The sequence below is a fragment of the Fundulus heteroclitus genome, chromosome 12 (genome assembly GCF_011125445.2).
Source record: "Fundulus heteroclitus isolate FHET01 chromosome 12, MU-UCD_Fhet_4.1, whole genome shotgun sequence".
Classification (NCBI taxonomy): domain Eukaryota; kingdom Metazoa; phylum Chordata; class Actinopteri; order Cyprinodontiformes; family Fundulidae; genus Fundulus; species Fundulus heteroclitus.
In genome coordinates, this window is record NC_046372.1 from 19,283,889 (window position 1) to 19,355,977 (window position 72,089).

Below are 72,089 nucleotides of genomic sequence, written 5' to 3' on the forward strand. Positions count from 1 at the left end.
CAAAGTCCGACCATCAGTTTTTCCTTAACACAGCCGTTTTTTTGTTCCCAAAAGTCACCAGAAAATTATGACAGTCTAAACTGTTTTTTCTTCATCTATGAAAAATAAAACCAGCAAAATTGTACCAAGCCTGCCAGCAGCAGTCTTTTTTATTACAATAACGTTCTGTAAACCAACCTAAACCCACCCAAAACTGATTTGTTAATTGCATCAGTTATATCAGTTAACTCTTCACACCTCTGCACTTTCTAAAGATCTGCCACCATCATGTCAGTTCACAAGGATTTTAGAACAGGTGACTGAATGTATCCATCTGGAATTCCAACCTAATGCCATGGTGGAAAATATATTTCTAGGATGGATGCACCCTCTGGTACTACCTAAATCATATTGCACTATCCAGCCGTTGTGTGCAGGATACGCCATCTGCTTTTACAGCTATTCGCTTAACCATACAACAGTCCAGTTTGAAGGTTTGGCCAATGTCACTGCTTAGCCTCACAGCACACCAGATCTATTGGGAATCCATCCAAACAGTCTGTGTTACATTTTCAACAGTTTTAATGAACCAAGGAAATGTAAATAAATGGGAAATTGCCAGAGAACATGTCCACATGTTGTGGACATGCAAGAAATGGATGAAAAGCAAGTGACGATATAAGAAGCTTGGAGCGTTTCTTGCTCATCTCCAGCATTAGAGAAAAGGTGACTGCTCAGAGGAAGATGGTTTGTGTTATCAAGCACACCAACAAACTTCTGAAGATCTGGCCAAGTATTGTAGTAGTGGTATGTAGTGTGCAAATCGGTGCGTGTAAAAAATGAAGTAACTAAGACATCAAATTAGCATACACTTAATCTTAAATGAGTTGGATCACTATCAGGAAAAACAAAAACATCTTGATTGTGACATGCTTAGCATAAAACAATTTATTAAAAACGCATTTAATAAATCGCATTAATTTTCCAACCGTAGACCTTTAAGTTTCCATTACTTTATTCATTTCAAATTCCCAAAAAAAAAAGACTTCATGAAACAGTTTGCCTTTATCATAACTATTAGTTTGACACATTTTACCCTACTACACATATTGACATTAAAATTTTAAAATCCTTGGACAAATTTAAACACGTTTTTTTCCTTAGATTTCTGTATGAATTTAGGACAGAATTTTGATGTTTGGAGCACACCAGCTGTGACATGGAAACTTATGTTATGACAAGATTTCACTAAAGAGCACTTGCACTGAAGCGGATGCCTTTTGATGGATTCCCAGTGGCAAATTAGAAGATGTGTTTATTGATGCTGTGGCCAAATCGCCATTTTCACAATTCTCTGACTTGTCAACACACCAAACTCGTTTGCAAATTAAATGTTTTTGTCCCGGTCTGCTTGCCTGTACATCTTTCATTGTCTTAATTGTGCCTGCTTAAGCCTTTATGAATAATAAAACCCCAAAACTATAACAGTCTTACCAGTCCCTACACATTCCGAATGGGTAAAGTTGACAAATTTCATACAGAATTTTAAACCAATGGTGCCCATTTTCTTGCAAATACATAACCTCAAAAAAAGCCTTTTAACTGCAACAATAAACACAGAGTATATTATATTTCTTGATTATATTAATTTCTTTGTCATGCATTCACAATGAGGCAGTTAATGACACTAAGTGCACACATTATGAATCATTATGATCAATTTGTAAAGTTTTGGAAGTATCATCAAGCGAAAACAGAATATCAGAACAGAACATTTCCAACTTGCTACAGACAAAGTTGCAAAGCCCAACAAAACCGTTTAAGTGGTATAAAAAAGAAACAAAACAAAGACCCCCCCCCCCCTTTTTTTTTTTTACAGTACAAAAATTGGCACAGTATTCTTTAACCAGCGTTGCCGTGTCCTTCGCGTTGCGTTCATCTAGCCTCCTTTCATCAACCTATGAGCAGAAAACCCTGAGAGGAAAGACAGAAAAGGAGAGACAAACGGACAGAGAGAAACGGACATAAAAAACAAAGATGTTACAGTCATTACTCATCCAGTGAGCAGGGGCTTTGATGGCCAAATGTGAAATTCAAGTGACAATCCACACAGGAACCATCATCTGTGATGCATTATGTTGGTACTTAATGAGGCATAGTGGCTATGTAGGGCCCTTGTTTAGCTCTCATGGCAAGGGTATATGAAATGTATAATCTTGAATACGCACAAAAAAAAACAGAAACAAAAACAGAAATGCAAAAGCACCATCCGCTTTCACTTTAATCCTGTTTAAAGGCCTCTCGCCACACGTTTCTATGGTTACTCGCTCTGTTTTCATCTGAATGTCGGGGTGACAACGTGCTGCTGCCAAACAACTCCGGGATGCAGATCCAAGTTGACTTGAGATGAGAATAGTGGCGATAATCTCATTGTTTGAGATTCATCTCAGTGGATTTACATTCTGAAATCAAGACTAACCTGCTGCTACAGCTGAATGTAACCAACTGTCAACAATGCAATATTGGATAAAAGAAAGAAAAAAACTAAATTATGTGATTTTCGTGTTGTACCAGTAACTGGATGAAGCCTAGTACACACATACCGGTATTTTAAGAAGCATCTAATCTGCTAAAATTGTCTCTTTCCTACTGTTACTTAAATGCCAGAGTGACCTGAGCATCCTCAGAGTAATGAAACAATGACCCTCCCCCACGTGTTGCTGCATGCTGCTGGCCAGATGGCTGAAAGGTTTTTACATAAAGAAAGTTGGCTGCTTGGAAATATTCTCCATTCTGCCCTTAACCCCAAGTTGCCTCCTGACCTGCATATCAGTGAATTAATGTGTTGTTTGCATGTGACTGTCTGAATGTGGCTTTAGTATGAAGCACTTTGACTGGGCAGTGTGATTAGAAAAGACCTATATAAATGCAGTAAGTTTACCATCTATGAAAAGCATGTACAGTCATTGTGTCAAAACTAATTGAACACCTCCTATTACTCGTTTGAGGTAACTTTAACACTTTAACAGACCAATTTAACAGAAACGCTGCTTATAGTATGTCAGATACAATTTTAATTTGTTATTTTTGCTTAAGCCTGTATCAAAATGAATGATAGGTAAACGCAACATAACATAATAATCAACATTTGTTCTCACTTTTTAGTAAATATGGTATTTTTACCTAAGGTTATCATTACATGTTTATGTAAATGACAACATACTACAAATGTAAGACAAAAACCTATAAAAACAAACAATGGATAAACAGATCAACACACACACGCACACTTAATTTTAGGCATGTCATTTTAAAACTAGTCCATTAATTAATTGTTCTATTAGGGACTTTGATTGTTCCAATGGAATTGAATGAAAGAATTGTTATTTTAGTCAGTCTAACTAATATAGGGTAGACTGGAAGTAAAATATAGCTCCTGGCTACTACTTCCCAACATAAAAAACCTCCACCTTCCTCAAATTTGATTTAAAGTACTCGATTTTAAATGAAAAACAATGTAACATTTCTTACAAAAATATATTAAAAAAAAAACACAGATGAGAAATAGAATAATAATTCTACATGTGTGAATTGCCCTTAAATTAACCATATTTTTCCTGGTTAGATATTCAGAAACTGAACCACTTAAACGTTAATGAAGAGAAATATGTTTTTATGAGTGCAAAATGTTGATTAATTCATAAAAGCCCTAGTATAAAAAAAACAGGCACGACATATTATGTAATATTTTCCTTAAAAAGTGTACACCTTTAGCTTTAGGAGAAAATTCTAATTCTGGTTTTCTTTTCCAGCAACTCAAATGAATATGCAGAAGGTGATGATTAGAACATTTGATCTTAATGGCAACTGGTAAGTGAAATCCTAAAATCTCCAGTTGGTTTACTTGGTAATTTACTTGAATAATCACATCTTTTTACTTGCACACCAATAAAGATCACTTTTCCATCTGAAAATGGCTAAAAATTTAACTGCCAAACCATTTACTCATCGGAGTCCTTTTTGTTCTCTTCAATGTAGGCGATGGACTCTGAGCGAAGCCGATTGGTGACCTCATAGGTGCGCAGAGTGACACCAAAGATGTCCTCATGGTAGCGGTTCTCATCCTGGCAAAGACAAGGCAGCAAAGGTAGGAAAGCAAGACATAAATGGTAAGAAATTATTGATAATTATACTAAGAAAAATTATGGAAAATGTAATTATATTATATTTTCGTGCTTATTGAGGATTCCAACAAATGGCCCAGTAGGAACACAAACATCTAAAAAGGTGTTACTCGCATTGCTTAATGTTGTTTCTTACCCGGAGTTTGTTGATGTAGAAACCAGCATCTTCTGTACTCATTTGACCCTGCTGCTTGAAGATTTGCTGGACGGTCTTGAGAACATCTCCGGCCATCGTCATGTCCCCACACACATAGATGTGTCCACCTTCCTTTCTCAGGCAATGGTACACAGTTTCTGACAAGTGCTCGCGCAGAACATCTTGTACATATTTCTGGAGCAGTTAAGAGACCAAGTTTAAGACAAAAAAAGTGGACAATGTGAAGTAAGGACACTGAACATAGATATATGGTAAAATGTACAAACTACGAGGTGAAATTCTAAAAGTACTGTTCAGATAATAAATATCTAAACAAAATTTTTCTACCAATTTAATTTGTGTTCATTGAAGATTTATTAACCAATTAGATGAATTAAAGTAAGACTTGAATCTTTTTTAGGGATAAAGCACCAAAGTTAACATATGCTATTCTCTCAAAGCACTGGTTATGATTTGGTGGTTTACCTTTGGTTTGCCAGGTTCTCTGGAATAAGCTGCGTAGAGCTCTTTGAACACTTCTCTGTTCTTGGCCTGGAGAGTCTCGTCCTTGTAGATGTGGTCCATCTCAGACTGTCGACAACCGAACACCAGGATCATGGGGCATGACTTAATCCCTTGAAAATGACAGCAATTTGGAGTCAAGTCGCTGCTAGAAGTGTGATTGTAGACATAATACATTGCAGATCAGTGCATTACAGATGATTTGGTTTGAATAGAATACCGAAAAGCAGTTCTCTGAAAATGATGCCAGTGGATATTTTCTTTATAATGAGATTCTCCACAACTACCAATAGTATCTCACAGGAATAAACAAGATGAAAGTGACCAACCATTTTGCTCAAAGTCATACAGTCTTTGCTGCCAGAAGCTTCTGAATGGTGCAATGCCCGTTCCTGGGCCCACAAGGATGCAAGGTGCTTGGTTGTCTTTGGGAAGTTGGAAAGATGGTGCACTAAAATGACAAATTATTTAAAAAAATAATGTAAAATAATCCCATAAATGACAACAAAGGTGGTAATATTTAAAGACACACAAAAGATGCGTTGCAAGAAAAGTTTAAGCCTTTGCTCTTGTATGTAGGGTTGTGCGTTGAGATACGCTTAAGGCTGACATTGACTGTTTTTGAGAAATTTCAACTCAATGTTTTTTACATATGATCAACTTTAAGTTAGCACAGCTCTCCCTGGTGTTAAATCACACTTTGTAGGAGTGCACCAAACAGGTTCTATAAGTTTAAAAAGGTTATACATGTTTATTTTCTTTCCCTTACATGTCCTTACAATTACCCAACAGGTAAAAGGAGTTTTCGTCTATTTACCACAGTTGAGTCTATAGGCTCCATTTGTCAGTTCATGAGAGAGTAGTTCAGACTGAATCCTCTGGGTGTGTGCACTGCACACTCTCGTTCACCTACCTATTTTGTTGAGCCTCCACTATAATAAATCCATTAGCAAGAGAACACGGGCTAACTTCAGTATTTATAACCTTACCTCAGAAGACACTACGTCTCTAAACAAAAGAACTGTGCAGTCGCAGCGGCCTGTTCTCCCATGCAAGGGCACAACGCTTGGGTGTCATTTCAACCTGTCGCCAGAGGGGGCAAACTTCTGCAAAAACTTAAACTTGCACGATGCTCCTTTAAGTTGTGTCATTTTCCCTGTCAGGTACTAAGAGTGTGATGACAGCTGGAGGAGATAAAGGTATGGATGAAGCAAAACCTTCTTCAACTAAATAGCTCCAAAACCGAAGCCATCCTGGTTGGAACTCCTCATCAAACCAAATCATTATCCATAACCAGCATCACCTTTTCTGGCACTAACATCCCGCTCTCATCAACAGTTAGTAATCTTGGTGTAAAAATGGACTCCCAACTCACTTTTGAAGCCCATATAAATCCCCTATGCAAGACCTCTTTCTACCACCTCCGTAACATTTCCAAACTCCGTCCCATTCTCTCCCTCCCAGATGCCTAAAAGCTGGTTCACGCCTTTGTCTCCTCCAGACTGGACTATTGCAACGCAATTCTCATTGGGATCCCTTTAAAAAGTCTGAAGAGGCTTCAGTATATTCAAAACTCTGCAGCTAGGATCCTGATGAGAGTGCGGAAACATGAGCACATTACCCCCATTCTCCATTCACTACACTGACTTCCCATCTCCACCAGGATTGAGTACAAGGTTTCCCTCCTCACACATCAATGCACCCCCCCACACCTCAAAGAACTTGTCAGCCCACAGAAGACAACCCGCTCCCTTCGCTCCACTCACTCAAACCTCCTCCATATTCCCAGAACCAGACTCAGGACAATGGGAGATAGGCCATTTTGTGCTGCTGTCTCACATCTGGGAATGGCCTCCCTGACACCTTGAGGGCACCTCAGTTCACTGAGTGTTTTAAAAAAGGCCTTAAAACATTTCTTTTTAGCAAAGCTTTTGGTCCCCTTTAGATGTTTTTTCTCTCTTCTAAAAATAGTTCCTTTTTGTGCTTTTCTCTTTTTTTACCTGTAGTACTTTGAGATCTTTTGATGGAAAGTGCAGTATAAATTAAATGTATTATTATTATTACAGCTGCATGAGTATGCAGTTATTTGCTCATGTGTACCATATGGTTCACATTTAGCATGACTGTAATGCCTCATTTTACCATTTAAACATACTATAAAACTAAAGGATCATGTCCCAACCAGGAAAACATTATGCTGAGTAAATTCTGCATCCTGGTTCTGATATTTCACAAGAGCCTAATGTGATTTTAGGTGTGGATTTGCAGGTAGAGCAGAGACCAGCAGATGAATAAATCACCAAGTTAAGGCGCTGTTGTACATCTAACTTTTCTCTCCAACCATTTTATAGAGGCAATTATGAAAAAGAAAAACAGCTAAGATGTTGTATATCGTTTATGAGAGCTGATCCTGTCAATTGACATGCTTAATCATAAACAGAACATGTGTCAAAGATCAACATACACCTCTTAGTGAATAGAAAGTGACTCCAGCTAAAAAGTGGTGACGTTTTTCTTATTGACATTTAAAGCAGGAAAATGGGAGTAAGAATAGCGGAGAATCATGTTTAAATACAAGTCAAGGGGAGATATGAGAACTACACAGATATGGCAAAGAGCAGGTTTAAACACTCCAATGACAACTGATATGCTGCCTCAACAGAGCCGAGATCAATTAAGTGCTCATGATTGCCCCAGGTAGCCCTGCGATTGGCTAGTTACCCGGGTGAAATGGAAATGAATTTCATTACTTCTGGCTCCTTTCTTCACCCAAATCATCAAACCTTATGCAGCCTTAACAGTAAATCAAATTTGACAAGTTGCAACACTATAGGAAGTCATCAACAGCATTCGTTAAGGTAGGTTTATTTTCTATCATCTGGAAACTTTGTTGATTTAAACACCCTGGAGAAGCAGAAACAGAGTTGCAGAAGCAATGTCCTTACGATGAGACTCACGAAATTACAGCCGTAAATTGAAAGATTTTGCTTATAAAATATCCAACAAATATAAAACCCCCAACTGTATTAAGCTTTGCTGACCAGAACTAACCAATTTTTTACTTTTTCCCCACATCATTCGCTGTGCACCTAAAACAATATTTTAAAAATGCATACACAATAGCTTGTTTAAACAGCATGAATCTATATCTAATAAGTTTTGTTTCAGTTGCTTTTGAACATTGAAAACTGAGGTGAATTGTAACATCTTTGGCCACGTTGAATGCTAGGCTGTGTAATACCAGCACAGACACCTTGTGTCAAGCTTATATAACACACTGTAAGGCCTACGTTTGCCTATACATTATCAAAATGTTGCTAGAGGAAGCATGTCCTGACAAAAATACTATATAAGAATCCCATGACCGACAATGAACGCGGTAACATTTAATCTGAATTTGACAACTTCACTGTTACACTATACGATGTACCAAAATTCTCTTAAATTCTAATGAAAACATTATATGTGCATATGTATTTACATTTACTTAAAAGTTATTAAACACAAAAAGACTGCACAAGTACTCTGTACAGAAGTGATAAAGTTACACCAGAAGGGTGATGTGGAGAGGGGGGGCACCAGATGTTTTATCTACAGAAGGAAACGGGTGGCAGGTTTTCTAAAACGTTCGTAACAAGAAGGTTATTTAATTTGATCATTACCTTCGGACAAAACACGGTACCATCTCTCCTTTCTCTATCCTGTTGAGCCACGACGAACATACTCCATGATGGATAGGTCCTTGCCCACCTGAAACAGACGATTACCGAGCAATCACTTTAAGTGCACAATGTAACAGGAGAAGAGTGGCCCTAGCACACCTACAAGGCTAAAGTAATCTCTTATTTTCTCTTACAGGAGGATAGGGGGGGAAAGAATCACTGTAATAAAACAAGTGGTCATGCAATCAGGGTAATGTTTTAAAATAAGCAAGCAGTGTATGAGGGAAATTACCAGCGAACACGGGTTCATTTGTAGCCATTTCCTACCCGGAAATTATAGATGCTGAACGTGAACTTTGGTCCTTAAGAGCAATGTGCAAGGCAGGGTTATAAAGGGATATAATAAAGGGATACAATGTGACCCCTCCTGAAATTTGGAAAATACTTTGATTTAAAAACCTGGAGACAGAAATACCGCTTCTTGTACATGCATGGTTTCCATGTTCAGAGCTCTTGGGACCAACCTAACTGGTTTTAAAATAAAAAGAAGACTATAGGAAAGCCCGTCTTCTACAGTTAAGATTTAAACTGCTCTTAAGCATTTTATGCTACCTCACTTCAAAAGATCCTGAACTATTCTATTATGTTTAGGCTTCCAGAAAGTTAGAAAAATGCCCCAAGTTACAGCTTTGAAAGAGTAGGAGGTAGCGAAGCTTTTACGGGAAACAAAGCTTTAAAGTACTGCTAGATTCTTACCTCTGGTGCGATAGGAGACCACGGCCACCGTGAGGTGAATCTCTCCTGGATACAGGTCCGGAGAGGAGCTGATGGAGTAGTAGCGAGGTTGCAGCAGGGGAAGCTGAGTGAGCAGCAGAGTCGAGGGCATCTGGATGGAGGGGAACTCCTCCAGCACCTCCACTAGCGTAGGGTTGTTGTACCACTTCCATTCCTCGTACTCCTGCAGACCCTGGATGGTGAAAGGAGACAGCGTGAGAAAAACAGACTGCGTCAAACACAGTTTAACAAAGTTTTCAATCTTACAATTATTTGCCGTTTTTAGGCTTGGACTTAACGCATATGCGATGCAACAGACTGAATGGAGGAAATTAGTTTTTTTTTTTTCAGCTGATTAAACATTTCTGTCTCGAAAGCATGAGGCATCTACAAAAACAGCTTTTCACCATTCAGAGCCCAACTTTTTTGTGTCACCTACAAATGTGATTAATTTAGAATATTGTGTCGAAGCAAAGAAAATAATAATAAAGAAAAAAAGTTGAAAGTTTGCTTTGTTCTGACACGGTGTCTATTGAGAAGACTGTGGTGTTTACCATTCTGGGTGAAAGCACAGTTTGATTTTCCTATTTTGTGAAATGTACTTGCTGATTGCAGATTCAAAAAGCTATTTTTGTAAAACAATCCTTCATGCTTTTCAAAGCATTTGTCAAGTTTATCATATTCATCACAGCGTTCTGTTAGCTGTGACATCATCCAGAGAAGACAGATCACCCGCTATTACCATCTAATGTAGAATAGATTACTGGATCAAAGTGTGCTTCTGTGCTTTTTTGTCTCTCTTGTTGTGTCTTCTCTAACCCCCAGTCGGTCGAGGCAGATGACCGTTCATACTGAGCCTGGTTCTGCCGGAGGTTTTCCTTCCCGTTAAAGGGGAGTCTTTCTTTCTACTGTCGCTTCATGCTTGCTCAGTATGAGGGATTGCTGCAAAGCCATGGACAATGCAGACGACTCTCCCTGTGGCTCTACGCTTCTCCAGGAGTGAATGCTGCTTGTCAGGACTTTGATCCAATCAACTAGGTTCTCTTATAATTTTTTGACCAATTTGTATAATCTGATTGAATTTGACTTTGGAAAGTGCCTTGAGATGACATGTTTCATGAATTGACGCTACATAAATAAAATTTAATTGAATATTGTTTTTACTTTTAAAAAAAGATAGAAAGGTAAGTAACCTTTGGCAAAATTAGACAGTTGTTTGAGACTTAATGAAACTAAAAACAAAAAAAATGACCGGCTCTGTTGAATGCACTGTACCATTTAATTTTGCCAGATTTAGAAGCCCTCTAAATCTTTCCCTCTAACTTTAGTGACAACGATTCTACGCATGAGTCACTGCTTGGCCTCCTCCAGCCTTTTTCACACATCAACAAAAATGGAGGGCGATTTGTGGGAGGCACCACAATGGGGGAAGGACTCCTGGGTTACAGCGATCAGCAGCTCTAATTTGGCTCCAGCTAAGTCCTACTGTGCGTGTTTTCATGGCGCAAGGTGCATCAAATCTGCACTGAAAACCATCTCCCATATTTTAGCAAACATAATGAACGGGTTCTTCTCTGTTGCAGCTTAGCCACATGGTGAATGTTTGATTTTAAATGTAATTCAAAGCACTAAGTGTCAAAGCCAAATGTGTTCAGGTTGGTAAAAATTAGAAACGCGGTTTTAAAATTCCTCCAAATGCTCAATGCAGTATGGAAAGAAATGGATTGCCAAGTAAATTTACCTTACTGAGGATTTCTAGTTTCCTTTTCTGTTTGTCATTGGTTGCCAGAGCAGCAAACTGTTGCAGCAGCACAGGGGTTGGCGGAGTGGTAATATCCAGAAAGCACTGAAAAGCTTGGTAGATCGTGCAAGGAGGAATACGGGTCTCATTTGTCCAATTACTTATAACACCTGCAGGAAAGAAAAAAAAAAACAAACAGAAACAATAAAGTTGGTCAGATCGGATGTACGCATGAACTTAAACACCAGCGGCAACTATTCTCCCAAAAGTTTTGAAAATGCTTTTTGCTTAGCTTGTTCTCGAGTTACAGTGCGTTGCAACAGTATTCGTCCCTCTTTCCCACATTTTTTGACATTATAGCCACAAAATAAAAATCACATTACATGATGCCTAGGACATAATTGGAATCTGTGTAATGTAACTGACGTTCAATCTGTATCTTTGTATCGAATGTATTACAGACATGAATGTTTATAAACTGGACTTTTTTCTGCGCATTGGGCAGACACTTGCTTAGAACTGCCATTATGTGAATTGACTGAAAACTGACACACACGTCTCCTGCTTCAGTCGCACAGTAGTTTCAGTTCAAAGTTTTAAAAGTGTGCCATACATTTGTAATCAACACCTTATTAATTCTTTTCATTTGGCTGGCATCCAGCCATCCAAACATTCATCATCTTCTGCTTATCAGACAATGGGTTGTGATAGCATGGGTCCAAGAGGGAAACCTCTACTTGGCAACTAGCGCTAGCTTGCTTTGAGGGATTCCAAGGCGTTCCCAGGCCAAAAGCAGGACATAGTCCCCACAAGGGTTTTGGCTCCATATCTCGCCAGTGTCCAAAAAGCTTCCATTTTCAGGCTATATTTATATAAACCACATATGATTAGAAATAAAAATAAAATTATGTTGCTAAACAGTCACAGCAAATCTCTCAGCTGCATCCCTCAGTGTCACCACAACTGCCAACATGCAGCTAAGCTGAAAGCTCTCCGGGACATAGAAACCTTAGGGGGGTCTCTCTGTAGTCTGCTGAGGCAAGAGATTTTGTATCTTATTAACATTTCCATTTTGACATGGTTCCCAGATTTTGAACTGCGAGCGTCCTGATTACACGCCCACTGTATTCACACAGCGGCGTGAAGACGCTAATAACATCACCCACCTAGCGCCGTGTTCCTCTCCTCCAGGAACTCCACTTTGACGATTTGATTGACAGGCGGAGCATCCTCCAGTTTATCTATGAGCGCCGTTACCAGGTCCTCGTGGTTGCCAGGGAAGATGCCCAGATGGTCGCCGGGCTTGTAGCACAGCCTGTCGTGGCTGTTGGTGTCGAGCCGGACTAATATGGTGGAGCGACTTAAAAAAAAAAAAAAAAAGAAGAGAAAAAGATTAGAGGTTTAAAGGAAAGAAGAGGAAAAACATTGCACCCTTTTCCATCTGTTTCATTCACTTCCCACATCATTGTAGAGCAGAATGAATAAGTTATGCACATCAAGCATGGATTTCATTTAGTCTAATCTTTACATGTAAAAATATGAGACGCTTGGCAAAAACCAAAGCTTACTTGGATTTCGAACTTTGTAGGTTTTGAGCTTCAATCATCTTTGCTCCATACACTTTCTTCTTGTGAACACTGTACAATGCTATAAGGCAGACAGAAATGAGACGTTATTACAGGTATCCCCAATAATTCTTGATTTACTGAAGGGTCAATACACTTTCAAGGTAACCTCATCAAACACCCTCGTCAATTCTAGATGAAAGTTCAGCTTTTCCTTGTTGTCTGAAAGTCTGGAATTATATTGTGAAAAACAGACAACTGGGTAAGGGTTAATTTTTTAGTTTCTAAAGATCTTTTTTTCATCTAAAAGACAAATACCATAATTTCTGTAGATTAACAAAATTTTGCTAACATTCTTTATCATTGTTTAGTTAGGATTTTTTTTCATTGATCTATTTACATTTTGAATTACTGACTGATGTAACTTTCCAATTTAATATCTGAAGTAAATTACTGTTTGAAGAAATTTCTCAAAGAGTCATTACACACATTTCTGAATGTTTTAACTTTTGTATTTCTATCAGAACTTATGAAAAGTGAAAATTATGTTTTTCAGAAAACATTGCAGAAGTAGTGCACCCACTGCACAGTGGCGCAGTGGGTAGCGCTGTTGCCTTGCAGCAAGAAGGTCCTGGGTTCAAGTACACCCCTGGGTCTTTCTGCATGGAGTTTGCATGTTCTCCCTGTGCATGCGTGGGTTCTCTCCAGGTACTCCGGCTTCCTCCCACAGTCCAAAAACATGACTCTTAGGTTAATTGGCTTCTCCAAAATGTCCTTAGGTGTGAATGGTTGTTTGTCCTGTTTGTCTCTCTGTGTTGCCCTGTGACAGACTGGCGACCTGTCCAGGGTGTACCCCGCCTCTCGCCCGGTGAACGCTGGAGATAGGCACCAGCAACCCCCGTGACCCCATGAGGGATAAAGCGGTTTGGAAAATGGATGGATGGATGGCATAAATACCAGGAAAGTTTTTTATTTTTTAAAACACATTAGCATGTTATGGTGGTAAACAATCATGGGGAAGACTGATGTCACAAAACTCATTGAGACCCTCCTCAAGAAGCAGGGTGCTGTATCCAAGCATATTCATGGGACGTTTGAGTGGTTAGCATGAATAGAAAAGCGCTATATAATTTCTGTCCATCTACCAAATTTATCCCTCCACCAAACTGCTTTAAACTTCACCCACATGCATGCCAATCTCACTCAGTAATGCAGGCGTATTCATATACAGATACACAGCCCCAACCCAGGGACACATTGACATGTGGCAACCTTCCAGTTAAAAGACAACCACTGAGCCATATTCCTCCAATCTGGAAAAGGTGAACTAGTGACAGGGTTGAAGCCCCCAAAGCAATAAAGGAAAGCTCACTGAAAAGTGGCATGGATCAGGACAGGAGTCGTTCTTCATGAGCCAAGCAGGGATGCTCATGTCATACGGCAGGTATTGTCACCTGTTAAACACCACCAGCAGCATTAATGCACCTGCTCTAATAACCACGGTATCAATGCGCTTGATTGGACACCGACCAGGCCTCAATCAAGTCGAATCAAAAGGGCAATTTCACAGCTTTTTCCCGCTAGTCCTTAAAGGTTATTTAACTTGGCTTGATATTCTTAAACTGGGTCTAGTTTAGACGAACCATCATTGGCACCATTTCATTTAGGTTTTTCAAAAACAAACAAAAAAGGATATTACAGAAAAAGGTGCAAACTGTTGAGTGCCTCAGTAGAATTATCCATCATGCTGTCCATATTTTACAAAATATGACGGACTTTGGAAAAACTGAGCCAATCTGAGTTGGCGGAGATACAAAAAGATAAACAGTAGCATTCAGTAAAGAGGGGCAAGGTGGTTTTTGAATATGAAATAGATTTTATCTATTGTATATATTAGTGAACAACATTTAGATAGAGCGGTTTATTGACGGACAATGCAATAGTCCTAATTAGTGTGTGGGTGCATTGCAAACACCATTATACTAATTGTAACCTTTATACTAATTGTAAGGACAATATTAACAATAACAAGCAGATTTTAGCCAGTTTTACAATAATTGCTATGATTGTATTATTTGCAATTATTTCTCAGAACAGACTCCCATATGTAACGGCTCCAATTTTTGTGCTAATTGCATGAATTCCTTCTTGGCATTTGTTTTACAACTCACACAAAGCTATGCAAATAGTAGAATCTAACTCTCAGCAAGAGATTAAACAATCGCAGTATATAAAGAAAGAAATCCTGTCATTTGGTGATAAGAAATCCCTAATTAACAGCAGTTCTTCGGGCTTTACTCTCACCGGCTTCTGTTGTAATCCGTTCGGTGAGAATTTTAGTAGCTTCAACCTTGTGTTTACACGATTCTCCCAGGTTTTTCATTTTTGCTTCATTTGTCCGCAAAAACTGCGGGCAGGCTGATTGTCGCTTCCCCGCCATTACTCCAACTATAACAGTTGTGTGGGTGGTTACTTGATGGAGAATATGGTTTCATGCTTCAAAATTACACTTGTGTCGTTATTGCTTTTTACAGCTCGGTGACTTAATTCAACCGTGGTAATGTAATGGGATAAATATTTACCTGTAATTGGCTGTAATCACATGATAGACAGAAATGTCATTGTGTGCCTATTCTAAGGAAGGTTAAGGGGAAGGAAAAAGCTCAGGATCAAAAAGATGGTTTCAGGACATAGGCTACAACTGTCACATTCCTTGTGTTAATAATTTAAGTCTGAATTGGGAAGACAACATCAGAAGCATTTTACCTGGGAAAAACAAAAAACAAAAAAAAAAGGAAAACTGTTGTTCAGTGGTCCAAAGTATTCTTTAAAGATGAAAGCCGAGGTACAGAATTCAGGTTTCATGAAATGCAGCGTGCTGATTGAGGAGCCATGACTTCTAAACATGTTTTCTGGTGTGTTTCATTTAATCTAAAATCGACACAGAGATGTACTAGGAGATTTTCGAGCATTTTATGCTTCCCTCTGCTGACAAGCTTTATGGATACCCTTTCTAGGCGTTATGCAACGTGACCAGTATGACTAACAATATAGTGAGCCTGAGTAATGAATTTGTGTAGTATTTAAAATATACTATAAGCTTCTCTCTTCAAACTGAATTACTGAAATAAAAGACCTTTTCAATTACATACTAATTGAGATGCACCTGGAAAGATTTAGAAATAAAACAAAATGTCAAAATGTTCTCTTGGTATAAAGCCGGTATTGGTTAATGTTTTTCTTCTCGGTTTTTCTGCGCGACTGATGGAAAGCTGGGTGTAGCCTCTTCCCTTTTACTCCAAGTCCAAACAGTTCTGTGGGTGATAACTTGACAAAATAGTTATACGCTTCTAGATTACAGGTGTCAATATAGTTAATGCAAATGCAGCTTGGGGGGTTAATTTACAGGTGAGCATTCATTTTGCTAAATAAACTACTATCATGATACATTAGAAGGCTCTTGTACTTCCATCTTAAGCATACGATTCATAGATAATGGTAAGCGTTAGATAATTACAGAGAAATCTATTAATTTGGACTCCAGCCTTTAAAAAAGGTAAAATAGCTTAAAATTGCATCAAAATTCGTTTCCACAGCCCAGCCTCACAGCTGAGTCATTGATAAATTACAGTTATTTTGTGCAAAGCTACTTATCAGCACTTATTGTCTGCTTAATATCAAGTCACTCTCAGCAGTTCATAACCATGCTCCCACATGATTACTACCTTCTGTGAGTGCAGGGGCCTCGGCGGTGTAGGTTAGGCGGAACTTGCTCTTCTTCCAGCTCCGGTCATTGCTGATCAAGGAGTCGTTGGCCTTCTCGATGTTCACATCATCACCGACACAGAACACGTCGCAGGCAGCCTTTATGCGCAGTGACAAAGCCACAAGAACATCCCCGTCAGAAAAAAAAGTCACTTTTTAAATCTGCTGCATAATAAAAGCATTTGGAAAATGACTAACACTTTAGAAATCAGAAAACAAAAAGTTCTTCAAATGTCTCTTTTTTTTTTGTTTTTTTTTCCACGATGCAAAAGTGCGCCCTTATAAACCTTAAGTTGTTTAAAAGAGTTAAAATGGCTTTTTGGTGTGGTTTGTGAAGTTTCTATGGGTGCAGGCTTTTACAACTTGCCCTGGTAACTCCCCCAACAATAAAAAAAAAACAACAACATTGCAATCCCCTTTATGCAACCACAACACAAGCCTTTTAGGTCTTCACCTAAGGAACCAACCTTAAAAACTTTCTTGGCCCATGTTCTGAATGATTCCTCCTGGCCACACAGCTCATCTCCTTCTCCCATGCGTAGGATGCGCTCACCCCCCAGCTCTTCAAACAGCGTGTCCACAGCGTGGGCAAAGGCGCAGAAGTGTGGGTAGGCCCGGGAGCCAAGGCCAAACACTGAGAACCTATACAAAAACAAGTGCATCAAAAAACAAAAAAAGGAGCTTACTTCAAATAACAATAATAAAAAAAGCAACACACAAACATATTCTACTGACAACTGTCATTACAGAACCTTTTTTGAGTAAACTTTTTACAAGTTGTTCGTTACCATGTTGATGTAACATTCTTTTTTTAGCATCCAACTTTAACTGAGTAGTCTTTTTAACTAAGTTAAATACTGTATAGCTCTGATATTGGAAAGGGAGTTTGAACACAATCATTCATTTGTTGATGGTAAAAGGCTATAAGAACCAACCTGAGCCTATGTGAGAAAGCAATCCTCCCCTAAACTGGCAGTTGTTGCCATGTTAGCCAATTAAAGGTGGACTTTCTGGTGTCTTTTAGATCATTGTAAGGCTACATAACTCAAGCGTGCTTAAAGTTAATGGTGCAACATGAGCACTGGACATTCTTTTTAGTTGCTTCCAGTAAGGAGAAGAGCTTGAGGTTCCATCCGTCATGGCAAGTCATCAGTGTTCCTGAAGTGGTAAACCAGGCCCAGACCTTCACATCACCACCACCATGTTCGATTGCCAGGATGATCTTCCTTCTCTGAATTGTGGGTTAGGTTTACGCCAGATGGAATACGGGACATACTACTTCCAAGATACTCCACTTCTGTACCATCGATCCACAAAACATTTTCCAAAAGTTATTTGGAATTGTCAAGACTTTTTTTTTTCCTTCTTTTTGAATGGAACCAGGTTTTGTGTTACATTTCATCAGCTGTGCCTTTGGTCTTAAAATGTTACTATGGATACAATTTTTACAATTTAACAAATTTTTCTTTGTTACTGTTGAACCTTGACTGAGCCATGTGACACCAGATGGCTTTAGACATTGTCAGATCCTCTGTGACTTCCTGAATGAGTTGTTAATTCACTGATACATGTTGGTACGCGGACTTCTCTTCATTTTTCCATCTTTTCTCCACTCAAGGACACAAAGCCTTAGAAAACACAACAGTACAAGCTTGTCCAGATAAATAGTTGTCGACTGGAACAATAACTCACTTTTTAATATTATAATTCTGATATAAAATTTGCCCGCTGATCTAAAACATTTTAAATCTGACAAAATAAGAAATCTTTACATTTTTAAAAACACACATACATACATACATACATAATATATATAGATATATAGAGATAGAGATATAGAGAGAGAGAGAGAGATAGAGAGAGAGAGATAGAGATAGAGATAGATAGAGATATATATATACATAGACATAGATATAGAGAGAGAGAGAGATAGAGAGAGAGAGAGAGACAGAGACAGAGAGAGAGAGAGAGAGAGAGAGAGAGAGACAGAGAGAGAGAGAGAGAGAGAGATCATAGACAGAGAGAGAGAGAGTAGAGAGAGGAGATACAGAGACAGAGAGAGATAGAGAGATATAGAAGAGAGAGATAGACAGAGGAGAGATATAGAGATAGTATAGAGGAGGAGAGAATATAAGTATAGATATATAGATATAAATAGACATATATATAGATATATATAGGATATATATATATATATAGACATGATACAATAATATATAGATATATATATAATTATATATATATACTACCTATACATATATATATATATATATATATATATATATATATATTATATATATATATATATATATAGCAAACACTTGGATTGTTTCTTATCAGTATAAGAAAACCTTACTATACCCATCTACTAAGAAGCAATTGAACTTTGTTCTAAGATCAAAAATCTTTTTTTTAATATCTGATGATATGAGTTCCAATAGTCTATGCAAAATGGGACAAATTCTGGCAAATAGAAATAAAATAAAAAAAGGACTGCAGACTTTTAGAGTAACACATTTTGGAGGAAGTGTCATTTAAGTGATGGTATGAGTTTTGAGGGTTCCCATTAGGTTTTTGCATTTGCATTAAGAAATTCTGCAGTGAAAGGGGATCACGGGGGGTGGTTGGGAAAATTGGCAAAATTTCAAGGTATTCTTCTCAACTTCGACGAGCAGTCTAAAGGATTCAAGCCAGTGCTGGAAGGAGAGGTTGAGGTCAAAGAAGAGGTGCAGGAGACGGTCTGGGTTCCAGATGAAAATAAAGGGTGCACAGCTGACAAACTGACAAACCTGCTGGTAGCCATCAGCGGAGTGGAAAAGTATTAATGAATGAGAGCAGTGACGTGTAAACTCCAAGTAACAACCCATCATATTTTAAATCAATGGCAAACGTGTCATCTCTAAGTTCAGACAACAAAAAGCTCAGGAAAAGGATACCATAAAATAGATTTCTCACCCAGGAATTCTGTTCAGACACATTACACTTAGTTTCAGTACTTTGTCCTTTCCCAATAATGCTGTGAATGTAGAAAATTTGTTTCCTGTCATGTTCATTTTAACACTGATATTGAAAATGTAGCACCACAAAGACATAATCCAAAGCCCCTTGCAGATAGGCATTGTTTAGATTCCAAAAATAAACGAACTAAAAGCACGCTCTAATTCACCCGTTTTGTCATGGTAGTGGACGAGAGCAGTACTATTTTTGCCTACCCGCGGGACCTGTAAAAACTAACCAATCCTTGCCATTTTGTCCGAAAGGCAGGGATTTGCCAGATTTTTGTTCCAGCTCTCACCCCCTCTGATCTTCAAGTTATGGGGGTATCACCTCATCTATTTGTTGTCCCATAATGCCAGTGTGCGTGCACATTCATTGTTAGTTGCCACTTGCTCGCTGTGCATGCACACTTCTAGTGTTTATGTATCTGGTAAGCTTAGTGATTAGCTTCAGTGTTAGCATTTCAGTAAAACAACATTATACCAAGTCAACAACAGTGATTGCGGTGTGATGGTGTTTCTACCAGAAGGATCAGTCTTTGGGTTTGGGGGACAAAACATAGGTCCAGGTTGGTTTGGATGTCTATTTGCCTAATAAATGAAATAATTTATTGGCTTGCTTATTCTGATGCTAAGATTTGTTTGAGGATCTTAAACAAGCGTGACTAAAGGTACAGATAAGATGCCCGCATACTGGACACAGACTTTCTAAATTCATGTTGTCAAAAGCGTGGCAAATATTGCAAACCCAGATGGAACCATGTTTCTTTTCTCACTTAAATACAAATGCAGACACGTTAAAATGATCACACAGGCAGCATTGTATTGGATGTTACATACAGAACTACAAGAATAGCTTATAATCACAATATTTGAAATTGGTACAGATTGTTCCAAAGGCAGTGGTGCTTTAGCTTCAACAAAGCTGGATTTTCAAGAACATGTTTACATTAAGCCTGTGAGAGTCCCTAGGCAAGGATTTCACCAAGCACGATTTCATTGTTTGGCATGCCTGAATCTCTTATTCATCTTGTTGTGATTATGTAGGTTTTGCTGCTTGGATATTTGGATACTTTCTAAATAGGGGACAAAGTTTTTAGTTTAAACAACAAATATCACATCTTATTTACCTGACATTAGCAAGAGGTCCTGTGCTCTTAAAGTTGACCTTGACCTCTGGTTCATCACTAGATTTTCGAGTGTCGGAGTAAGAAGATACGCTGTTGAATCGAACCTTGTAGCTCCTGTGGATGGGGGGTGGGGGGGGGAGTTGAAATATTGAGGTTTTTCCTTTGATATAAATAGGGGGACATAGCTTTACTCACTTTCTGTCCTCTGTGTTGGAGGTTGGGTGGCGCATTTCCATTAAGGCAGCTCCGAATTTCTACACCAACAAGTGAAAGATGGTTATTCTGCTATGATCATTCAACAAGACCTTTGAGGAGTCGGAGTTATACCTCTCCATTTTCAGGTGGATCCCCGTTGCCAAATGTACTGGTTACAGCTAAAACCAGCGTTTCGTGCTCCAAGTCTACCACATCGTACTCATCCATGGAAATAACCTGCAGGCGAAAGATTTCTGTTCAGCAGGACTCCCAGCAAACCGAAACGTTCTAGTTTTCATCTCGCTCCTCTCCGCACACTCCACCCGACAGATGCCTTGAGCGTGTAAATTAGGGCCGAACACACAGCAGCTGGCAAAGGAGTAGGTTGTAATGACCACTCTGTCTTCGCCTCTAACGAGATGATAATATGCTGCCGCCACACACATTGAGCGGCCATGATGCACACAACTCAGCATGGTGCGCGTCTGCCATGGGCCTTGCTTGGCTTTCATACACACACACACACACACACACACACACACACACACACACACACACGCACACACACACACACACACACACACAAGCAAAAGGCGTGAAGAGGTTCACATCTGCCCTCCGTTTGCACACACCCACTCTTGCTGACGCACAATTGCATGCATGAGTGTCTTTTTGTGTAATTGATCACAGTGCGGACAACAGGAAGGAGAATTAAGATGCACCCTAGAGGGAATCCACTGAGTGCATGATTGAGAGCAGCATCTTTTGCTCTTTAACAGATTTGCACGGCCACAAACGCTTCAGGATGTCGTCTTACACTACTATCTGTGCAACACTTTAGTGGGTAAAAGTATCCCTGGACTTGTGTTAGTCTACTGCAGGAGAAAGAGGTGACAGAAAAAAAAACACTTTCAGCTTCTTTCAGTCTCTCAGTTTACATTTACATGGCTTCGTCGGACAGAAAGAAGATGGGAATTATTTAAATTTGTGCTATTTCAATTAGACGCTGCTGAAATCGATCATCAAATCTTGCTCCACGTCTGAAAACACTGACGCAAGGTAGGCGCAAGAGTACCTTGGCATCAAAGGCGTGCTTGAAGATTTCACAGAGCGTTTTGGCATAGTCTTGCGATTTGCCCGTTTCAGTGGCAAACAGTATGGTGGCTTTAACCCTCTTGGCCATGGCTTTCCCCATTAGCTTTGCCGAAAATATCACAGCCCTGTGCAGAAAGAGAGAGAGGGAGGTGAGATGCAGAGACAATAAAAGAGCAAACACCTGAACCATCCAAGGTAAACTGATTCGAGGGCACAGTGTGGAGTCGTGTCTCCTGCAATGATCACAAGGTGATTGTTGTTGAGCTACTGTTGCAGGGAGCGACGGATGGGTGGCAATTCTGATTACCTAGCTTGTACTTTCCTTGAGGCAATTATATTAATGGCACATCATACATGCACACAAGCGCATGCTTAGACAAAAAAACTGACAGAACTCTGATTACTCCCAGAGGGGTTGATTGGATGAATTACACTGCTGAGTACATCAGCCTTCCTTTCATGGGTCGGGCTTTTATCAGGAGGGTGATTACTTGTGTAAATTAGCATTACACACAATCTATTATCTTTGACATTTAAGGGATGCAATATAGATACTTGGCTACGTGATTGAGCTAATAAAGAAAATCACTAATATATTAAAAGCAAGCTTATTTACTTGGCAAGGTTCTTAAATCCGATGGCTCTTTTCTTTATGGGTGTCCTGTTGACTCCTTTCCACACGTGGGTGTTCCAAGGGTCAGGCTTTTGCACACAGAAAAAGCATTAAAGACACTGTTTACTGAGGAATATGCCACATATAAAGCAGCCAATTTTGGTTTTGACTGGTTATTTTTAAATCTCGTCCCACTCACCTGATACTCAAAGGAAGGTGTGAGATGGTAGTTGAGCATTTCCTGGTGAAACACTGGCGTAATGCTTCCTGACATTGGAGGCACAATCCACACCCAGTCTCCAGGGCAGCCTCCTCTCACCCGATACTCATTCTCCATGTGCTTTATGAAGGACTCTGTGGCCGAATGATGGTCCACTATGGTCACTTTGCAGGTCTTATTTGTGCAGCAGAAACAGGGAAAGGAAAGGAAATATTTTGTAAACTACTTAAAATCAGGGAGAAAGTGACTAACCATTAAAATTTAGTCTGTGTGGCTGCAGATATTTAGGTATACCAAGAGAGACCTGAATAAAGCTGCATAAAACATTTTTATAAGCTTTCTGGAGGATAAAATTATGCAGATCAACCCGTAGTCCACGTGTTGCCATGTGCTAGTCAGCCACCTGAAAGAAGGCTTTTGCTTTTTTTTCCCCCATGCTTGCATGAAACACTAATTCAGGAGTTTTTAAAAATATCAGGCTACAAAAAACACATTTATTGTAGTAAAATTACCACAGGACCACTTACTGTTATTTGTCAGATAAAGCTAATTTACTACAGATTGCAAACTAGAAGCAGTTGCTGGCAAAAAGGCATAATATTGTGGCAGTTATTAAATTTAAATTTAGGGATGAGCCAATATATTGGCTTAAGTCTATTTATCAAAATCCAATTAACTATTTTTGATAACTATGAAGCAATGTTATATCAAATTTTGAGGTATAATTGTATCTAAAATAAAATCGTTGTCAAGTCATTACATCATTTTCTAATACTTAAAGTTATACTGTGAGAATTGCGTATCAGCCCATGCTTAGAAATAGTACGCATTAGCTTTCTAATGCATTAACTTCAAATAAAGAGTGGCTCTATAGAGCGATTAGATTAGCCAGTTTGACAAAACCCAAAGCTCCAAACATAGGTAATGGGCATCTTGAGTCATTAACTTGTATACAGCCCAAAATGCCCCAATCAAGTCCAGTCAAGAGGAAGAAAAAGTCGTAAAAGGTTGTTAAAATGGGAAATTAGGTTAATCCTGAAGTGATAAGGAATATTGATTGACAAAAAAATGTAACTGCCATTTTGTCCCCCCCCCCCCCCCCAAACAAAAATAACACTTGAAATAGTCACATTACAACCATACAGTTCAATGTTTTTTCCTGGCATTTTATGTGAGGGATCAACACAAAAATGTGCACAGTAATAATTGAAATGTATATAAAAAGAAATAAAAAAAAATAAAAAAAATCAAGAGGTATGGATTTATATTATTCCCCTGGTTTCAATACCATTCCTACTTTTACCGCCATGTAATCTGCAAGTCTTTGACAATAATTTATCTTCCTGTTTTCCACATCTGGATATCATAATCCTATAAAGAAACATCGAACCTTATTGTTGTAATATGGTAACATGAACAATTTTCAAGGCCAACACTGACACTGCATAAGCATCTCTAGAGCTGGTTATATGAGCAGCAGAAGTTAATGTAATGATCCAGACAGAACATTTAATTTTATTTGTGACACAGAAAAGTCTTCTGGCTAAATACCTCATTGTGAGTGCTTTTCACCACAGCCATTTAAATGTCAAAGTTTTATTAAGCCTTGTTTACGATTATGTAGGTCTACGCTGAGCAAATAACTCAGAAGGGTGTTGGTGGTGATGAAATCATCTCTGTAAACAAGCAGCTTGTGTGAATCCAATATGACAAAAGACTCTGTTGTCCCAAGAGGCCAAATACACAAACCTTCAATTCCCTTGAAATCTCTTTTTGGTCCAACTTTAAACAAAGGATGCATTACCTGAAAGCTGTAGAGAACAGCAATATTAATTTCAACAAGCGCCTGGTCTTTCCAAAGGGAAGATGTCTTCCTGGTGTCCAAGCCCATCTTGTTGGCAACATCCTGTAAAACAAAAGCAGCATAAATTAGAGTATTAATGGAATTAATCAATTTTTCTCATGAGTTATGCAATAACCTACACTTTGTCTTTAGAACAGACCATAAGCTCTCTTCCAAGAGCTTATTTTTTTTTAATCTGAAGTTTACAAAAATCTAATAAAAATGTCTGATTATGTCCCTACAATTAGGTGAATATCACACATAGCACAAAGAGCTAGGCAAAGCTTTCAATAAGAGATAATGAAAAACCAATGATTTTACAACCTTTAAAAGTAACTTTTTACAGCAGTAATTTCAACAGTCATCAGTATTCTCATATCATTTTGTCACTTTTTTTTCTGCACACATTTCTACATAGTTCAATAAAATCCCACCTAAACCATGTTAATGCAAAATATATTGAATATTTGCCATCTTTGTCTGGTTGGGTGAGCCTGTTTCGCCCAATATTCAGATATCAGAGCATCCTCTGGGTCCCATAATTTTATAGACAGTCCATTGTATATTTTCATTGCTTCAAGATGTCCAGACCCTGTAATTGCAAAATGAATCAAACTAATCCCCTTAGTTATCTTAGTCCTGTTTGTGCGAGGTGGTATGAAGTGTTTTTGCCCTCACCATGTTCTGCTTTTAACCATATTCAACAGTCATCACCAAATAACTCACACATCCAGCCAATCGCACACAATGAACTAGAGCATGTGTTTGGGATCATTACCCCACTGCAGGATATCGTATCAGCCGTGTTTCACCTGTCCGACAGAAAACCCAACAACTGATTCCAGATTGTAAACAGACGGGTCAACATAGTGACCGCTAAACCAGCCCAGCCGCCCCCTGACAATACTTCACATTTGATTTGAGAGTGTGTGCTGATTCAGATGCCAACGACTATCCAAGGCCACGAACCCACACTCTTCAGAGATGAAATGTTTTCTTCTGGCAACCATTCCAAATAAACGTTTTCATTGTTCAGCTAATCCTGCTGTTGTGAACGTCAGAACCCACAGGATGTAGAATCTACGAAATCTCTCTCAAATTTTTAGCAATTACCCGGAGAAAATCAAAGTCTGGCCTCAGGGGCAACTTGGAACGCCATGGAGGATTGGCAAGTGTTTGGAATGATTTCTAACTGAAAATAACCTTTTCTTCCCCCCACAGTGAAGAGTAGAAATTTCCAGATAACCCTTAATTTTTCTTCTCCATGGTTACTTATATTTACACATTTGACTGATTCAGTCCAGCAAAGTGCCAAAAAACCTTTTTGTCTTCAAGTGGTTCACAAGTCTACAGGTGTGCTTCGTTTTCACAGAAATCGCTTCAACAAATGTTTTTGTTCAATCCATTAAGATTAAGTCATGTTTGAACAATCTGAGACTAAACAGAAGATTTTATGGTGTGCAAGGCTGTAAAAATAAATATTCTTTCTGGTTTTTATCTTTGTAAGAAACACGGAGGGGGGAAACAAACAACTGGTTTCCCATTTGGCAAATAATTTAGCGCGATATGCACAAGACAACATTGTCACTTCAGTTACAGCACAAATCCAAAGTTGGTGTCCGTGTGTCTTGGGGTGCTCCTTAAAGCTGGACCAATCTCATTTGGGCTGAAATCTTTGGAAGCCGTTATCTTTATTCGAGCATTGCAATGTGATGCAAAGTCTAGTCAGGATGTGAGCTGCACGATGAAGGAGATGAGGGCCTTAGCTCGGCTGGTGAGGACAGCACAGGGAATTGTGGGATGCCGTCTGCAGGAACTGGACAACAGTTTGTGTTGTGCATTTTTATTTATCATCATCAGTAGCACTGCCTTTGAGAGCTGCTATTCTTTAAATTTCATTGTGCTTTCTTGCACAAAGACAGTAAAAGGACCTCTGATTCTGATTAGCTCGTTGGGCGACAACACATACTGATCTTGACACAAGGCTGCAGTCAATCTGTGCCTTCAACTCCCGTCTCTAAAGTCACGTGATGATATTTTCTGGCATGAGGCGTTACCTCCAGAATGTTGTAGCGTGAGCTGTCACAAAAGTCCCTCACGCCAATCTCCGTGCCCATGTACCAGCCACTGAAGGGGCACCCGGTGAACTCAAGACCGCCAATCTCCAGCAGCATGTTCGCAACCGCTGGGAGGCTGTACCACTTCAGCTCCAGGTCCTTGAACCACTCAAACCTGGGCGGAGGACAGAGAAGGGAAAAATCGGTCACCAAGTACCATGGTAACGTCGGATAATTCACTCCATTATCCACTGCCAAACTAGCAATATGCTTAATCACTAGAATCCTTGGGAGCCAGCGTAATTGCTACTGAGATGTAAAAAAAATAAAATGTGTCCAAAACCAACATTTACTTAAAGAAACCCATTGTTAAGGCTTTTTAATACTGGCCAAACCAAGCGTGGCCTCTTGAACCCTTTAGGCGGGACTGATAACATTGCTTTCAGCCTGTTATTTGCAGCGCTGGGTTTAATCTTGTGTAATGATGAGACACTTTGCGACGCCGAACCTTGTGCCAAGCTGCTGCCAGAGCTGAGGGCGAGCTGATGCATGTGTATGGAGAGAGGAAAGCCAAATCTGCGGGAGTCTGGCAGGGTGATCTGTGTGTCAAGGGATTCTGAAACACTCTGTAGTGTTTAACAATGCTGTTATAGCATGGAGTGCATCTGTAAGTGAGTTTCGTGAGCGATAGTGTGGCAGTAAAACCTGATTTTTGTTTTTGAGTAATTACAATGCTACCCTGCAAGTGCAGCCTAATGATCAAGATGCCAAGGGTTTTATGCTTTTGTGGTTTGGTGTCAGGTATTCTGCTGCAGGAAAAGTAAACAAATGAATAAGAAATAAAGCTTGAAACCCCACTAACAAGTCCCAGGGATACCACCAAAAAACACAAAAACAAATGAGGGCTAGTGCTTTTGGGGAATAATCCACGCAGTTGGAATATGATGCTAACCAATCAGCTTTCTTGGCATGAAAGGAGCCCATTGTTTGAGAAGTGTGGTTAAAAAGATGTGCTAGTGGGTGGATGTCCCTCTGTGCTGCCTCTTCTGTTCTCGTTTTGTTGCATTGTGTATATTTTACACATACCAAAGAGGAAAAAGCAGAACTCACTTTGGATGTATGATGGGCACCTCCAGAATGAGGTCTTCAGGGATCTCAAACAGTTCAGGGTCATTTCCATTGGCTTGCAGCAGAAGGGGAAGGACGTCAAAACGACCTTTTGGTGCTTTCCATCCAAGCTGCATGCAGATCTAGGGATTATAAATACAGAATGTCAGCCAGAAATGGGTCAAAGAGTTACTCTACAGTTGTATCTCACTGATCAGTACCTCTGTGAATTCAACATTAGCAGGATCTCCTTGAATACTTCCATCAGGCTGTTTGTAACCTGCGTAGCGAATCAGCTGATTGTTCCACACTCGAAAATCGTGTTTGCCATCCGTCTTCTGAGGAAATATGGTGATAGCTGACCTGCATAAAAGAAAAAGAATAAACACTGTGTTGTAATGCTATTGAAAGATTAAGTTTTAATACACTGAAGATTAGACCTTTGGATAAAACTGCTTTCATGTTCATTTGAAACAGTGCTGTAAATAAAAATCATGGGCTGCACATTTGATAAATTTATATTTACAGTTGTAAAAATAATAATATAGAGGTCACCCTACAACTGCCTGTATGTATTTAAAGCAAAGAAAGAAGGGTCTAGCTGCAGCCGCAGCCACTATGGGTAAATATGCCTTTCCCTGCACCCTGATCCTAAAGTCAGTGGGCTTGTATTGGATATACATGCATGAAGGCCACTGGCAACACTGCACTGTGGCGAAATTAAACAGTCTCCCTCAGTGTTTTGGGATCTAATAGCAGACCACTATAGACTAGCAGATTGAGAAGTCATGGAGTTATGTGTAAAGACAAGGCCCCATTCACCCCAGTAGATTAAATCCTACTTCAGAGAACCAAAATTATATCTGATCAGGTAAAAGCTGGTTCACATGGGAACATTTTAAAATAGTCTGTTGACTTTCAGAGCCTGAGAGACACCACGCGTAACGATAAAAATATCAGGTATCACAGGTTTGCTCGTACAGTGTGTGGTGTCAGGTCAGACGTCAAGCACTGCACACAGATTTCACTCAGAATCATTAAGGTGTCAGACGTGAAATCTTACGAAACCTCTAAAGATCACACGTGAGTTCAGATTAAACACAAATGGATGATGAAGAAGAAGAATGGTGATAGTTTGTGGACAAATTTAACGGAGAAAAAGCATAACGAAAAGAAAAGGCGTTGGTTAAAGGACTGGAAACACAAACAGGGTCTCTGCTCCATTATAAAATGGACCTGACAAGCTTTTATTTTCTAGGGTTTTCCTCATTTTGCTACATGTCACATTCAGCTACTGCCTGCTTGTTTGTTCTCAGGGAACAACACACACTGTAGGATATCGGGGCAAGACAATTGAAGATGTTGAATATCCCCGATTTGAGACCAACCTTAAGTGTGATGTCTGTTTTGTTGTTATGCCAGCCTGAGTTCAGACTGCAGTATCCTAGAATGGGTCATGTGACCCAGAGTGCCGCTCTAGGTCACATGACCCATTCAGCAATGGATCACAAGCTCTCCAGTTACCACCCAAATTCCACATCCTCCGTTCCATTCACGTACGCGCACGTCCTACTGACGGAGCAACTAAGTTGTTATTTTAATTAATGAAAACAGTTCCACATTCTCCGTGACTACTCCGTGTGTCACCGTCAGTGGACCCGCTCTCCATCGTTTCTCCACCAAAATATGGAACAACTCCAATTTTCTGCTCCGTTCCGTCTGGCTCTGGCCGGGTGAAGCTCCACCATTGCAATCATAGCAAACAGTAAAAAGAACGTCAACAACCTCCAGTTTCTCAAATTTAAATGGTGTAAATAGATCCTTAACCACAAATTAAGTACAATAAAGTGTTTTATTTTAATATCCAACAGAAACCACTCTTTTGATCACATAAGGAAGCAGAGCTGTCTTTTCAACATTTAATTTGAAACATGGTAGTCCTCAGAATGCGAAATATGGGGGGGTCCGGGGGGGTCGAGCCCCCCCAATTAATCCATGAGACCCCCTCAAAGCCTCAAAAGCAAATTTTAAAGGGGGTCTTAAATTGTGTCAAAAAAATTTAAAATGAAATATTTTTTGTCACTAATGGTCACTAAAAAATTTTTAAGCTCAACATGTCCAGTATTTAAAATTCAAAACATTTATTCACAAATATCAGAATTAGAATCAGACATACTTTAATGATCCCAGGGGGAAATATGTTCTTTTTTATGCCAAGTGGAGCCAGCCAATCCTATTCGTGGATGCAAATTAGGCATGTGCGCGCCAAACAGAAGAATAACGTAACGTTGACAACAATTAATACTAAAAATGTTTAAATTTTAGTATTAGGAACTGATCTTATCTGTTGTGCCTATGCACTTTATCTGTTTCACTGTTGGTGAATGAGAAAATCCTCGTATGTCTGGTGAATGTGAAGAATTGACATTAAAGCTAACTTTGACTTTGACATTGTAATGTTATAGGCCTACTGCATATTGAGAAAATTGACATCGTTATTGCGCAACAATTGGGAGATGGGGACCCCCCCAAATATTGACAGGTATTTCGCACACTGGTAGTCCTCTCCAAATAGATTTGCATTCTGCTTGCTTGCATGATTGCACATGCTATCCCTGGGCTTCAAGAAACTTTGGAGAGGCGCTAGATTGAGTAACCGTGGTTGACGTAGGTTCTGCTTTTCACGGACTCACTGAGGCGGTCAGCATGGAGCGGACACGTACAGGAGTGGAAAATGTTGAATTAGGGGGTTACATAGGCGAGTTTTTGGGAATGGCAGCCTGCACAGAGCATCGATACACACCAAGTGCTGCATTTTGACCTGAAAAATAATTTAATATATCTCAAATTAAGACAATACTTGAGCCAAAATTACACAGTGCTGCTTTAAGTATGAACATTTTGGCATTTTTGTTGACCAGGACTGTCGGAGGAAGAAATATTTTACAGCATTTTAATGTGACATTTCTCATTAAATCAAGAAAAAAAATCTGGAAAAAAAAAACTTTTTAATAGCTAAACTGTGCTATATTGACATCTGTGTGTGATGCCTGCACACCGCTTTTGAAGATAAAGGAGAGGTTATCAGGTGATATAAATCCTACACCAATCAACCAGAGTAAAACATTAACTGATGTATGACCCTGTCAAAGCCTGGCTACGTGCCCCTACATACCCTAACCATAACCCTACTGCCCAACCCGGATCCCGCTGGCCTTTTAATGCTCTTTACGGGCTGAGATCGTTAATGCTGGTAAGCTGGTTGTTAGTAACTGAGGAGGGTGTGATGGATTGACTGAGCAGCTGGTCTGAATCTGGGCCAGCTGTGCTTTAAGTCTACATCCAGAGAAAAACAAGGTCATGGCAGTAATGGTAAGAATTCATAGGCAACCAGTCCTCTTTGGAGCAACAGATTATGTGATCAGTTACTCATGGTAATGCATCAATCCATCAGCCAGCGATCAGAATCACCAATTCTGCCTGTTGGTCAAAGACAAAATCTTATTGAGTCCCCCCCCCCCCCCCCCCCCCCCCCCCCCCGATCATAAACTGTATCAACACCAAAACTGCATGTTTTTTGATTCACTCATTTAAGTCAGCAAAATAAAAATCAGATAAAGCATCACATTCCTTTAATGTGATGAAGAAATGCTGTTCTACAGTCTCTAATAGATAAGCTGGATGCGCTCTGTGGTAATAGAATATTTGCCTACTTGAAAATGTAATTATAAAACAAAGCTAGACATGCAGCTTATGAGGTCCTCGGTTACAAAGTAGAATTATTTTTTCTTGACGACTCATAGAGAAATCTACATTGTGATTCGGGCTGGTCCGCCTTAACAGCGATCAATGGACGATACATAAATTTCAGTCTCATTTGTGCGGCGCCTCTTTCTGACATGTGAATCCGAACCAGCTTTCGGAGGGCCGGGAGACTTGTAGTAATGAGTCTGGATCCATCCATCTGACGAGAAGTAAATGTGAGATGTCACATGTGATTAGGACTTGGCAGAACGTGTGTGAGGGCGGCACAGGGGTCTGACAAATGACTGCTCGTTAGCTAGGTCTGCCGCCTTACCAACCGGGCAATGAGTGCTGACGGATAAATAGACAGGCAGCAGATAGTGTCAGATACGACGTTAAGAGACAGAGCGTACGTTGACAGATGGGAGAGAGGGTCAACGTGGGGTAGTCGGAAACGGAGAAGGGTGATGAGCTACATGGAGTGACAGATGGATTGAATGCATGGGGGGGTAAAGTTATAACAGTAGAAAAGGCAAAAATAAAACTTGATGTATACACTGGGTATGTGGTTTTACCTAAGGTTGCCTTTGTTGGTGGCATACTTGATGTGGTTACAGATGTAGTTGTACATTCCATGGGCTGTTGTGCAGTCTCTGGCATCAAAAACCTGCAAAGAAAACATAAAAAAAGGAAACTAAAAATCATGTTCTTGATATGTTTGGTGAGTAAGATGTGTTGCTAGTGGAGCAGGATCTTATCCAGTTCCTGCAAACCAACCCAGTCCACTCTGAAAACACCAACAGCACTACGTTTACAAAAAGCAAAAGAAGAAATGCCTTTCCCTCCATGACTATGCCTGGAGATCATGTCCATCTACACCACAAACAGGAGGCGACTCCATCGCACACCTGGAACAAGCTCAAGGTTGTCCCAGGAAAGCAGACGCAGCTCTTGCTTTGGCAGGAGCTCGGATTTAAACAGCAGCTCATGCGTCTTGGTTTCTTGTGCACAAGTGAGTGAGATGCTTGAATGTGCTCAAGATGGAGCAAAGTCAAAAATGTGAGGCTCTCAATTTACTAGCCTGTCAGATTCCAACTCCTGCATATGGTCATGACGTGGACTCGGCTCAACTTGGAGATGGACTGAAGGGTTCTGTCTTCCATGGAAAGCTCATAGTAGAGCTGCTGCTCTCCAAAGGACCAAGTTGAAGTTGTTCATTAATCTGATCAGGATGCCTCTGGGATCCCTCTCTTTGGAGGGGATTTTTTTTTTTTTTAGCACGGTGCGCTGTGAGGACTACAGGAAGACTAAGAATTTTCAGCAAGGACTAAATACACCTTGGAATTTGCCAGAATGAGTTGAAGTGTTGAGGAGAGGATGTCTGGGCATCTCTCCTGAACCCATTCTTGGTAAAACTGTCTATCTCATGTACTCAATAGCACTTTCAATTCATCAATGCATTCTCTTTTCTGTGTTCATCCCAGCAATTTGCCAATGCGAACAAGGCATTTATGTAAATCCACAAAAAATTCAACTTATTTTTGAAAACAAAAAACAAGCTAAACATTTTCACTAACAAGATACACAATCCTTGACATATTGGATACAACCTGTAGTTTGGACCACTGAATCCGTCCCACACATCTGGCAGCATTCCTCCAGGCTTGTTTGGCACCATAAATCAGCTCTGTGTCTTTTAGTTGATAGGTTCCTGAAGCTTCAATCTCTTTCGTCACCTCCTCCCATCTGTCCACATGAGCCTTGGAGCCATACCTGAGAAGCGGGACATGTCCAGGGACACAGGATAACAAAAAAAAACAGTTGTGAGGATGTGTGCGGTTGTCAAACCAGAGTCAAGTGATGAGTTGTTAAAAAGTCGACACGGAATATGCTGACACAATGAGAACATGGGCTCCCTAATGGGGGTTGTGTATTGTTTTACTCAAGCAAAAAAAGAGAGGTAAAGTAAGACTTAAATGGGGAATGTTTCAGATAAACATGCATTAGGGTGACAGAGAACCTGAAAGCAGGTTTCTGGTAACCAACACGTTAAAAAAAACGTTTTCTGCACCAATACTGGCTCATCCATCATCACAGTAAAACAATATCACCTAAGGTAAAATACAGTTGGGTCATTTTCAATGCTTCACATGGTAACATTGCATAAACCTAAATTAAAAAGTATATTTATGTCAAATTCAGTCATGCAACAAATGTAGAAATTATAAACTGCCCACAATGCCTAAAATGTGGAGGTCAGACACTTTGTAATTTCAATAAAACCTGAAAAATACAATAAAGAGTCCAAAAAACAGAAGAGAGAGCTCTGGGTGTGAAGATCTATTCTAATCACATGCTCTATAGGACATAAAGGCAAAATTCAAGCCTCTTGCAGGGATTTAGCTATAAGACTTTTATAGACAATTTATAAACATGGTATGTTTTAATTAAAGAAGGGACATTACTATATTTAATTTCTAAAAGTGAAACTGAGATTCAGAAGATGTTTTTTTTGTTTTGTGAATATGCATGTGGTCTATTCCAGTCTCACACTCAGCGGTATTCTCCAGCATTGAATAAGCTTTAATATTTTTGTATTACAGCCATGCTTTTATTGGTCATATGAAATATTCCAACTGTATGAGAAACTGAATGTTTATTTACATTACCTATAAGCCATAATGATCAAAATTTACAAAAATAAATGTTTGACACATATTTTTTAATTAAAATATATAATGTAAATTCCACTTTTGAATTGAATAACTGAAATAAATCAACTTTTTGAGGATGTCCTAACTTATTGTAAGACACCTGGAGAATGTGTTGGGCAGTTGATCGAAGAGGATATAAAGATTATTCCAAAAAGTGAGTTTACACCAAAGTGAAAAATAAGTTTCCACAACCAAAATAAATTATACATATTTATATCTTGACAAAGCACTCAATGTAATGTAACTCAATGCAATGTTTGCTCAACTTAGACAGCAGCCTTCAGACAAAATTCTGAATTACAATCAAAAAAGCACATCCTGGATGTTGACATTTCATAAATTAAGTGATATAATAATTTTGTATTCTGTTGAGGGCTAATTTACATTGATTAGTACAACTATTTTTCTGCTGGCTAGTCGCCCAAACTGAATTTGTAAAATCAAATCCTTCCCCTCTATGAGTTACATAAACCGATAAACCCGCTGCTTATGAATCTTATTTCTGTGTTTGGACATTGGAATCCATCCGTATAATTTCAGATTCTATTTAGACTGTAGAACAGCTTAAAAGCTGCTTACAGATGCATAATAGTATATATTGTTAAACATGTGTCAGAAGTTAAAGAGCCTCATTGGCTCTTTAACTCAGTTTGAAAACTTAACATCAACTTATCTGAACATTAACCTCCAGCTAAATGTCAAAGAGTGACCCATTTTTCAAACAATCTCAAATGTCAGACATGTTCATTGACATTATTTATACAGGAAGATAAAGTTTGTAGTTAAACAATCACCAAAAGCTACTGCAGCTTCTCTAATTTAGCAATAAAGGTTTTTTGTTCTCTTTAAAAAGACAAATCCAGCTACTGCCAGTTAAGCACAGGTAATATGATTTAACTTACTAAAAAATAAATATATTCAATCTCCAACTCGATAAGTTGTTTGATTTCTTCCACCTTTTTATTGTAGTTTAACAAGAGGTGGGTGGTAACCAATTACACTCCGCGACATTTTGGATAAACAACATTTATTTGTACGAGTAATTTACTTCATATTTTGTACTTTTATTGTATACACACATTTTGTGCTTATTCTGAACATAATGTTTTAGTACAACTTCTGGCTCCTCTACTAGCCTCCATGAAATTAATAAAAAAAGCATATTTTAACCAGAAACAGAAACACAGGTACAGTTTGTGTTAAAGTGAGACTTGTTTACACGCCATCCTCACTGTTACATTTTTTCCATCTGCTGTCTATCTCGATTGCACCATTTGGAAGTCTAGTGAATATATTCTAGTAATCTATACATACTGTCAAAAGAAGCACTTTGAACTGTTCCAACATATATAAATGACCTATTACAAGTACTGGCTTCATGTGGTGGAAACAAATTATTTTAAAATGTGTTCCTTCTGGCTGAATTTTGAGTCGCTTTTTTGTCAAAAAAAACTTTACTCGTGATCAAAGTCGTGTTAGGATTGATGGGAAAACTATATTATACACTACACTTAAGAGCGTGTGCACTGCCACATGTTTGATTGGGTGAATGTGGCTCTAGTATAAAGCGCCTGAGTGGTCAGAATGACAAAAGCCCTATAAATTTTGTCATAGTTTGAGTTCCTGCCTTAGTTTAGTTTCTGTTTTTGGGTTCTTTTCTATTTTAGCTTGTGTCCTGTTTCAGTCTTGGTTCCATGTTAGGTTTTGTTAGGTCTTGTCATTTAGTTTGTGTTCTTGAACTGTTTTAGTTTAACCTGTTTTCACATGTCAGTTCCACCTCCAGCCACTTCCCTGATCAGCTCCACCTAGTCTAGTAATTAGTTTCATTCTGTTCACCTGCTCACTCCCCTACTTATACCTCCCTCTGCCCCTTGCACTCTGCCCGATCATTGTGTGTTTTCTCCTGCCTTGGGTAAGTCTGATCCTGTTTTGCCTGTACCCAACCTGATTCTGTTAGTTTTTACCTGGATTATTTTGACCTGTTCTGCTCTTTTTGTTATTAGACCAGCCTGACTCTTGACCAGTTTATTTTTGGTTGTTGGCTGTGGACTGTTTGAGTTTTTTGCTCTGTTAATAAATCGCCTTTTTATTTCAACCTTTGTTTGTCTGGCTGAATTCAGGGTCTTCTGTATCTGACTCATGACACATTTACCATATCGGTGTTCTGTGCAACAGAAAGCTAAAAGAAAACGACCTTTAGATAGAACTGATAAACTTTTTTCAATCAATTTCTTTTGACTCGTTTTATTACATTTATACTGTTTTGGGTGGTGATTCATCACACTTAAGTGCTAACAGAGTTGTCATTTATTACACTAAATTAGATGACAAACAATGCAAACACTGTGTGACCATTCAACATCTCCTTTGAACAAGTCTCATTGGTTTACATTCTTAATTTTTCCAGGTATTACGAGCTGAACCTACCTTTTGATGGAGGTGTAGTATTGGTTGATAAAGTCTGCGGCCAAGGGAAGAAGCTCCTCTTTGGGACGAACCTCGTCTGGTTTGCGAACGGACTGATTTGGGAACATCACAGAGCCAATGCAGACATTTTCACTGCAGAATGGCACCTGCAATTAGGTAAGTAACACTGTTGTACACGCAAAGTTATGTATTGTAAAAACTAAACTAAAACTAAAACTAAAGCAATATGGCAACTAAGCAAAAGCTACATAAAAAAGCTGGATTTTCAGTTGACTTTAAAAAGACAAAAAAAAACAACTAAAATTCAACATACAGACCTTAGACTCAACAATAAAGACAGCCAGAGCCCTGACACCATGCCAGAAAAGGCTTTGCTACGTTTAATTTTCAGCCTGGCACATGATTGAACCGGCAGGCCCTGCTCACAAGCCCCCAAAGACCTGCTAGCAGCACATGGATTTACAGGACTCTGAATTGATGAGCACCTGCACACTTGTCAGAACTTAACCGAGATGCTGTACTGTGCTCTGAATATGAAGCCAGTCTACCCTCCCAGTTCACCCTAGAGTGAAAATAACGAGTCATGTTTTGGAGGATCTGGTCATAATTGCCAAAATTGTTCTATGAACTCCATATCCTAGGTTTGCTATATGCACATCTATATGCTTGAGTGTTTGACTTGAAACACTTTGTACATATTACAGTTTTTAGAGTTTATCACTGAGAAAACAGTTTAAAAACTCTGATGACTGAGGCTATGCAACAGGTGTAAACCTGTATATTTAACTGGATTTTCAACAAAAACCAGAAAAGTGGATTTTTCATTTTCAAATAAAATGGAAAAAAAAATGTTCCCTCTTTTTTGGTGGTAGAAACAGACTGGTGGAAATATTTGTTTGATTATGTTCAAGATTTTAAAAATCCTCAATCACAAGCAAAGACAAACCAAAGTTTATTGTTTGCCTTTTTTCATAGTAGGCAAATAATTCTGCAAACTGTTACTATAGGAGGCACAGCTTTGTTGGTTCACTTCCAAAGTTTCTCAGGTTTCCATCCATTTTTCTCCTCTATAGATCAAATAAATACAGAAACACACCGACTATATCTATAAACTCATTAGTTTCATGCATGTTATCAGCTACATGTGACCTGACTGTCACTAACCATCATATGTAGGCAGGGACATTATGATGTAATGCACAGACTTTGTTAGTCCATGTTGAGAAATAGAGGGTGTCAAATATGAGAAAAAGGGCAAAATTTGTTGTTTCACCAATTAGATATTTTAAAAATGAAAAGAAAAAGATGTACAAGCATACCAAAGTATGCATGTACCCCCCCCCCCCCCCAAAGAAAAAAACAGAGACATCACAGAGTGAGTCTTATATTCATAAGTGAAGTTGTATGATTTATAAGTAAAAAAGGGCACATTTTTCCATTTCTCTTATTTAGACAAGTCGGGTTTTAATTTCAGCTAATTTGTTTTTGGGAAAAAGAGCTTGTGTTTAAAGTTAATACGTTGCATTTTAAAATTAAAAGAAAAAAAACATTTTTGAAAAAGTCCTATAACTGCAACAAACTGAAACAGTTTTGGTGGTAAATCATCCTCCAGTAAGTTTTTTCCCCTCTGTGAGATCAATACAATGAATCCGGCATTCAGGTGTGTTAGAACCGTTTTTATCCTTTCAATACTTAATACATCATGGTGTTACTGCTGAGAATGATCAGTTCAGAGATAGAACAATTAAGCTGTTGGGAAGGTGGCTTGTTTTCTTGTAAAAACACTTTATTTGACTAAAGTAACGTAACTCTTGAAAACATCAGTGGACGGCGATGTGTGTCAATGAATGACCAAGTCAGTGAGTCATGTTGGTGTCGTTTCGTTAAACTTGAAGAATAGAATGGAGGAGGGGGGGAAAAAACAGATGGCTGCTATGAAAAAAAAAAATGCAACCGTGTGTGCTCAGTTCATTATTATTAAAGCTTTAGTCAGTTGCCTTGAATTGTTGGAGAGAGAACAAAGAGCATAAGTGGAGGGTTTTAGCAGAAAGAAAAATTGACTATGACCCTAGTGTTGCCAAAATTGGCTCATTAAACTCAACCTCCCACTTACACTTTACCAACACTCGAACAATTTCTCCAAAACAGACAAGAAAATCAAGATTTTTTTTTTCTGTGAGCACACAGAGCAGAAAACAAAACAAAACAAAAAAAAACATGGAAGACAAAAATAAAATACAGAAAGTTCAAGATGAAATAAATATTCGAAAAGAAACAGCAATCTGGCAAAAAAGGTACCCGACAATAAGCAAGACCGAGACAGATGAAACAAAGAAGTGATGGAGTAAAAAAAAGGGGGAAAATGGATAAGTAGAGAGTTAAAAATAAAACAAAGAAATAACTCATGCTTCAGCACGTCCGCTCGTCACACTGCTCTGGGCATTCATGCCAGCCAGCTGTCCTTTTAGAAAAAGACGGATCATCTGTGATATATAATAAATCTGAAGATGCCATTGCAGCCCATTCATTGGGATGCACACGACAGGCTGATAAGTCACCAAAGAGATTAGGCTGCTTACAAATGGACAGTGCATGCTTAAAAACAGCAATGCTCACCTTTTTACTGCTAGATGGGCTCTTAACTAAAAGAAGAAACATTGACTGCATGGCAGAATATGTTGTCAACAAAAAAAAAAAGCAGGTGATAAATGAACAGGAAAGAATCAAGAGAGTGCTAAGCACAGGCTTTTGGGAATTTCAGTCTCAAAGTTGTGGGAAACCATCCAACACAGACTTGGTTGCAAATCCAGTTATGGATGTTTACCTTCCAGACTGCAAAGTATAGCAGGAAAAAGGATTTTCCACATTTAAAAAATGTAAACGATGTCTCAATAAAACAACTCTGCAACTACTTGGGAGTCTCTACCATCAATTTGTTTGGTGATAAATTGAGGAAAAGGGAAACGTGTGCCTATTTTAGGTTCAGATGACCCAGTTCATTAAGCAGGTGAAATACAACGATGACGACTGTTGGGTCAGAGGCCTTCCATCCATCATAAACACCCTCCAACAAGGAAGGCAAGCCACAAGAGGTAATGGCTAAAGAAGCTGATCGTTGAGATTTCTGTATCAAAGCAAATTCATGGAAAGTTTAGTTGCAGGTAAAAGGAAGAAAATGGCAATTTTTTTTCCCTTTTAATGCTGTTATTTTATGATTTTTTCATCTTCATGACTTGTCACAGTACTCAAAATGAACTTATTAAAGCTTAAAAATGCATACACTATATTGCTTTAAAAAATTAAAGCTTAAAAATGCGTACACTATATTGCCAAAAGTATTTGCTCACCTTCCTCGACTCATGCATGAGCTTAAGTGACATCCCACTCCTAATCCATAGGGGTCAATATCATGTTGGTCCACCATAGAACAGCTTCAACTCTTCTAGAAAGGCTGTCCACAAGGTTTAGGAGTGTGTTTATGTGAATATTTTGACCATTCTTCCAGAAGCGCGTTTGGGAGGTCACATACTGATGTTGGACGAGAAGGCCTGGCTCTCTGTCTCTGCTCTAATTCATCCCAAAGCTGGTCAGTCGGGTTGAGGTCAGGACTCTGTGCAGGCCAGTCAAGGTCATCCACACCAGACTCTGCCATTCATATCTTTATGGAACTTGTCATGTTGGAAGAGGCAGGGGCCAGCTCCAAACTGTTCCCAAAAAGTTGGGAGCATAGACTTGTCCAAAATGTCTTGGTCTGCTGAAGAATTCAGAGTTCCATAGGCTCACCCCGCTCCACCAGTTTAGGTGGCCGACCACTTCGTGGCTGAGCTGCTGTCATTCTCTAACGCTTCCATTTTCTTATGATATAGTTGACAGTTGACTGTATAGTATTTAGGGGCGAGGAAATTTCACGGCTGGATTTATAGCACGGGTGGCATCCTATCACAGTTCCACTTACTGAGCTTCTGAGAGCGACCCATTCTTTCCCAAATGTTTGTAAAAAACACAATCTGCGTGACTAGGTGCTTGATTTTATGCACATGTGGCCATAAATGTGATTGGAGTACCTGATTCCAACAGTTTTGGATGGGTGAGCAATTACTTTTGGCAATATAGTGTAACTAATAAATCATGTAAGTTTAACTCTTTCACTTAAAAATTTCTTAAGCCAACTTTTCAATGAAATTCAGATTTATTGAGGCAAGTATTTTTCATGACCTTTGGATTGTTAAGACACTTTGATTCAGTACATCTACTGGTCTGTTAGGGCTGTCAACAGAGGCTATAGTTCATAACTGGTCCTCAATAACACATCATAATTTGTTATAAAATTAAGCATTAACCTAAATTATTAAGAGACTGATGTTTTTACAAAAGTATCTCTATTATTGTCCATAGATATTACCAATCTGGAATTTGATTTCAGTTTATGGGGCGCGTCTTATAAAATTAATCTGAATTTCTTGACTGTTCTTTCACTTATTTTCTCTCATTTCTGATAGTATGTTCCTTCACAGTGCCACTTGCTATGCAAAGTATAGATATTTGTAAGGTGACTATCGCAAACTAGGTTAGTCACTGAGGGAAGGACATAGTTGTCTGTCTGACTCGCTGACTGAAGGAGGAAACTTGGCTCCAATACTGGTTGAAGGGTGTTTATTTTTCTTCTTCTTGCATAATACACTGACAAGATTGTATATTGACTAAAAAGATACTTTGGTTATTGAGTTGTTACTTTGCGATCAACAGAAAATACCGGCCCCTATGTCAACCCTCTCTGTCACAAACAAAAGAAAAAACAAACTACATGGGCAGACACAGGTGATAATTATTAGGCCATCATCCACACGCAGACATATATCCAAACACACTGGCTCCCTCTTGTGACCAGTGCTAAACACATCCATGCCTCTACAATTTCTATTCAACAATGGCAGCAAACTGAATTATGAAACACTGCTTAGGTCCTAAGACATCAAAATCGATAATACCAAATCTATTGTAGAAATTCTTGGCCATAAATTTCCTTAATCATAATAATCATCAAAAAGGTTAACTTTATCTCTCAAACGAATGGCTTCTAAGAATCAAAAAAGACACACCGGTCTACACCCATTATGTATAAAAATGTCCAAATCGTCCACTGTGCATCATAGAGTGTGCACACTGTTCAAACTTCATCATTCAACCGCTGGTTGTCTAGGTGGTGTCCTGAAAACGACGTGGGCTACATTGATAACTGGAGAACTTTCTGGGGAAAACATGGTCTGATCCGGAGAGACGGCATCCATCCTACTTTGGATGGTGCAGCTCTTCTTTCTAGAAATCTGGCCGGATTTATTAGTCCTCCTAAATGCTGACAACCCAGGGTCCAGACCAGGAAGCAGAGCCGTAGTTTAACACACCTCTCTGCAGCTTCTGTACTGTTACCCACCCATTATCCTATTGAGACGGTGTCTTTCCCTTGGCCAAAACTTAACAGATCAAAAACTTATCTAAAAGGAACAAATCATAAAAACCTAATAAAAATCAATACGGTTCACCTTGAACCTAAAAATAAAACAATTAAATGTGGTCTATTAAATATAAGGTCTCTCCCTCCAAAGACTTTGTTAGTTAACGAATTGATTTCTGATAAACAGATTGATTTGTTTTGTCTCACAGAAACCTGGCTACAAGAGGACTACGTTAGTATAAATGAGTCAACTCCCTCCAATTATTCAAATTTCCACATTCCCAGATCCGTGGGAAGAGGAGGAGGAGTGGCAACCATCTTTCAGTCTGATTTATTAATTAGTCCCAGGCCAATTAATAACTACAGTTCTTTTGAACATTTAACCCTCAGTTTCCCTCATCCAAACTGCAAAGCAATAAAACCTCTTCTGTTTGTTGTTTTGTATCGTCCACCAGGCCCTTACACTCAGTTTTTGGATGAGTTGTCAGATTTCTTATCTGATTTGGTGTTAAATACTGATAAGGCTATTATAGTGGGTGATTTTAACATCCATGTTGACACAGAATGTGATAACCTTAGTGTAGCCTTTAAAACTATCCTAGATTCAATTGGTTTTGCTCAAAATGTGCATGAACCGACGCACTCTCGGCTCCATACTTTAGACCTTGTGCTGACATATGGCATTGATTGTGAAGAATTAACAGTATTCTCTCACAACCCTGTCCTGTCTGATCATTTTTTAATAACATTTGAGTTTAATCTAACTGAGTTCTCCACCCCCAAAAGAGGGTTCCATTATAGTAGATCTTTATCGGATAATGCTGTATCAAAACTTAAAGAGTCTGTCCCCTTTTTAATATCCTCCGTATTGCAGAAATGCCCTGTAGATGGCAGCAATGTTGTTTCTTCCAATTCACAAATAGATGTCTTTGTAAACGGTATGACTTCGTCATTGCGTTCTGCATTAGACAATGTAGCTCCCTTGAAAAAGAAGGTGATTATTCACAGGAAGCTGGCTCCTTGGTTTAATTCAGAGCTGCGTTCCTTGAAGCACAATGTTAGGAAATTGGAGAGAAAATGGCGCTCTACACACCAAGAGGAATCCTACTTAATCTGGAAGAACAGTCTATTGTTGTATAACAAGACCCTTCGCAGAGTTAGAGCAGCATATTTTTCATCATTAATTGAGGAGAATAAGAATAATCCTAGATTTCTCTTCAGTACAGTTGCCAAACTTACCCAGAGCCACAGCTCTGTTGATCCATCCATTCCCTTAGCTCTTAGCAGTAATGATTTTATGGGATTCTTCATAAATAAAATTGATTCCATTAAAAATAAAATAATTGGCATCCTCCCAAACATGATTACCTCGTCCTCAGTAAGTGAGGCAGCATTGGAGGAATCCTTAGAACCTGCGCAGTGTCTGAACTGTTTAAAAGCAGTAGAGCTTTCTGAGCTATCTAAAATTTTAGCTTCATCTAAACCTTCTACCTGTATGTTAGACCCAATCCCAACCAAGTTGTTTAAGGAGGTATTCCCTCTGATCAGTGGTCCTATTTTAGACATGATTAATCTATCCTTGGTAAATGGATATGTACCACAGGCTTTTAAAGTAGCTGTTATTAAACCTTTACTTAAGAAACCATCTCTTGATCAAGATGAGTTAGTAAATTACAGACCTATATCTAATCTTCTTTTCTTATCTAAAATTCTTGAGAAAGTAGTTGCTAATCAACTATGTGAACATTTACAAAGTAATGACCTACTTGAGGAGTTTCAGTCAGGCTTCAGAGCTCATCATAGCACTGAAACAGCTCTGGTGAAGGTCACCAATGATAGTCTCATGGCCTCAGATAATGGACTTGTGTCTATACTTGTCCTGTTAGATCTCAGTGCTGCATTTGATACAGTTGATCACAATATTCTCCTACAAAGACTTGAGCATACTGTAGGGATTAAGGGAAAAGCATTAGGCTGGTTTAAATCTTATCTGTCGGACAGATTCCAGTTTGTTCATGTTAATAATAAATCTTCCTCAAACTCTAGGGTCACTTGTGGAGTACCACAGGGTTCAGTCCTTGGACCAATTCTATTTACTATATATATGCTTCCGATTGGCAAAATTATCAGACAGCATGGGATTAATTTCCACTGTTATGCTGATGACACTCAGCTATATTTATCCATAAATCCTGATGAATCCAATCAGTTACTTCGACTGCAGTCATGTCTTGATGACATCAAAAGCTGGATGACTTTAAATTTCCTGCATTTAAATTCTGACAAGACAGAAGTTGTAATCTTTGGGCCAGAGTCTTCAAAAAATAAAGTTCTTAATCAATCCCTTAATCTGGATGGCATTAACTTGGCCTCTGGTAATAAAGTTAAAAATCTTGGTGTTGTTTTCGACCAAGACATGTCATTTAAATCCCATATTAAACAGGTTTCCAGAGTTTCCTTTTTTCACCTCCGGAATATCGCCAAAATTAGAAACATTCTGTCCAGGAGTGATGCTGAAAAACTAGTCCATGCATTTGTTACTTCAAGGCTGGACTATTGTAATTCTTTACTATCAGGAAGTCCACAAAATGCAGTTCGAAGTCTTCAGCTGATTCAAAATGCTGTGGCAAGAGTTCTGATGAAAATCAACAAGAGGGATCATATGTCTCCAATTTTAGCTTCCCTTCATTGGCTTCCTGTTAAATCAAGAATAGAATTTAAAATTCTCCTTCTAACGTATAAAGCCCTTAATAATCAAGCTCCATCATATATCAGAGCTCTGATTACCCCGTTCGTTCCTAACAGAGCACTTCGCTCTCAGACTGCAGGTCTGCTGGTGGTTCCTAGAGTCTCTAAAAGTAGAATGGGAGGCAGATCCTTTAGCTATCAGGCTCCTCTCCTGTGGAACCAACTCCCAGTTTTGGTCCGTGAGGCAGACACCCTATCTATTTTTAAGACTAATGTTAAAACTTTCCTTTTTGACAAAGCTTATAGTTAGAGTGGCTCATACCCTGAGCTATCTCTATAGTTGTGCTGTGATAGGCCTAGGCTGCTGGAGGACATCAGGGTCTAATTTTCTCACTCTGCTGATTTCTACTGTTCTTCAGTCTACTGTTCTCCAGTTTTGCATTGTATTACATTGAAATGACTGTCGTCATTTCAGCTTTTAACTTTTTGCTCTCTCTCTTTTTCTTCATAGTAGGTACACCTGGTCTGGCGTTCTGTTAACTGTGACATCATCCAGAGAAGACGGCTCACCCGCTACTACCATCTAATGTAGAACAGATTACTAGATCAATGTGTGCTTCTGTGCTTTTTTTGTTTCTCTTGTTGTGTCTCTGTTCTGTCTTCTGTAACCCCAGTCGGTCGAGGCAGATGACCGTTCATACTGAGCCCGGTTCTGCCGGAGGTTTTTCCTTCCCGTTAATGGGTGGTTTTTCTTCCCACTGTCGCTTCATGCTTGCTCAGTATGAGGGATTGCAGCAAAGCCATGTACAATGCAGATGACTCTTCCTGTGGCTCTACGCTTCCCCAGGAGTGAATGCTGCTTGTCGGGACTTTGATGCAATCAACTGGTTTCCTTATATGGGACATTTTTGACCAATCTGTATAATCTGACCCAATCTGTATAATATGATTGAACTTGACTTTGTAAAGTGCCTTGAGATGACATGTTTCATGATTTGGCGCTATATAAATAAAATTGAATTGAATTGAAGAGGAAAATCTTCATCCATCACATTTGTGAGAAAAATATGGAAAAGTTCTGCACATCACTGAAGCAACAATATCAGTCACAAATCCTGCTGCACAACAGTACAGGCATAAAGGGCGTGAACTGACATGGCGTTTTAGCCAGAATAATTTAAATGCTGAAGAAATTAAGGATTCCTCAATATTGTTTTTACTTTAAGCATTGTAATATTTTTAACTCGAAGCAGCCCAAATGTCTTTAAAATGTAGTTTTAGCCAAAAGAGATTTGCCAGCATTAGTTTATGCACAGGTTTGGCATAACCAGGAAAGGTCAGAGCCCCGTTATTTAGGCCATAGCAACAACATGATTGTTTTCTATAGCCAACACCCTGTTGAAGAGTGGCTGGGCTGTGGGTATCGTTGTCCCGTTGGGTAACCCAGTTTGGGTAAAGCTTCATCTGTTGAACAGATGGCCTCACATTTGACTCTGGAAGACTCTGATCCACAGAGGAATTTGTGGCTCAGTGACTCACTGACTACAACGTGCTCAGGTTCTGCACAATAAGGTCACCATAATATGACAGTGTGAGGTATGCTGAAATATTCTGCATGGTTTTAGGACATTCATTTTGAAAAGATAATCTCCACCTCTCAGACTTTCAATTGCCAACACAAATCAGTTAAGATGCCCAAGTCCTGTGATGAAATGTCCTCACACACAACAAGCACTGTAGTTAAAAAAAGTCCTATTTAAGGGAACCAGTTGATTGCATCAACTGGTTCCCTTAAATAGGACTTTTTTTTACCAATCTGTATAATCTGACCCAATCTGTATAATATGATTGACCTTGACTTTGTAAAGTACCTTGAGATGACATGTTTCATGAATTGGCGCTATATAAATAAAATTGAACTGAATCCTAACCTCTAAGGCCCGACCATTTTGGTCCACACAGTCTTGCAGACACCTGAAACAATTCTGATCACTTATAAATCTCATTTACAGATCTGTCAGGAGTAAGAAAGATATATGATTGAAGAGAAACTGATAATTTCTAGCTATTAAAAAGCCTATGTGTAGATTCTCGTGTCTTAAGAGGTTACAGGAACTTTCAGGAGAACATTTAAGAGGTTTTGTGGTTTAATAAAACATAATTTTCCAAACCTCAGCTTTGCTACTATGGTTTTTATATGGGTTACCTTCTTTCTGCTCAGACTTTCAAACAGTCACAAGTAAGAGTTTGTCATGTATATCAAAACTATGCAACATAATCGGATTTCTCTAGAATATCACTGATCTGGTGTCTTTTTTTTCACAGGTTGGGAGACCAAACAGCACCTGGGAGGGGAGCAGGACCTGTTGCACCTTTTGACACCTAAGCAGCAGGGGAAACTTTACCAGCTAAAGGATGCAACTTTGTCAGCAATCTCTCCACCAGCCTACATTAATTATAACAGATCCTCCTTGCTGTACACCTAGAATATGCCAGGTTGCTTTGAAGCTTCAGCTGGATTCAGAGACTATAAAGCAGACAACTTCTGGTTGTAAATACCCCTTCCTTCTAGTCAAGGAAGCACTTTATAAAAAACCTTAAAGTACAAAAAATTTAAACTTACCTATATGCACTCAGCTATTCGTGCAGCCCATTTTTAACTATGCAAATTATGCTGTTTACTAAATATATGAGCGTGACTGCTGAAATTCAATGTGTAAAGACCATAATCACATATGTGGAACGTTATCTTTTCTGAACATTGCATGATTTGACTTTGCAGAAATCTCCACTCCATAAAAGCTTGGCATTAATCTTGAATGTGTCCACTGTGGGGAAACGTGTAAAGGTTCCTAACATGTGTGCACAGGCTCCAAATTGCTACAAAACAGATTTATAAATCTTAATTAATCAACCTATATTTTTCTTAAAAACAATGCTAAACAGCTTTTCTTTTACTACAAAAACTGCAAACTACTAACTTTCAGAGCTTTTCGTAATTTATTTTGCTTTCGTGATATTCCGCACTTCATTAGACAAACCAAACAATCGAGCGAGAACATGACTATTAACATGGCATATATGTAAAAACGTCAAAAATCAGCATCAGTAAGGCCAAGTTTTGAGTCGCTGAACACCCAGTTCAGTAAGTTGGTAAGTAAATAAGTTATTGTATGAATACATTTCCATTTCTTGAGTTTGTGATTTAAGTTTTTTATATACTCATGGAGGTATTTCTATTTTACTACCGACATTGACTTATTTCCAATTAAGACTATAAACACATACCACTCATTCCTGCAACAACTATACTTGAATCAACTTTTATACTATAAAGGATATAAATGATAGATTGGTCAGCGGTTTTTACAATGAAAAAAACTACTTCAATAATAACTGATAGATTCTGCCTTACCGAACTGCAGCTGTGGTGGAGGACATCATTGTAGACGGTGCCCGTCTCCCAGTTCTTGATCTTTATGAAGCGAGGGCATTTTGAGGGGCTGCCATTCTGCACCGACTTAATGGGTGAGGTCCTGCCCTGGGCTGTACACTGCAAAGAAAGAGCACACAGACATTTTTATACACGCATGAGTCACAACTATAACTACGCTAATAGGTTCTGACCCTTGTAACACTTGTGGTGCTGGCTGAATGGGTTGTTTCTAACCAGGAGTCATATCGAGAGAAGCTGAAAAGTGACACGGCCCTCCCACGGCTGGGAAGCGAATGAGAGTCAAACAAATGGACTTCGACGGAAGAGTTCAGGATGAACTTAAGCATTATCCAGAAGCATTTCATCATGCAATCAGCATGGACCCCATCTCTTTCTTGTCAAGGAAAATCAGCACGAAACAGCAAGTCAAGAGTAAGCCAGCGCTCACCTCGTTGGGGTTTTTCAAGCTACCGACTGATCAATGAAGGCAATTTAACCCCAAAGTCGACTGTAAACGTTCCTGGAGGAAAGCAGCAAGTGATTGCCAAAGATCAGAGTAATCAATGGCACTCTTTGGCAGCTCTGTCATCATTTCTCACAGCATTGTTAATTACACAGTTCTGAACAACGGTGACACGATCATTATGCTTGCTGGAGAGAATGCCAACAGTGTTCAGTGGCTGAGTCTTTTTGGGTTTTATCAAATTGCAAATAGGAACCTGAAGGTTCGAACAGTAGATGTAAAGACCCTTTTCCATGGTATGTTCAAGGCTCCATAAGCAGCAAGACTTACTGAGCAGCTAAGAAGTGACACTGTGGAAAAATTCAATGTGCCATAAAAAAATAAACACTAAACTTTTAGCCAGAATTCCAAAACGTTTTTTTTTTTTTAATACACGATTTCTTGACAGCAACAAAAATGTAAGGCAGTTGTTTGTCCACTTGGCATTTTCCATAAATGTAAATGCCAAAGGTATCCTTCAGTCAAAGTATATTTTACATTAACAGGTTTGAATGTCAGGATAGTCTTTGAATTGTACACATCAGTACTAATGCACATTTTAAATGTCAAATACAGTAAAAAAATAAATAAAAATACATCAGGGAAAAGAAAAACCAATCAGGGGAGACCGGGGACAGTTGCAAAATGTCATTTTGCTCCAATCAGAAATGAGCTAGAGTGATGACACTCACTGTAAATGCTCAGTTTGATGCACCCCATTGCATAGGGAAAAAAAAAAACGCAGATTTAAGAGCTCCTCTAAGACGTGTCTCTCTATGCCATTTTACTACCATGTGTTTTTGTACTGAGGAGGATGCAGAGAATGGTTTAACCATATAAAAAAAATATAAAAAACACACAATAATGAATAATGAATCAATTGTCACTGACATCAGTATGTAAGTCTCTTTCTCTCGTATGTAAGGCTTTGTCATCTAAATGGTAAATGGCTTGTACTTGTATAGTGCTTTAACTAGTCTTGACGACCTCCAAAGCGCTTTACACTACAGTTCAGTCATTCACCCATTCGCACCCTGACAGTGGTGAGCTATGTTAGTAGCTACAGCTGCCCTGGGGCAGACTGACAGAGGCGAGGCTGCCATGCACCGGCGCCACCGGGCCCTCTGACCACCGCCAGCAGTCAATGCGGGTGAAGTGTCTTGCCCAAGGACACAACGACAGAGACAGTCAGTGCGGGGGATCGAACCGGCAACCTGCCAATTGCAAGACGAACTCCCTAACCTCTGTGCCACGTCTAGGAAAATATACATCATCTGATCAAAGCAGATAACACTGCGATATTGTTATACATCTTTTTTAAATAAAATAAATTATTCTCATCATTATTATTAATATATTAATGGTGCAATATATTGTATTTGTAACACGTTGCAACCATACCCAAACAATGTCGCAACATCTGACTGTGCATTCGGATGCAAATTATCAAAAATGTACTTCCATACATAAGTTTTAAATGGTTTGGACTATTAGACAGTTGGAAATGTATTGTATAAAACTGTGGTTTGTATTATCCAAACTATCTCTGAGTAACAGAGTCAAATGCAAAAAAAGTATTACAAGTGTCCCCAGTCTCCCCTGATGTTAGGGTTTAAAATTGTCAATCCAGTTGACATTGAGGGCATCTGAAGTAGAACAGCTTGAAGCTATGGAATATTTTCATCTTGTTTTGTACGGAATTTGCTTTGTAGAGACTGTTTTTTTTTTCTCTTTCGTTTATGCTGGATTGAACACAGGGAGGAATTGTCTGAATTTTCAGGAAAAATCAGTAAAAAGAAGCATTGGTTTCTCTTGGCATTTCAGTTTTATCTTTGAGCACATTTGCTCCACAACTGGAAAGATAAGCAGCTGTATGACAGGCTTTAAATTGTTCGGGAGGGGAGAGGAGGTGTGAGAAGAGCTTTGCCACTTCTGAAGTAGCAGGAGCAACCAGACAATAATCAATTCCAATCATACTACTGACCTTCAGTAGTATGATTGGAAAGAAAAGTCGCTTGTTGCTAGTCCCAAATCAAGCCATTAACTTCATTTGTCGTCATATTGGAGCCAAGCGAGGCTGAGCGCCATCAATTTGACCCACTGGCTCAAGGCACTGACTCTGCGATGCATAAAGTCGAGGTAGCAGTGGACAGAATGGGTTCCGATTTTGAGTGGTGATGTTAGCCGCATCATTGCTAACATGGGCATTCCTAACATGGGCTAATGTTCAAAGCAGTAACAAAACACTAAATACTATTGATCAATGCTCACGATTCCAACTCCTAAGTCTGACATGCCATGTGTGACTGAGATGCTTTCATTCCTGAACGCAGGGCTATGACAACAAAAGCATGTACCGTTTGAACCAATAGGAAAATCCAACAGATAAAGCCCTTAGAGGGCAGCACTAAGACTGTTTCAAGACAAATATTGCAGAACTAAACAAGTTTACATGAAAATGTCAAAGCTATTGCTCAATAACATTAAAACAAATAGCACCCATAGGCCCAAGTTCATTGGCAAAGAAAGTTGATTTTGGGGTGATTTGCACTTCAATAACCTGTTTTACACTCCTCAACCGTTTTAACCTGGACCTTTTTTCCCCACCGATATTCTCTGATAAACCTGAGCCCTTACCACTTGACTTACAGCTTTACAGCTGCACTTACTGCATACTGATAAAGGCACACGCATCTACACAACATTCATTCATTAGTGCAGCCAACTTCATTCAAACCTCCCCTGTGTTTTATTTTGGCACATCAGAGATAAGGGACAGGAATCCAAATGCATGCCACTTTAGATTTTTATTTGTAAAATTTAAAAACCATGTTCTCTTTCCTAATACTTCTGACTGGTGCATGAAATCACAATAATATGCATTGCCGTTTGCAGTTACGTGACAAAATGTAAATTGAAGGGTAACAAACACTTTTGTAAGACACTAAGCAATAGCTTGGTAAAATTCAGCCTTTAATACAGACAAATGGAAATAGACAGAAAAAGTTACTGGGATTTATTGATCAATTCATGCTAATTGGGACCAACAATTTTTTTTTTTAACGGGACTTTTCATTTCAACTTTTAGAAGGGTGGCAATTATATTCGTTTACCTTGTCAATATCAGCATTGTGGTCTGCCATGGCCATGTTTTCCAACATTCAGTCCTTATCGGAGCGCAGCTGGATGGATGACTCGTTTTCCACACTGAGGTCCCTGGAAGAGAGACAATTTTGTCAGATGTGTGCACTCTGATCTTGTGCGAACTCATCTGGTTTTAATTTAAAACCCCACAAAAAAAGCAAACCCAGGCAATTAAAAGCACGCACAGACTGTAAACAATAATCAGTTTTGGTGGACAGGAGTGTGCTCTCACTAATCCATCCATTTTCCATACCGCTTAATCCCTCATGGGGTCGCAGGGGTTGCTGGTGCCTATCTCCAGCTGTCAATGGGCAAGAGGCGGGGTACACCCTGGACAGGTCGCCAGTCTGTTGCAGGGCAACACAGAGAGACAAACAGGACAAACAACCATTCACACCTAAGGACAATTTGGAGAAGCCAATTAACCTAACTGTGGGAGGAAGCCGGAGTACCTGGAGAGAACCCACGCATGCATGTTTCTTTCGGGCTGTCCTCAATAGGTTTTTAAAAACTGATTTAAAAGAAGCAACTGTGGAAAAATTAGCCAGAAAAAACATCAACCACAATTCCCCCCCTAGCAAACCTTGTTCCACTTTTACCACACCGTGTGTGAAAGAGGACATTGGGTTGAATGCACGCTTTTTTTTTGTTTTGTTTTTTTGCTGTGCATATAAACAGGCTTATTTCTTTCTTTTACGGCATTTGTAATCACCGGGGAAAAAGGTACCAAACAAGCTTAAAAGGAATGCTTTTAAATCTTTGTGCAAGTCTGTTTATCCAGGCTTCGGAACAGCAGAAATTGGGGATTGACTATAAACAGTTTAAAGTATGTGTCAACTTTTTGCTAATTGAGACCCAATGGAAGTATCTAATGTTTGAAATGTACCCTTCTCAACGTTTTCAATAATTTTCCAGAGCTGGTAAATTCAGCAACATTAACCCAGTTGTATTTGAATTAGGGCTCGGCAAGTTAACGTGTTAATTTTGCGTTAATTCATTAGACTATTAACGGCGATATTTATTTTATCGCGCATTAACGCATGTTGCTCACATGCTTTCAGTCAGTGTCAGTCAGCACGCGTGCTGACTGCAGCGCGCTGTCTCACGGCAGCACTCTGCTGCTCCCCCTCCCCTCTCGTACATGGCTCAGCGGCGCCAGCCAATCAGCACGCAGGCTCAGCCTGGCCCGCCCACTCAGCTCTTACACAAACTTAACACACAAACAGCTGAGAGAGACCGCAGCAGCGAAAAAACATGAACAGGGGAAGTAGCACCGTTTGGCTTTATTTTAATACCGTAAATGAAATCAAGCTGTATGTTTTGTAAAAAGCCGGTTCATTTCAGTGGAAACACAACAAATTTATCTAAGCACGTGAAAAAAACATGAAAACGTCGAGCCACAGAAACGGAGAGAGGAGACGAAACTTCTGTCATTGCCCCGACAGACCCACAGACGTCTCTGACTGATTCGTTTCAGTCCTCCATGGAACATCCAGGTAGATCAGTGTTCATCTTCAGCAGCAGTTCATGTTAACTTTCAAAGTAGATATTATCTATCATATGTTACTGGAGCCCACACAGAAAATGTAATTAAGACCTTGAAAGAACCCAGTACATATATTAAAAAGTGTTATTTAAGATAAGATAACATTAGCTAATCCTTTTTTTTTTATCCCACAACGGGGAAATTTAAAGGATTAAAGCAACAGGCAGGTGCACACAACACAGACAAAATAACATAAGGATTGAAATATATAAGAGGTGGATTAGCGAAAAAACACTGAACATAATATTATTATTATAAATTATTATTATTATTATTATTATTATTATTATTATTATTATTATTATTATTATTATTATTTAATTGTAATAATAAAATCAAAACCCAAAAGGTCAACAGTTTCATGATACATCAAGCTTAGGGACTGGCTAATATACAGCAGGTCAAAAAAGGCCATATTTTGGCTGCAGTGCTTGCTGTTCTCTTATGAAGAAAAGATCAACTAGTGCAATAAATTCAATAGATGGGTTGAAAATATCCAGTATAAAATAAGATAAGTGCTACAAATGTTACAACACTTTTGTTCATATGGCAGCAGAACATTAAAATAAAAGTGCTCTTTACACTACTTTTGAATTCATTCTTGGAGTTTGCGCATACAATGCGATTAATCATGATTAATCGGGCAAATTATGTGATTAATCGCGATTAAAAATTTTAATCGTTGCCCAGCCCTAATTTGAATATGTGTATCATACATATCCAAAAAGGGAACTGGGTCACAGACGTCTAACAATGCATTCAACTCATGACAAAGGGGATGGAAATTTGCGTCACACAATTGAGACCACCCAAGGTTTTAACAATAGTTTTGGGGGGAAAAAATTACTTATATTTGTGTCCAACAAAATGGTAAAGTTTTCTTTTATAAAAACTATACTTTTGGTGATCTGCAACCAGCACATCTGAAGCAATGTTTGACAAGTAAAATTTGTGGGTGTGTGTTTGTGGGTGTGCAAGTTGGATCTTCTCTCTCTCGCCCAGTTTTATTTTGCTGCTAAAGTGCTGCCAGACAAAAAGGTAAATGCGGTGAAGGTTTCTTTGTTGTTTACTTAACCAAATGTCAACCAGCCCACTGAAATGGTGTGTGCAGTTCATTTTGTCCCTTAGCCATTTTGTACTTTTGCAGTTTTAGTCAACAGTGACAAAGAATTTATGATCTCCTCAATGTTTACAATTAGAAAATTCAGCTTTGAGACCCCACAAAAGCAGCAGGTAATTTAGAGTTTGATCAGGAGTCAGGGACAATTTATCCTAATTCATAGGGGTCAACCACTGAGCTATATTATACACTGGAGTGCTGATTTTGCCGAAAAACTGAAGTCACTGGCCGCCATCTTGCTACTCCCTACTCTCACAGAATCCCATAGAATTTAGTTGCAACAACAAGCAGTTTTCTGGCTGTGTGAAAACATTTCATAGGTAATTCTACAGTCATATCTACAGTCATTTATAAATGTTATATATATATATATATATATATATATATTTAAATAAATAAATTGCTAAATATTTCAGCACATTACTTTCTCAGTACTTGACAGTTTTAGAACATAACATAAAGTATATGGCATTTGACATTTTAAAAGTTTTAAGCCCCCCCTGAACATGAGAAAATCCTCGTTATTCGATGCTGTAGCGCACATATTCCCTATTTACTGGGGGAAAATAGGGAGTACCAATATGGCGGCTGGTGGCTTCAAAGCGACTCGTTCTAACAGCCGGCGATTAGCACTCCAGTGTATAATATAGCTCAGTGATCACAACCTGCGGCTACTGGTGGGGACTGGGGAGCTCACCTGAGTTATGGTAAGTGTGTTAATCGATTAATTTTATTTGGATTGGGCTGATCCAGGCTGTGATAAATGTTTGGTTTGTGTCCAGGTTAAAAAAATAATCAATAAAAACTAAGACAAGACCACGAGTTGCTGCTCGCATGAGTAAAAGACACTCAGATAAAATGTAACAGAATGATTGAAAACTCCTTGTAAGGCGCTAAACTGGTACGCTGGTTCTCCAGGGATCAACAAGGGTTCGTCTATAGGTGTTTTAGAACTGATTGGTGATCTTTAGTTAATATTTCATATAGTTAGTTATAAGTAGAGTTATTACAAGTTGTTTTGCTGATTCATGGTTGTGATTTATGAGCATAGACTTCCAGGCTTAGCTTTTCTACTGCTCAGTTTGGATATATGAAAGTTCCTCATGAAAAATTAGGAGTCACTAACAGGAGAACTGAATGAGAAAAGATCTGCAGGATCTGAGAATGATGGAGGAAGAGATGATCACCTATTTAATGTTCATTTATTGTGTTGTTTTTGCTTGTAGCTCCTAATATTGTGGTAATTAGCATTTTTTGTATTTAATCAGATGTAATAATAATAATAAGAACTTTTCATGTTGTACATTCTAATGTTTTTGGAAGTGATTTTAAATATATAATGTCTGTTTTAGAATAATGTAAGATTTATACAAGAGGAGAGAGGAAGAAGATAGGAAGACAGAAAGGAGATTAAATGAGTGGAAGAAAATAGGAACACGGATGAAAAGAATGGTTGACAAGAAGGGAGAAAAATTTACTTAGAAGAGTATTAATAAAGTTTTCTTGTGTTTTAAAAATGTCTGTTCTGCACATAATATATCCTCTTCTCCTCTTATTTTATCCAGACCTCTGGATACCATGGCTGATGGCTCTTCAGACACAAAAGGCCTCAAAGAAACCAGAGATGATCTCATGTTAGCTGACTCACTGACTGGAGTTAACTCGCCTTATAGGAGCAAACAGTATACTGGCTCATCGACTACTACCATACACATACACATAATGTAGTTATACATACTTTATATAAGTTTATACATGCTCATGCTGCACTACACACACAATCACTTGCATTCCTGTCAAGGGGATTTCCAAATCTGTGCTGTTTTGAACATGTTTAACACCTTTTCACCTCACATCACCACAACCCATTTTCTTATCCCAAACAGGCTCTATGCACAGCTCCACCTCTTCCTGAACTTCAGCAGCTCCTTTGTTTCCTGCCTTTCATTACTGGATAGACTGATTAATCCAGGCGTGTCTTACCTCAGAAACCAGCCAGACACACCTGGATTAATCAGCTTGTCCAGTAATGAAAGACAGCAAACAAAGGAGCTGCTGAAGTTCAGGAAGTAGTGGAGCTGTGCTTATAGCCCATTAGTGGGAGAAATTAATCTGCTACTTTTAGATGCACAGGCTCCTGATGCAGCCAGGTGACAGTAAGAAACATATATCATCCTTTACCTGCGGGCTTGACCGCTACTTCTTTTTGATGTTAACACAGAAAAAACTATTCCTCATAGGTATGTAGATGTGAACAGAATAAGTATTTGTTGCACTTTTTTGAAAAGGTGGGGGAACTCTTGTCTCCACAGGCTAATATTTATACTGTGTGACTCTTGTGTTGGTTTTTGTTTCATCAAAACAGGTCTGTCTTCTAAATCAGATCTTGGATCTAAATGAGACAACCTGTATAAATAAAGGTTAAATAGCAGAGAAACGCATATAAAGGCAAACCTCTTTAATGTATATTTTCATTAACAGTTTTATTAATGAACTCTTCTAGATTCAATTTCAGCTTACCCTTGTCACATGTTGATGTGTGCCTGGGCATGGCACTTAACTCCAAGCTTCCTACCGAGCTGCGCAACTGTGTATGAATATCTGTTTCTGTTAGTGAGTGTGATTGGATGAATGTGGCTCTAGTGTACAGCGCTTTGAGTGGTTAGTATGACTGGAAAAGCTCTATAACATTCTATCCGTTTACCTTTTAAACTTGCTACTTTTTAATTCATATTAAAACCTTTATGACAAAAACTGATATAGAAAGAAAAACGTTTTAAACCTGAATCTTCTAAACTCACATGAACACCAGAGTCTCTGTTGAGAACGCTACAGATAATCTGAATTACTTACAATTTCTTCTGCGTCTCTGGGACGGTCATTTCACTCAGTCTCCACTGATTGATAAAATAATTTATTCATCTTTTAAGAACAAAGTATTTTACCAGCATCAGCTGTCAGATTGAGCAGATATTTATATTCCTGTTCACAGTCACTGATCAGTTTGTTCTGCATCCTTTATGCTGCAGTTGTCAGTTGTGGCTACAGATCTTCAACACGTGTCTCATAGGTTGACTTAAAGACCGCTGCCATCATGAAATGACGCCTCTGAACTGATTTTGTCTGTGATGGAAGTCAAATATCAGCAGGAGTCCTTCGCTGCTGCATGTTTATTCAGCCTGTGTTACATTTTGATGTCACATTATAAAAAACAAACCATCACCATTCATTGTAACATTTCTTCTCTGATATTATTTCAACATTCATTATTTCAACAGCCAAACTCACCAAAAGTTTCAGCTGCTTCTTCTTAAAATCTTCCAAGTATTTCCGTGTTTATTCAGCAGAGATCTGACACCAAGTAAAGCGTCTCAACTCAGTTCAGCAATGTTAAAAACTACTTTCATCTTCCTCTTAGTGACGTGTTTCCAGTCAGAAAGGTTTTTGTCTCACTCTACCTGATAAACTGTTTCCATCCCTGTTAGTCTAGGATAATTACCTTGAAATGTCAGTGAAGCAAGTCCATAAACTTGTTGAACATGTTTTAACTGCAGGTGTAACAGCAAGCCGGATCTAACGTTAGATGACTGTGAACGTGTTTATCTAAACTGACTGATTAATTCAACTCAACAAAACCCAGAACATTTTAGATGATTATTTTAGTCTGGTTTCATCTCTCTGATTCTCAGCATCCTTAAACAGTCCACAGTTTTTTTTCGTTTAATTCACCTCTGATGAAACCATGGGGTTGTCCATAATAAACCCTCGTTATCATTCAACTGTGATTCATGCTGGCTGCGTTTTACACCAAGAGAGCTCAGTGAAATATGTGATAAGTGAAGGATGTTTCATTTATTCTTTTGACATTTAATAATGACATTAATTAAAAAACCTGAATACTAACTTTTAATAATTTCCAAAACTGTAAATTAACTAAGAGACAGCGAAGTTTAAAGAACCTGTTATTTATGTTTAGTATTTCACCTGAAGGTGTTCTGCAAATAAGACAAAAACCATCATCATCATCATAACTTTATTGTTTAATTTTGAATGATAAAGATGTTTTGATTTTCAAAAAAAGATTTGTCATCTTTTCCTATTTTTAATTTCAAATTAAAGTTTAAAAACCTTGAAAACAATAATGTGTTCATTTGCAATTTAAAACAAAGGTTGGTCTGACTGCAAATGGAAAGATCTAAAAAATACATATTTTAAACTCAACTTTGATGTTTAAACAGAAATCTCAGTTTGACAGATTTTGAGATCAGAAGTTTTGGCATCAGCAGCTTTTCCAACACTGAAATAAGGGAAGAGTTTCTCAGTGAAAGTGTCTCTGTGAGTGTAGATGTGAGACATGTCTTCGGGGTCGTAGAAGGACACCTCCCCCCTGTCATAGTCCAGCTGGACTCTGATCTTCTGGAGATTCTTCTTCACTGTGAGAGTTTGATCATCACCATTAGTGTATTTTCCTTCTTTATACAATAAACACCAGATTCCATATTTTGGTGAAGAATTCCTCTTTCCCTTCCTGTCAACTGACTCTTTAACATAACCGGTATTCCAGTCAGGATGGTCTCCAACCTCCACCTCCCAGCTGTGTTTCCCAGAGATGAAACCCTCAGAACCAAAAACATTGGTGTAATTAGTGTTCCTCTCTGGATTATCAGGAAGCTGCTGCTTTGTGTCTCCATGTCTCACACTGGTCAGATCATCAGACAGGTAGAGCCATCCATTTGCAGTGTTTGGGTCCAGAATGACAGGACTGAAGTGGACCTTGTCCTTCATCTTCTCCCAGACTCTGAAGGACAGGTTGCCCAGGTGTTTGGCCACATCTATCAGAGCTCCTGAGACCAGCTGTGGATCTGACAGTGACCTCTGACCTCTGGCTCTGCTCTGAGTGGCTTTATAACTGCTGAGGAACGACACGTTGTCTTTCTGCAGGTCTTCTTCAACAGCAGAGATGCTGTCTGACAGAGAGGAGATCTGCTCCTGGATCCTCTTCATCTCTTTGCTGATAGTCTTCCTCTTCTGCTCCTCTTCCTCCCTCAGAGCTGCCAGTCTGGACTCCTCTTCCTCTCTCAGGAACTGGTGGAGCTTGTTGAACTCTGCTCTGATCTGTCTCTCTGTGGACAACAGCTGCTTCTTGGAGTGTTGAATCACATCCTCGTATGTTTTCTCCACCTGTTTGTGTTTTTTCTTCTTGTCCTGCAGAGACTTTAAGTCAGATCTCAGCTGCTCCTTCAGCTCACTGACTGCTTGTTCTACAGGAACCACTTTGTGACTCTGGTGGAGAGAAAACTCACAGCCAGGACACACAGCTCTCTGCTCGTCTTCACAGAACAGTTTAGGGTCTTCTTGGTGTTTGCTGCAGACCACCATCAGCTGCTTTGCTCCTTTTTCTGCCTCAGATGATCCAGATTTCTTTCTTCCAGTAAAAGAGTCAGCCAGGTCCTTCAGAGTGAAGTTAACCATTGGATAATCCTTGGAAGATCTTCTTTTACAGATGGGACAGTTCTTGTTTCCTGCTTGTTCCCAGAATTTCTGCAGGCAGCTTGAACAGAAGCTGTGGTTGCAGCTCAGAGACACAGGATCTCTGAAAGTCTCTGAACACACATGGCAGCTCAGGAAACTTTCAAAAAGAGCTCTCTCAGCCATTTTGGATTGAATTATTTCAACAGCCAAACTCACCAAAAGTTTCAGCTGCTTCTTCTTAAAATCTTCCAAGTATTTCCGTGTTCATTCAGCAGAGATCTGACACCCAGTAATGGCGTCTCAGCTCAGTTCAATAACGTCTGAAAATACTTTCTGTTTCTCTAACCTGTCAGTGACGTGTTAAATCAAACAATCTGCTGTATCAGTTTATCTCCAGCAGGTGGTGCTGTCGGAACTTCTTTCACAGATGAAATAAAACGGTTGAAATCTTTTCTTTTTTTTACAGAGTTGAAAACTGACCTCAATGTTTACTTGAATAGTCTGGTTACTGAAATGTGATTTACAAATTAACTTGCCTTTCTCACTATTTTAACATACCTTGTAATATTACATTACAAATTAAAGAAATACATTTGTGGAAATAATCTTTAAAGGCAGAATTTTATTTAGGTTGTTTCCTGTAGTTCATTATTTGTTTTCCTTAAAATTATTTTTTGACTTGCTTGGTTTTTGATTGGACTATAGTATCAAAAGCTACAAATATCCACACCACTGCATTATTTTAATGTATGTTACATAACATTGTTCATATTGGTCCAACAAACTATTTTGCTCGTTTTGTGTTAAAGTTATTAGTTGATCCTCCCTCAGATTATTGAATAACATGTGGTGCACTAAATGATTTATGATAGAAATCTATCACAACAAAGTTACAAAATATTTTTTATACTAAATTTAAAGATGATGAGAATGTATGGAGAAACAGGAACTAAAATAAAGCCCAGGAAAAATTTTGTATGTTTTTACTTTTTCTGTCACATATTGAACATGTAAAGAAGTTGAAGATCAAACTAGAGGTTTTCTTCCGAAATAAATCTTACTTTTCTTTCAGTGCAGGAAGCATCTTTTCTTAATGACCTTCCTGCCTGTTCGATTACTGTGATGTTGCTACTATGAATGCATCTGCCACCTGTCAAAATACCTCTAAAATCGGTGTTGAGGTGAGCTCAACCATATTCTCTATCATTCACAAATTAAGAGATAATTTGGAAATTAAAGGTATTACGTAAAAAAGATAAAATAAAGAGCTCTTTAATTGTGTGTTTAAATTGATTGAGTTCTCTTTATTGAATTGCACATTTTGACTGATTGTCTTTCTTTCTTAAAAAGATCTAACATTCATGTATTAAATGAGTGAAATGATGATCATTTAATGCAGTCCAAGTGTCAGACAGGCTAAGGAGAAAATAGGTTTGTGGAAAGAGGAAGTAGCGCTTGGAAGAAGACTGCAGCTGCTGGCTACAGGAAATCTGCCGAGAAGAAAAGAGGAAGTGGAATCAGATGCTTTGGTTCAATGACCTGCTGCCTGGGGTCGGAGAAAGAGGAGCGAGAACTTTTGACTCGGCCAGAGAGCTGCGTAGGGTGAAGGTTATGAGGTGATAAGGGACTGGGTGCAAGTGTTCGGTGGAGGGGGGGGGGGGGGGGGGGGGGGGGGGTTTGAGGTTTGCAACCTCCCAACGGCTCTCTCAGCACATAAAAGAAGGGTGATCTGGGTACTCGTTGCTCAGTTTTTCATCTCAGAAGACACGTAGCGCGGAGCAGAAGAAAAGAAGACCCAAGACGGAAGGACGATCGTTGAGCCAAAGGAAGAACACGGCGCCCCTGTCTCTGAGAACCGCCGAGACTGAGTCAGATTATCTATTTTTCGTGTTTTTCCACAATACGGGGCCAACGATCTGCAAATCCAGTCAAGAAGAACTGCTGTGGTTTTGACCTGGTTGATGAGAAGATCCTAGATGTTCTGAAGATGTGAGTTGCACCCGTGAGATGTCAGTTCTGAAGCTGAACCCACTTGTCGAGCCGAAGAGACGGACCTCAGACACGGACATCAAAGCAGGGACTCAAAGCGTGAGTCTTTGTGAACGGGGCATTAACGGGACATCGGGGTAGCCATCGAGAGAAGGGAAGTTGTTCGGCTGAACAACTACTTTACCCAGAAATCAAAGACACTTTGGGATTCCATCTGAGGTTCGGGAAAGAAAAATGTTTTAAACCTGAATCTTCTAAACTGACATGAACAGCAGAGTCTCTGTTGAGAACATTACAGATAATCTGAATTACTTAGAATTTCTTCTGCATCTCTGGGTCGATCATTTCACTCAGTCTCCTCTGATTGATAAAATAATTCATTCATCTTTTAAACACAAAGTATTTTACCAGCATCAGCTGTCAGATTGAGCAGATATTTATATTCCTGTTCAGTCACTGATCAGTTTGTTCTGCATCCTTTATGCTGCAGGTGTCAGTTGTGGCTACAGATCTTCAACACGTGTCTCATAGGTTGACTTAAAGACCGCTGCCATCATGAAGTGACGCCTCTGAACTGATTTTGTTCATTATCTGTTATGGAAGTCAAATATCAGCAGGAGTCCTTCGCTGCTGCATGTTATTCAGCCTGTGTTACATTTAGATGTCACATTATTTTATCATCAGATTTAAAGTTTGGTCTAAAATCCTCTGATCCTTCACAGGAACCATCAACTGGCCTGGAGGTCCAACTATAACTGAACGCTCCAGGCTGCAGCAGAATCAGGAGACTGAGGAAGAGACTCAGCTGTCCTCCACAGAGAGCAGAGAAGAAGAAAAAGAGAGAAGCAACAGGAGGTTGAAGCTAAATGATGAGTCCAATCTCCTCAGTCACCTCCAAGATCTTCAGGACAGTTTGCTTTTCTCTGTTGGTTCATGACTGGAACTGAAACCTTCTTAGTTGTGTTTTTATCACAGGAGAAATGTTACGATGAATGTTGATGGTTTGTTTTTTGCTACATCTTTAAACTGGAAGAGTTTGCATTGTAACAATCTGTTTACTTCTTTCAACAGGAAGAGATCGGCTCGTCTTCAGGTTGTCCAAAACTCTGCTGCAAGGCGACTGACTGAAACAGAAGAACTCATTCAACCTGTTTTAACGTCGTTCCACTGGCTGCCAATCTGATTTAGATTTCATTTTAAAATCTCAGTCTTAACCTTCAGAGCTGTACATGGACAGACTCCTTCCTATATTGCTTAAATAATTCAGACATATTCCTCCTTCTTTAGTCTGAGCTCATCTTATCAGAACCTTCTAGTGGATCCTGGACCCGCTTCAGAACCTGAGGAGATCAATCTCTCCAAGCTGTTGCTGCCAGACTTTTAGAAAAAACTGCTTCTATTTCTATAAAGTTTGGACTCTGTGGAAACTTTTAGAAAGCTGCTGAAGAAATTTTTATTCCAAAAAGCTTTTAGTTCAACTTGTTTTTATTGTGTTGTCTTTCATGTACCGTACATTGTTGTGTAGTTTGTTGGGTTTCCCCTTTTGTGGAGAACTTTGTGACATTTCTCTATGGAAGGGTATAAATAAACTTCTACTTTACCTTCATGCTTGTAAAACAAGAAACACGCTGTAAACTGCTACCAACCCAGTTCCTCTGATTAGACCGACTGTCATTTAATCCCAGGATGTTCTGATAAATCTGAATAAAGTCGTCGCCAGTATAGTTCTGATTTTTTTGTGATTGTTGGTAAAACTCACTCAGCAGGACGTCTTCCAGGTCTGGTTATAATTAAGAAATCTGACTCTAGTTCTCACTGACCAACATCGGTTTGATCCTCTGTTTTATTAAATGCAGTGAAGCTCTGAGTCTGCAGTATCAGTGACGTGTTTTCAAGGTGATTTATCTCTGCTGTGCGTGTTTGTCTCCAGCAGGTGGCGCTGGTGGTGAGGACATCATAGCTGGACGTTTAACTTTTGTAATAATTCATCACAATATCCTTCAGACTGAAGAAAAAAATTTATCCAATACTTCATGTGCTTTAGCTGCAGATCAATAACAAGTTCAGAGAATTTAGATAAAGAAAAAACCCTAAAGACTGAACTTTTTCATCCTGCAAACATTAAACATTCAGTTCAGTGTTTTCTTTATCAGCAGACATGTTCTCACTAAAAATAACATGGAGAGAGCAGGAAGCTGCATATTGAGGGTTCTGTCACAGTATTTCTATTTTTCTCTGTTTGTGAAAGATGAACTTCAGGTTTTTGATGATATTAACTGTGAATTGTATCTGTTGTAATATAATTTCAAACAGGCAGATATCAGGACAACCCTGTTAGCAACTGTTTCACACATTCAGGTGGTGGATCTATTTAGGAGAAAGTTTCCTAGTTTCTAGCCCCAGTCTGACCCTGGTTGCATCCTTGATGCTAAAAGCAAGAAGGGATTTTTTTTTCAGCTGCAGTGTTGGTGCTAAATTAGGAGAAAGGTTGTTTAGAGAATGACAGAATCAATTAGGATCTATGGTAACTTATTAGACTCCAGAACTCTGTTAGAATGAGAGTTTTCACAGTGTCTGTTTGTTCAGTCTGTGTTCTGTTGTTATATCATCTAAGCCGGTTCTTCCTAAACCTTCAGCTTCTGACCCACAAACTAACAGTAAGAGACGCATGAGCCCAACTAGTGACTGAGTATAAAACCAGTTTAATTAAACAAGGATATAATGACAGGACAAGCAGCATCAACAGTCAACATTTTGCTTTCATCTATTTATAGTTTTATCATTTATATCAAAAAGATGCTTTAACATTATCTTTGTTGTTCAGCTGGATTTCTGAAGAGGGTCTCCAGACCCACACTTGCTGACCCGTGACCCCCAGTGGGGTCCTGACTCCAGCTTTGGGAACCACTGATCCAAGCAACAGCTTTAAAGTTTGATTTCAGGTCCTCTGGACCTTCACAGAAGTCATGAACACGGTAACAGACCTGAACATGAGTTCATGCTCGTGCTGAAGATGCATCAGGAGCTGCTGATGGATTTCATCAGAGGTTCCTGTTTCTTTCTGCTCCTTTTCATTGTTTGTTTTCTCTCACTTTCATCATCATCATATCATGGGTTATGTTAAACTGTGTTTATTACTTAGTAGCTCAAAACTGTTATAAAGGATAATATGCTCAATGTTTCATTGATTACGTTTTGCTGCTTCTCATTTCTTTGTGTCTCTTTTTGAATTCAGACATCAGTAATTTAAACTTCTGGTGATTTCTCAGTGATCTGTAATAAAATCAATGTTTACCATATTTTCTCATTAACTCTAACTCATTTCTAATATTCTTTCACCTTTCTCTTCCTGTTAAACACAAACAGCCTTTGACTAACAGAAAACATCCAGTTCTGGTCAGAAGTTTTAAATTCAGTCATTGTCGGAATAAGTCATTATTCTGGAGTTTTAATGATTTAGTTGGACTGGTTTTTAGAATAAATTTATCACATCCAGCCTAAATTAACTTTCATAACAAGTTTGGATTTAGTTTCATCCACAAAGGGTCATAATTATACATACAGGCTCAAATATATACCTCCAGACCCTCTAGTCTTTGGTTTAATGTCCCTTAGTGAGCTGGACCTAGACCACACACTGTTTGTAGCCATCATCAAGATTCTGACAAATTTCTGACTCTTCTTTCCAGAAAAGGTGGAGTTCATTCATGAACTGGTTGGTTTCCCATCACTGACCCAACTTTTAATCCTGATCCACAAACTGGAAACAGGACTGATGTCAGGACTTTGGGAAGACCGTTCCAGAACCTTCATGCTTCTTGTTTTATCTGCTCTAAAACTGGCTCTGATGTGTTTTCAACCAGTTTCTGACTTTATCTTGTATTTCTTTACCTGCTTTGATAAAACTAAATGATCTCAGTAATAAATGTAACGTTAATATTTAACCAGGATGATGACTTGTTTCTGATCAGAACCAGAGCTGCTCTTTGATCCTCTGAACAAATCTAACTTCCTGCAGTCTGAGCTTTATGACCCTCCTATATCAGCCATGGGCAAAGTACGGCCCACGGGCAACATGCGGCCCGTCCATCTTTATAATCCGGCCCACCGAACTTGTCTAATTAGAAATATTATCAAATTTCATTCATTTAGCATTTTACCTGTGATACTGGTGATTTCAACTAGGTGGCACATTCCAAACACTCTTCATGCTTTGCTCTTCGAACTCTTCTGTAAAAAAATCTGAATCAAAAAAACTTTAATAATCCCAGAGGGAAATCAAAGAAGTGAACAATAACTGCCTAGTGTTTCACAAGGAGTGGACCAAAAATATTTCTTCACTGAAGTCCGATCAACGCTCTATGTTTGATATGTCAAGAAACAGTTACAGTTTTCAAAAACTACAATTTCAGCTTTTGCTTTGCTACCAAGCATCCAGCTATGCTCAGAAACAGCCAACGCAAGAACGGGTCGTTGGCGGCTAATTTACAAAATCAGCAAAACGTTTTTCATCGACAAACTATGATCCAAGACTGAAGCACCAAGACATGTTTTTAGCTGCCATTCAAATTAGCAAAGTCTAGCAAACCTTTCTCCATAGGAGAGTTTTTAAAAGAAAGCATGATTGAGACCGCAGGTGTCTTGTGTCTAGAGAGCAAAAGACAAGTTTGAAAAAATCAGATTATCACGCAGGACAGTGACTGGATTGATGAAGATATAGCGGCGAGTTAAACAAAAAGCTGGAGTCCTTTCCTTTATATTCACTGGCACTGGATGAAAGTAACGATACAAAAAACACTGTTCAGCTCCTCAGTTTTATCTGAGGGATTAATAACAGTTTTGAGATAACAGAGTTTCTGACCATGGAGTCCCTGAAAGGACAAACGCAGGGAGAGGATTTATATTACCGGTTGTCTGCTTTCATGGAAAGAATGAAGCTGCATCCTCCATCAGGAATCTCTGCGTACCGGTCAGCGCATATAGCAGTTTAATCACACCATTAATCCAGCTGCAAAACTTGTTAACTTCAAACGGGCAAATGGGACTTCAGCATGGTCAGTTTATATTTCTGCAGGAAACCGATGCCGATCATCAGGACTTGCTGATGAATTTCCTGAGCTGAGGGACAAGAACTGGCTTTGTGGCTATACTTTTGCTCTGGACATATTTTCACACATGAATGAGCTTAAAGCTACAGGGGAATCAAAGTCAATCAAAGTTTATTTATATAGCACTTTTCAGCAGTCCATATGGTGCACAACGTGCTTTACAAGTTGAAATCAAATAAAAATATGTTGAGACAAAATAGATAAAAATCTATAGGAAAATAACAGGATAAACAGAGATAAAAACTAAAAAGTGCATAAAAGCACAATTCAAAACAATTTTAAGAGATAGAAAAAAATAAAACCACAAGATAAACAAAAGTTATCCACAGTTGAACAACTAAGAGGGGAAAGATCAGTTTGTGCACAACATGTGAAATCATTTAAATCCAAATTCACCTTATTCTCCAAACAAAATTCAAAAACATATTTGGCTCATTTTCCCACGTTAGCCTTTTGAGACAAACAGCGGCAGCCCAGAAGATGCTGCCGCTGTTTGTCTCAACCTCCATGTGAGAGCAGACGTTCAGACTCATGAACTTCAACAAAGTCCATCACAGATCTAAGTTAATGCAGCAACATCTGAGCTCCATCCTGAGAACCGCCACAACAAAACTAACTCCAAACTTTGATGCACTGGCAAAAAAAAAGGAGGAGAACAACTGTTCTTACAGAAAGTGAACGTGATTTCACTATGTTGTGGGAAAAAATATAGAATTTGTACAATAAGCCTTGAATATTCATGCTTTACTATCTGTTAAAGCTAAAACCTTTTATGCAATGGCTTTACGTGTCATTTTTAGTAAACACAAATACTTCATACATCTTCTCCTAGCCCGGCCCCTCTGTCAGATTTAAGAACCCATTGTGGACCACGAGTCAAAAACTTTGTCCACCCCTGTCCTACATGGAGGAGCTGCAGGAGTTCTGCAGGCTGCAAAGAGACCAGAACCTGGAGCATCTGGACCAGGTCGGGTTCTGGATCCAGTTTACTGTGAGGAACAACAGAACTGCTATCAGAAACAGTTCTCCATTAATCCACTCTCTGCTGGTGAATATGAACTGATTCTGATAAATGTTTCAGGAGAAAAAACCTTTGTGATTTAAAGCTTTAAATCAGCATAAATAATAACTGGACTAATAGAACTGGCTGCTGGTTCTGACTGTGATTTGAAGAGTTTTTTTTCAACAGTCAAATTAGAAAATTAAAAATTGTCCAATGCTGGTGAGAAAGATTACAACTTAATAAAACTAATTAGATGTTAAAGATGTTTTGATTTTCAAAAAAAATGTAGTCATGTTTTCCTATTTTTAATTTCAAATTAAAGTTTAAAATCCTTGAAAACAATAATGTGTTCCTTTGCTATTTAAAACAAAGGTTGGTCTGACAGCAAATAGAAAGATAAATATATATATATATATATATATTTTAAAAAGACAACTTTGATATTTAAACAGAAATCTCACTTTGACAGATTTTGAGATCAGAAGTTTTGGCATCAGCAGCTTCTCCAACTTTTAAATAAGGGAAGAGTTTCTCAGTGAAAGTGTCTCTGTGAGTGTAGATGTGAGACATGTCTTCAGGGTCGTAGAAGGACACCTCCCCCCTGTCATAGTCCAGCTGGACTCTGATCCTCTGGAAATTCTTCTTCACTGGGAGAGTCTTACCATCACCATTAGTGTATTTTCCATCACAATGCCGTAAACACCAGGTTCCATATTTTGGTGACGCAGATGTCCTTCCCTTCCTCTCAACTGACTCTTTAACATAACCAATATTCCAGTCAGGATGGTCTCCAACCTCCACCTCCCAGCTGTGTTTCCCTGAGCTGAAGCCCTCAGAACCAAAAACAGAGGGGTACTTAGTGTTTCTCTCTGGATTATCAGGAAGCTGCTGCTCTGTGTCTCCATGTCTCACACTGGTCAGATCATCAGACAGGTAGAGCCTTCCTTCTGCAGTGTTTGGGTCCAGAATGACAGGACTGAAGTGGACCTTCTCCTTCATCTTCTCCCAGACTCTGAAGGACAGGTTGCCCAGGTGTTTGGCCACATCTATCAGAGCTCCTGAGACCAGCTGTGGATCTGACAGTGACCTCTGACCTCTGGCTCTGCTCTGAGTGGCTTTATAACTGCTGAGGAACGACACGTTGTCTTTCTGCAGGTCTTCTTCAACAGCAGAGATGCTGTCTGACAGAGAGGAGATCTGCTCCTGAATCCTCTTCATCTCTCTGCTGATAGTCTTCCTCTTCTGCTCCTCTTCCTCCCTCAGAGCTGCCAGTCTGGACTCCTCTTCCTCTCTCAGGAACTGGTGGAGCTTGTTGAACTCTACTCTGATCTGTCTCTCTGTGGACAACAGCTGCTTCTTGGAGTGTTGAATCACATCCTCGTATGTTTTCTCCATCTGTTTGTGTTTGTTCCTCTTGTCCTGCAGAGACTTTAAGTCTGATCTCAGCTGCTCCTTCAGCTCACTGACTGCTTGTTCTATAGGAACCACTTTGTGACTCTGGTGGAGAGAAAACTCACAGCCAGGACACACAGCTCTCTGCTCGTCTTTACAGAACAGTTTAGGGTCTTCTTGGTGTTTGCTGCAGACCACCATCAGCTGCTTTGCTCCTTTTTCTGTCTCAGATGATCCAGATTTCTTTCTTCCAGTAAAAGAGTCAGCCAGTTCCTTCAGAGTGAAGTTAACTATTGGATAATCCTTGGAAGATCTTCTTTTACAGATGGGACAGTTCTTGTTTCCAGCGTGTTCCCAGAATTTCTGCAGGCAGCTTGAACAGAAGCTGTGGTTGCAACTCAGAGACACAGGATCTCTGAAAGTCTCTGAACACACATGGCAGCTCAGGTAACTTTCCAGCAGTCTCTCAGTCATTTTGGATTGAATTATTTCAACAGCCAAACTCACCAAAAGTTTCAGCTGCTTCTTCTGAAAATCTTCCAAATATTTCCGTGTTTATCCAGCAGAGAACTGACACCCAATGGCGTCTCAACTCAGTTCAATAACGTCTGAAAATACTTTCTGTTTCTCTAACCGGTCTGTGACGTGTTAAATCAGACAATCTGCTGTATCAGTTTATCTCCAGCAGGTGATGCTGTTGGAACAACTTTCACAGCTGAAATAAAACAGTTGAAATCTTTTCTCTTTTTATAGAGTCAGAAACTGACTTGAATGTTTACTTGGATTGTCTTGTTACTGAAATGTGCTTTACAAATAAACTTGCTTTACCTTTCTCACTATTTTAACATACCTTGTAAATTACATTATAAATTAAATACATTTGTGTAAATCAAACATGTTCAAAGGCAGGATTTTACTTAGGTCCAGTTTCCATGCTTGGTTTTGATTGGACTATAGTATCAAAAGCTAGGAAATTTATCCACACCTTGTCAGGATTTGTCCTGATGTACCCGAATACAACCACACAAACAGAGTTTCGTTTTAAGAGTTTACTTGAGGGGTATGAGTTGTTGAGGAGGTGACCAGAGACTGTACCAGGCTGAAGCATTGGTGAAGATGACTGAGGCTGGAGACGTGGCGGAGCTGGAGCTGGTAGTTGGATGAAGACCGGCAGACAGAGGTGGAAAGCACAGGCAGGCAGATGTAGGGATCGCAGACAGGCAGACGTGGGAAACACTGGCAGGGAGACATAGGAAGCACTGACTGGCAGAAGTGGGAAGCACAATCAGGACAAGGTTTGAGTGAAGACAATCCGGCGAGGAAGAGCAAACTGAGGAGGGTATATGTAGGAAGGCTGACAGGTAGGGAGAGTCTTGGCTTGATTATGCGTCAGGTGGAACTGATCAGCTGTGGTGAATGGAGTTGGTATTGTATGGGAGGAGAAAGGTGCCAGGAAATGTTCAGGGTGAGGCAGGCAGCAGCGTTTCATTGAGCACCCAGGCGGCTTGGGTGCGCTGGGCGGCGGCTCGGCCGGCAGCATGGGTGTGCAGGGCGACCCCGGTGGCGAGGCAGCAGAGCCAGAGGCGGGCATCGTCGGCTGCAAAGCACCATCTAAGGCAGCCAGCGGGACCTTGGAGCTTCCTCTGAGGCACACAGCAGAGCGTTGGAGAACCTTGGAGGCTTAAGAATGCAGGGGAAGAAACTTGGGTGCGCAGGTGGCTGGTGGGTCTACCTGGACCCACATCTCATGAGGCTTATGAGTGTTGGAGGCAGGCACATCCTTCTGAACCCAGGCCTCAGGAAGTTGGGAGCGGTGGAAGGAGGTGGGTCCTGTGATGAGGCAGCTGGGCTTTCGGCAGCCGGCGGAGCAGGAACAGAGCTTTCGGCGGTCCCACAGCTGGGTCACGTAGATCCAGGACGCTCTGGCAAGAGGGGGCGTGGCCTTCCAAGCAGCTGCTGAGGTTCTTTCCCGAGGAGCTGCGATGTTGTCAGGCCAACTCACCAGGGAGATGGAGGTGATGTCAGCCTCAGTCAGCGGAGCCCGGTGTCTGCGCTGGGAGGAGCCAAGTGGTGAAGGAGAAGCTGCTGCTGATGATGACGAAGTGGGAGCAGTGGCAGAGGCAGCAGCGGTGGGGGTTGTATCAGGGAAAACCGCAACTGAGGTAGCAGCAACTGTGACAGGAGCAGCAGTTGCGGCAGGTTCAGCCACGGGAGCTGCAGTAGAAGCAGCACCAGCAGTGGGAGCGGCAATTGCGGCAGGTGCAGCGGCGGGGGTTGCAGTGGGAGTAGCGACGGAACCGCAGAGGCGGAAGCAGCAGCGGCAGAGGCAACAGCGACGGACAGGCTGGTGGGTGGAGGTCTGGGCAGAGGTGATTCGTTGAGGAGCTGGGCAAGTGCTGCTTGGTTGTTCCATTCCAGTCCCTTGAACAGCCTAGTCACCCCGAGAAGCGAATTAAGCCCTTTCTGATCCTTCAAGCAGCCCCGTACGCGGGAAAAACTGAACCTTGACACACCTGAAACCTTCTTTTCTTTTATCAGAGGAGAAATGTTATCATGAATGTTGTGTTTTTTTCTGCAACTGGAGTTTCAGCAGCAGTGAGAAGAGAGTTAAGCATCTTCTCTGATTCCTTAACTCACACTGCTGTTGTGGTAGCGAATTCTAAAGTCTAACTCTTGGACTGAATGTATTTTAACGCAGATGCATTCAAATAGTCACCAGACTAAAGAAATGTATATTATATGTGAATTATGGGCGCCGTTTGGAAGTA

General features: G+C 39.4%; 3 protein-coding genes across 3 annotated transcripts; all 3 read right to left on the reverse strand.

The window, feature by feature from the left end:
- Positions 1-1,922: 1,922 nt before the first annotated feature.
- LOC118564870 (nitric oxide synthase, brain-like) lies at positions 1,923-51,763 on the reverse strand. Its single transcript, XM_036144204.1, has 28 exons — positions 51,661-51,763; positions 48,025-48,162; positions 46,816-46,818; positions 36,470-36,615; positions 32,939-33,101; positions 31,904-31,995; positions 27,806-27,947; positions 27,588-27,727; positions 26,478-26,652; positions 24,382-24,483; positions 22,557-22,751; positions 22,361-22,446; positions 21,725-21,869; positions 20,782-20,886; positions 20,650-20,708; positions 20,455-20,568; positions 16,796-16,970; positions 16,289-16,427; positions 12,567-12,645; positions 12,165-12,358; positions 10,999-11,168; positions 9,240-9,450; positions 8,484-8,571; positions 5,151-5,272; positions 4,786-4,934; positions 4,300-4,494; positions 3,985-4,103; positions 1,923-1,953 (listed from the first exon to the last, which is right to left on the reverse strand). The coding sequence occupies exons 1-28, from the start codon at positions 51,706-51,708 to the stop codon at positions 1,938-1,940; spliced, it is 3,510 nt and encodes a 1,169-aa protein (XP_036000097.1). The 5' UTR covers positions 51,709-51,763; the 3' UTR covers positions 1,923-1,937.
- A 6,814-nt stretch (positions 51,764-58,577) lies between these two features.
- Positions 58,578-60,138, reverse strand: LOC118564869 (nuclear factor 7, brain-like). Its single transcript, XM_036144203.1, has one exon. It carries the CDS (start codon positions 60,010-60,012, stop codon positions 58,588-58,590), a length of 1,425 nt encoding a protein of 474 aa, XP_036000096.1. The 5' UTR covers positions 60,013-60,138; the 3' UTR covers positions 58,578-58,587.
- Positions 60,139-68,373: 8,235 nt separating this feature from the next.
- LOC105923272 (nuclear factor 7, brain-like) lies at positions 68,374-69,844 on the reverse strand. The gene has a single exon (XM_012859162.3). The coding sequence runs from the start codon at positions 69,793-69,795 to the stop codon at positions 68,374-68,376; it is 1,422 nt and encodes a 473-aa protein (XP_012714616.2). The 5' UTR covers positions 69,796-69,844.
- Between the last annotated feature and the right edge of the window lie 2,245 nt (positions 69,845-72,089).

Excerpts from the sequence above, each read along its gene's own strand:
- LOC118564870 (XM_036144204.1), bottom strand. The coding sequence starts at position 51,708 with ATGTTGGAAAACATGGCCATGGCAGACCACAATGCTGATATTGACAAG. Across the intron at positions 21,870-22,360 it reads GGATTTAAGAACCTTGCCAA|GGCTGTGATATTTTCGGCAA; the intron begins GTAAATAAGCTT and ends CTTTCTGCACAG. Across the intron at positions 16,428-16,795 it reads GGGCCAAGAAAGTTTTTAAG|GCTGCCTGCGACGTGTTCTG; the intron begins GTTGGTTCCTTA and ends CTGCGCATAAAG.
- LOC118564869 (XM_036144203.1), bottom strand. The coding sequence starts at position 60,012 with ATGGCTGAGAGAGCTCTTTTTGAAAGTTTCCTGAGCTGCCATGTGTGT.
- LOC105923272 (XM_012859162.3), bottom strand. The coding sequence starts at position 69,795 with ATGACTGAGAGACTGCTGGAAAGTTACCTGAGCTGCCATGTGTGTTCA.